This window comes from Coregonus clupeaformis, chromosome 5 (genome assembly GCF_020615455.1).
Source record: "Coregonus clupeaformis isolate EN_2021a chromosome 5, ASM2061545v1, whole genome shotgun sequence".
In the NCBI taxonomy this organism is placed as follows: Eukaryota; Metazoa; Chordata; class Actinopteri; order Salmoniformes; family Salmonidae; genus Coregonus; species Coregonus clupeaformis.
The window spans coordinates 27791404-27863492 of NC_059196.1; the positions used below are offsets into that span (position 1 = coordinate 27791404).

The 72089-nt window shown below is 44.8% G+C and overlaps 3 protein-coding genes and 1 pseudogene across 5 annotated transcripts in view; 2 read left to right on the forward strand and 2 right to left on the reverse strand.

The window, feature by feature from the left end:
- The window catches only part of LOC121566923 (F-BAR and double SH3 domains protein 2), an 83411-nt gene extending 79174 nt beyond the window's left edge, over positions 1–4237 (forward strand). The window contains 4 exon segments of the mRNA XM_045213849.1: positions 234–271; positions 273–400; positions 2454–2542; positions 2687–4237. Of these exon segments, the coding sequence (XP_045069784.1) occupies positions 234–271; positions 273–400; positions 2454–2542; positions 2687–2770 (339 nt within the window). The 3' untranslated portion in view covers positions 2771–4237.
- An 18311-nt stretch (positions 4238–22548) lies between these two features.
- LOC121567006 lies at positions 22549–27838 on the reverse strand (annotated as a pseudogene).
- Positions 27839–29358: 1520 nt separating this feature from the next.
- On the reverse strand, positions 29359–39483 carry mre11a (MRE11 homolog A, double strand break repair nuclease). Of its 3 annotated transcripts, none has more exons than XM_041876842.2 (19): positions 39402–39483; positions 38539–38672; positions 38308–38440; positions 38060–38220; positions 37728–37815; positions 37376–37632; positions 37096–37281; positions 36520–36691; positions 34654–34734; positions 34257–34386; positions 34033–34133; positions 31764–31934; positions 31517–31576; positions 31245–31425; positions 31004–31096; positions 30835–30899; positions 30579–30667; positions 29785–29875; positions 29359–29633 (listed from the first exon to the last, which is right to left on the reverse strand). In XM_041876842.2, exons 2-19 carry the CDS (start codon positions 38556–38558, stop codon positions 29586–29588), a joined length of 2127 nt encoding a protein of 708 aa, XP_041732776.1. In that variant the 5' UTR covers positions 38559–38672; positions 39402–39483; the 3' UTR covers positions 29359–29585. The 3 variants fall into 3 exon arrangements, with proteins under 3 accessions (XP_041732776.1, XP_041732777.1, XP_041732779.1); XM_041876843.2 differs by having other exon boundaries at positions 38539–38604; positions 39402–39456; XM_041876845.2 differs by having other exon boundaries at positions 38539–38598; positions 39402–39430.
- Positions 39484–66511: 27028 nt separating this feature from the next.
- amotl1 (angiomotin like 1) overlaps positions 66512–72089 on the forward strand; it is a 17454-nt gene continuing 11876 nt past the window's right edge. The window contains exons 1-2 of the mRNA XM_041876655.2: positions 66512–66635; positions 67133–67300. Of these exons, the coding sequence (XP_041732589.1) occupies positions 67147–67300 (154 nt within the window). The 5' untranslated portion in view covers positions 66512–66635; positions 67133–67146. The remainder of the gene's footprint in view (positions 66636–67132; positions 67301–72089) is intronic.

Genomic DNA, 72089 nt, shown 5'->3' on the forward strand with positions numbered 1-72089 from the left:
ACTACAATGACCGTAATCCGTTGTGCATGTAGTTGCCCGTCTGCTAAATGACTAACATGTAAATGTAAAAATGATTGGAAGGACCAGTGATATTGATACTGTGTTTTCAATTATTATGAATAAGCCACAATATGCAGAATCTGTTAAAGATGATTGACATTGTCCTCTAACCCCTAACTTTCCCTCTCTCTTTCTGTCTCCCTCTCTCTATTCGATCTCTCCTCCCCCTCCAGATCTCTCCATCTTCGAGGCTGCCCTCCTCGCTGCCCCCTCCCTCTGTATGACCAGCCCCCCTGCAGCCCCTACACCACCCCAGACACCCCTCCGCCCCTCCCTCGATCACCCTCTGTCAACGGGGAACACAAGCCGCCTCCCACAACGCACAAGGAACCCACTCACTGTAAGAGAGCGACCCATTCTGGGTTTTTAGTTTACACATGTAAGAAAGAGTAACATGACAGTTACATTCAGTAGGTAAGACTGTAAAAAGAGATCATCAGCGTAATTTCCATTCTCTCTCTCTCTCTCTCTCTCTGTCTGTCTGTCTGTCTGTCTGGCTGTGGCTGTGGCTCTGTCTCTCTGTGGCTGTCTGTGGCTCTGTCTCTCTGTGTCTGTGTCTGTCTGGCTCTCTGTCTGTGTTTGGCTCTGTCTGTGTCTGTCTGTCTGTCTCTCAGTCTCTCTGTCTCTCTGTCTCTGTGTCTCTCTCTCTCTCTCTCTCTCTCTCTGTCTGTCTGTCTGTCTCTCTCGCTCTCTGTCTGTCTGTCTGTCTGTCTCTCTCTCTCTCTCTCTCTCTCTCTCTCTCTCTCTCTCTCTCTCTCTCTCTCTGTCTCTCTTCAAGGGGCTTTATTGGCATGGGAAACGTATGTTAACATTGCCAAAGCAAGTGAAATAGATAATAAACAAATGTGAAATAAACAATAAAAATGAACAGTAAACATTACACTCACACAAGTTCCAAAATAATAGAGACATTTGAAATGTCATATAATGTCTATATACAGTGTTGTAACAATGTGCAAATAGTTCAAGTACAAAAGGGAAAATAAATAAACATAAATATGGGTTGTATTTACAATGGTGTTTGTTCTTCACTGGTTTACCTTTTCTCTGTCTCTCTCTATGTCTCTCTCTCGCTGTCTCTGTCTCTCTCTATGTCTCTCTCTTGCTGTCTCTGTCTCTCTCTGTCTCTCTCTCGCTGTCTCGCTCTCTCTGTCTCTCTCTCTCTGTCTCTCTCTCTCTATGTCTCTCTCTCGCTGTCTCTGTCTCTCTCTATGTCTCTCTCTTGCTGTCTCTGTCTCTCTCTATGTCTCTCTCTCGCTGTCTCGCTCTCTCTATGTCTCTCTCTCGCTGTCTCTGTCTCTCTCTATGTCTCTCTCTCGCTGTCTCTGTCTCTCTCTGTCTCTCTCTCGCTGTCTCTGTCTCTCTCTATGTCTCTCTCTTGCTGTCTCTGTCTCTCTCTGTCTCTCTCTCGCTGTCTCGCTCTCTCTGTCTCTCTCTCTCTGTCTCTCTCTCTCTATGTCTCTCTCTCGCTGTCTCTGTCTCTCTCTATGTCTCTCTCTTGCTGTCTCTGTCTCTCTCTATGTCTCTCTCTCGCTGTCTCGCTCTCTCTATGTCTCTCTCTCGCTGTCTCTGTCTCTCTCTATGTCTCTCTCTCGCTGTCTCTGTCTCTCTCTGTCTCTCTCTCGCTGTCTCTGTCTCTCTCTATGTCTCTCTCTCGCTGTCTCTGTCTCTCTCTTGCTGTCTCTGTCTCTCTCTATGTCTCTCTCTCGCTGTCTCGCTCTCTCTATGTCTCTCTCTCGCTGTCTCTGTCTCTCTCTATGTCTCTCTCTCGCTGTCTCGCTCTCTCTATGTCTCTCTCTCGCTGTCTCGCTCTCTATGTCTCTCTCTCGCTGTCTCTGTCTCTCTCTATGTCTCTCTCTCGCTGTCTCTGTCTCTCTCTATCTCTCTCTCTCGCTGTCTCTGTCTCTCTCTATGTCTCTCTCTCGCTGTCTCGCTCTCTATGTCTCTCTCTCGCTGTCTCTGTCTCTCTCTATGTCTCTCTCTCGCTGTCTCGCTCTCTATGTCTCTCTCTCGCTGTCTCTGTCTCTCTCTATGTCTCTCTCTCGCTGTCTCTGTCTCTCTCTATGTCTCTCTCTCGCTGTCTCTGTCTCTCTCTATGTCTCTCTCTCGCTGTCTCGCTCTCTCTGTCTCTCTCTCGCTGTCTCTGTCTCTCTCTCTGTCTCTCTCTCGCTGTCTCTGTCTCTCTCTATGTCTCTCTCTCGCTGTCTCTGTCTCTCTCTCGCTGTCTCGCTCTCTCTGTCTCTCTCTCGCTGTCTCTGTCTCTCTCTATGTCTCTCTCTCGCTGTCTCGCTCTCTCTGTCTCTCTCTCGCTGTCTCTGTCTCTCTCTCTGTCTCTCTCTCGCTGTCTCGCTCTCTCTGTCTCTCTCTCGCTGTCTCTGTCTCTCTCTCATCAGATCATAGTTCAGCTCTGAGTCCAGTGTCTCCAGAGTTCCCCCAGCCCCCCCGGTTCACCCCTGACGTAGGCCTCAGCAAACTACGACCTGTAAGCCACCCCAAAACCTCAACCTTTCAACAGCCTAGATCAAGCCTAGTATTGGGAGAAGCAGTGTGAATCTAAATGCATTGAGGCAACAGTGCTACATGTAGATAAGATTTGTGTTAAATGACCCCCCTCTCTCCCCCATAGGTCCGTGCAGCCCCCCCACCCCCCAAGCAGAAACCTCGCAAACTGACAGAAAAGACTGAGGAGGTGGAGATCACACTGGTGTGACAGACAGACAGACATGGGGACAGGATGAGGCCTCCCCCCCCTTTACTCCCCCCTATCTCCCTCCACTGGGAAGAACTCCCCCTTTACTCCCCCCTACCTCCCTCCACTGGGAAGAGGAGGAGGAGGAGGAAAATGAAAAATGTTGAGGGGGAGAGATGCGATGAAAGGGAGTTTTATCTGCTGTGTGAGCAGAGTTTCCCCTGTCCTTGCCATATATTGTCATATCATACGTATTTAATGTGTATTAGTACAGTACATTACTGTTGTCATAGGAATGTTCCGAATGATGCACAACGTTTCATATTAGCCGAACCCGCTGAATGGAGTATCTATTTGATATGTAGTAGAAGTTTATCCATATTGCAACCTGAAAGAGTATTGTACATACAGTTTAAAGGGTATGGTGAGATGGAGGGAGAGAGGGAGAGAGAGAAAGGTGGGGCTGGATCCTCCCTGAATGTCCTCTACCTCCCTCCATCTCTCTCTCTCCTTCTCTTTTATTCTCAGACTGCCTGTTCTGTCTATTTGCAGTTTGACATACGCACACACACACACAAGTCTTCTTCGCTTCCACCTCTGATGAACAGCGTGTGTTTGTATCACTAATATTTAGTCAATTGGAAGTGCAGTGCAGAGGAGATAATGGAGCTGCTCTAAGAGATGGGGTCAGATCTTTGGTGTTTTTCAGTTCTGCCTGTCAGGCTTCTGTTTAACCTTCAGACACAGATGCCTGCGTTTAGTGCTTTACGGTTGCTGTTTTCTCTGATGGCCTATCAGAAACAACCCCTGTCCTGGTTATGAGTTGGACCGGGCATCTCTCTCTCTATGGTGTATCACTGCTGGAGTCTGAGTGAGTGGGTTGTTTTAGGTTGAGTGAGTGAGTGGGTTGTTTTAGGTTGAGTGAGTGAGTGGGATGTTGAGTGGAGAGAGACTGTATTTAAATGACTGAATGAACGAACCCAGAGGTCCACCCGAAAAGGAGGAGGGAAGAAAACAACATCACCACAGAGGACAACATGACCAGAGGAGCTGCACCACAGAGGACAACATGACCAGAGGAGCTGCACCACAGAGGACAACATGACCAGAGGAGCTGCACCACAGAGGACAACATGACCAGAGGAGCTGCACCACAGAGGACAACATGACCAGAGGAGCTGCACCACAGAGGACAACATGACCAGAGGAGCTGCACCACAGAGGACAACATGACCAGAGGAGCTGCACCACAGAGGACAACATGACCAGAGGAGCTGCACCACAGAGGACAACATGACCAGAGGAGATGCTTTCTGTCGTCTTTTTTGAGCGTTCCTATTTTAAGACTGTAGCCATGCTTTTATTATTTAAACCAGGAAGTTTACTTTGTTTCATTAACCTTTGTTTTATTGTGATTTTGCTTCCGTGTCCTATCCACTGACCGCCTCAAACTAACAATCAATTAAATAATAAAATCACTTTCACTGATATGTTGACCACCTCTCTACTGAGCCCCCTAAAGTTACTGAGGAGGTAGAGGTTGGAAAGGGTCAGGTCTCACTTGTAACCTTTCAGTTTGACCCTTGAACTTTGACATATGATGTCATGTACATTTTGAAAGCACTTCAGACTGATTAATTTTTACATTTAATCAGGTCCTAACATATCACACAGCTATTTGTTTTGCACATTTCAAACCTGCCACACTGATAGGGCATACTACTGCAAAATAAACTACCGTATAGAAGATTCAACTACACTGAACAAAAATACAAAACACAACATGCAACAATTTCAACGATTTTACTGAGTAACAGTTCATTTAAGGAAATCAGTCAATTGAAATAAATGTGTTAGGCCCTAATCTATGGATTTCACATGACTGGGAGTACAGATATCCATCTGTTGGTCACAGATACCTTAAAAAAAAGTAGGGGTGTGGATCAGAAAACCAGTCAGTATCTGGTGTGACCACCATTTGTCTCATGCAGTGCGACACATCTCCTTCACATAGAGTTGATCAGGTTGTTGATTGTGGCCTTTGGAATGTTGTCCCACTCCTCTTCAATGGCTGTGTGAAGTTGCTGGATATTGGAAGGAACTGGTACACGTCAATCCAGAGCATCCCAAACATGCTCAATGGGTGACATGTCTGGTGAGTATGCAGGCCATGGAAGAACATAGACATTTGCCCACTGAAGACGGTTACGATGCCGAACTGCAGTCAGGTCAAGACCCAGGTGAGGACCTTGAGCACGCAGATGAGCTTGCCTGAGACGGTTTCTGACAGTTTTGCAGAAATTATTCGGTTGTGCAAACCCACAGTTTCATCAGCTGTCTGGGTGGCTGGTCTCAGAAGATCCCGCAGGTGAAGAGGTCCTGGGTTGGCGCGGTTACACGTGGTCTGCGGATGTGAGGCCGGTTGGACGTACTGCCAAATTCTCTAAAACGACGTTGGCGGCTTATGTACATTCAATTCTCTGGCAACAGCTCTGGTGGACATTCCTGCAGTCAGCATGCCAATTGCACGCTCCCTCGAAACTTGAGACATCTGTGGCATTGTGTTGTGACAAAACTGCACATTTTAGAGTGGCCTTTTGTCCCCAGCACAAGGTGCACCTGTGTAATGATAATGCTGTTTAATCAGCTTCTTGATATGCCACACCTGTCAGGTGGATGGATTATCTTGGCAAAGGAAAAATGCTCACTAACAGGGATATAAACAGATTTGTGCACCAACAAAAAAGAGCGTAAATAAGCTTTTTGTGCGTAAGGAAAATTTCTGGGATCTTTTATTTCAGCTCATGAAACATGGGACCAACACTTTACATGTTGCGTTTATATTTTTGTTCAGTGTAGACACCTTGTGGGGCTGTACCTTACTGTAGGTCAATATCCATTACCAGCCCCTTCTTAAACCCAACCTAGGGAGACATCCCTAACCTCTGACCCCTAACCTCTGACCCTGTATCGTGTTCGTCAGAAGCCAGGGGACCATTTGGTCTGGAGGGTGAGGTTCTACTTTAGAATGGTGTTATTAAAAAATAACAAAAAGTTATTTGATTTGAATTTTGAAACAATATAAGGAATATTGAATGAACATGGAGATAATGTGGATTTGTTAGTTTTAGGTGGTGTGTAAGTTTTGAGAGTGATTATAATGTGAGGGGAGGAAGGATACGGTCCTATCTGTGCTTGGCTAGTTTGGTCTGCTAAACCACGCCCTCTCTGAGATCTTTAGAATGTTTATCAAACTTGTTTTGAAGTTTATGGTTAACATCAACGTCCTCCATCTTGTCAGAAAGCTGTTCTCACCCACAGATCAAGCCAACACTTTTATTACAATACGTCTGTTGTTATGGTTCATCTCTCTGGCCAAATACAACTCTGTAATCTCCCTCTTCGAAACAGTCCTGTGTCCCTGTAGTTTTATTTTATTTTACCGTTTTTTATATCGATTTATTTTGTTTCGATTTTTAGATGTTTCTGAGCTGCTAAATCAGTGTAGTTGAACAACAGGCCTTCTATTCTGACTGTTGCCACTGTGACAACATAGAGAACAGGTGAAAAATCCTTTCTGCATATTATTATTGGCTGTAAAAAAAACAAATCTAAAAAACAAATTGTATTTATTGTGTACAAATGTTAAATAAATAAAACAGATGGGAAAAAAACTTTTTTTTCAACCTTTGTTCTCCACAGTAGACTTACGGTATAAGACAATACAATATCTGTCTAGTGTGTGTGACTGAGGGGGTGTATTCATTATCCAGAACAGCATCAGAAGGCTGCGAGGAGGAGGAGAGACGGGGCGAGAGTGGTGGGAGAATCATTTAGGCAGAACTCACCACCCTGTGCTGGATCATTACTTTGGTCCTACTAAATAGTTTCCATATATTGTCTATGTTGTCCCGTGTGGATGCTATTTTCAGTTTATATCTTATTGTTACTTATTGAGGACTCCCAAACAGCTTCGTGCAAGTCCTGTGTCAAGGTTTACCTGTGCTCTAATCCAGAATGTACAGCAGTTCTGACTGTGTGGAGAAGGAATGGAAGTATAACCAGTGTGGGTGTTCTAGACTCTTGTGGAGCACAGGGCTCTGAGAGAAAAGTGTGTTTCCCAGGCTGAGGGAGCACTGCAGACACACACGGACTGGACATCAAGGTGAGAGATCACCTCTGTTTTGATGTTGGAATGAATGTTATACTGTAGGAAGGTCTTATTTAGATTGTCCTGTATCATGGCAGTTGGTGAACTATTCAGTACCCCTCGTGGAGTGACAAGGAGAGTGTGACATTTACATAACGGGGCGGCAGGTAGCTTAGTGGTTAAGAGCGTTGTGCCAGTAACCGAAAGGTCACTGGTTCTAATCCCTGAGGCGACTAGGTGAAAAATCTGCTGATGTGCCCTTGAGCAAGGCACTTAACCCTAATTGCTCCTGTAAGTCGCGCTTGATAAGAGCGTCTGCTAAATGACTAAAATGTAAAAATGAATGATAATACAGTTCATACTATATGTTTGATAATAAATCATCTCCAGAAAATTGTAGTTAAGTAGACCCACACACTTAAATCATCTCTCTCCAGAATATTGTAGTTAAGTAGACCCACACACTTAAATCATCTCTCTCCAGAATATTGTAGTTCAGTAGACCCACACACTTGACTCTCAGATGGCAATACTAGGCCCAGCTTTCACTGTGATCTAGGGAAGCTGTAAAGGTCTGATTCAATATGATTTTCTGTTGTGTGTGTGTGTGTAGGTAAGTGATAGACCTTTATGAGGCGAGTGATCCCAGAACCGGGCCAGACAAGCAGACTAGACTAAAGCTACTGCAGGCGTGTAGAGAAAGCTCTGATGGACCCTACCTGAGTCAGTGTGTTCAGGAGGGTCTCCTAACAACAGAGAGCCCTGAGCTACTAAAGGCAAGGTGAGAGTGATGATCATGGGCTAGTGAAAAAGAACACTGTGAAATACTGTTTTCTTCTTTTTGATTTATTCTTTATCTAGTACAGAACATTTATTACAGTTTCTCAGATAATTTCACACAAGCAAACCCCTACCTCTAAAACAAGCAAAAGGGCATTGGAGCCCAGGGAAATGTCTTACTTATATTAATCAAATTTCACAAAACAGTATTGACAGACTTTTTTTTTTATTAGACATAAAATGTAAATCAAAACAACGGTCTGCACATAAAATAAAGGAAGTGGTCTGAGTTGAACAAAAACCACTGAAAGATGAGTTTCACTTATTCACCACATACATTTTAAATAGCTCCATCACTCTGGTGGGAATGCTTCACTCATCTCTCCATTTAAAGTTAGTTTTTCCAAGTAGTCCAGTCTAGCATATCAGTATGTAATATACTTTTTATTAAGCTGTATAATGTACAACTTAAAACTATCCCTCCAGCTCTTGACACAGACCAGTGATTCACTCTGGAGAACCGTCCTAGACATGATATCATCAAACGCTGCCTGGTCTACAGTCGTCGTCAAAAGTTTTGAGAATGACACAAGTATTGGTCTCCACAAAGTTTGCTGCCTCAGTGTTGATGATGACAATTTTCATATACTCCAGAATGTCATGAAGAGTGATCAGATGAATTGCAATTAATTGCAAAGTCCCTCTTTGCCATGAAAATGAACTTAATCCCAAAAAAACATTTCCACTGCATTTCAGCCTTGCCACAAAAGGACCAGCTGCCATCATGTCAGTGATTGTCTCGTTAACACAGGTGAGAGTGTTGACGAGGACAAGGCTGGCGATCAGTCTGTCATGCTGATTGAGTTAGAATAACAGACTGGAAGCTTTAAAAGGAGGGTGGTGCTTGAAATCATTGTTCTTCCTCTGTCAACCATGGTTACCTGCAAGGAAACACATGCCGTCATCATTGCTTTGCACAAAAAGGGCTTCACAGGCAAGGAGATTGCTGCTAGTAAGATTGCACCTAAATCAAACATTTATCGGATCATCGAGAACTTCAAGGAGAGAGGTTCAATTGTTGTGAAGAAGGCGTCAGGGCGCCCAATAAAGTCCAGCATGCGCCAGGACCGTCTCCTAAAGTTGATTCAGCTGCGGGATCGGGGCACCACGAGTGCAGAGCTTGCTCAGGAATGGCAGCAGGCAGGTGTGAGTGCATCTGCACGCACAGTGAGGCGAATAATTTTGGAGGATGGCCTGGTGTCAAGAAGGGCAGCAAAGAAGCATTTCTCTCCAGGAAGAACATCAAGGACAGACTGATATTCTGCAAAAGGTACAGGGATTGGACTGCTGAGGACTGGGGTAAAGTCATTTTCTCTGATGAATCCCCTTTCCGATTGTTTGGGCCATCCGGAAAACACCTTGTCCGGAGAAGACAAGGTGAGCGCTACCATCAGTCCTGTGTCATGCCAATAGTAAAGCATCCTGAGACCATTCATGTGTGGGGTTGCTTCTCAGCCAAGGGAGTGGGCTCACTCACAATTTTGCCTAAGAACACAGCCATGAATAAAGAATGGTACCAACACATCCTCCGAGAGCAACTTCTCCCAACCATCCAAGAACAGTTTGGTGATGACCAATGCCTTTTCCAGCATGATGGAGCACCTTGCCATAAGGCAAAAGTGATAACTAAGTGGCTCCGGGAACAAAACATCAACATTTTGGGTCCATGGCCAGGAAACTCCCCAGACCTTAATCCCATTGAGAACTTGTGGTCGATCCTCAAGAGGCGGGTGGACAAACAAAAACCCACAACTTCTGACAAACTCCAAGCATTGATTATGCAAGAATGGGCTGCAATCAGTCAGGATGTGGCCCAGAAGTTAATTTACAGCATGCCAGGGCGGATTGCAGAGGTCTTGAAAAAGAAGGGTCAACACTGTAAATATTGACTCTCTGCATAAATTGAATGTCATTGTCAATGAAAGCCTTTGACACTTATGCAATATTTGTAATTATACACTGCTCAAAAAAATAAAGGGAACACTTAAACAACACAATGTAACTCCAAGTCAATCACACTTCTGTGAAATCAAACTGTCCACTTAGGAAGCAACACTGATTGACAATAAATGTCACATGCTGTTGTGCAAATGGAATAGACAACAGGTGGAAATTATAGGCAATTAGCAAGACACCCCCAATAAAGAAGTGGTTCTGCAGGTGGTGACCACAGACCACTTCTCAGTTCCTATGCTTCCTGGCTGATGTTTTGGTCACTTTTGAATGCTGGCGGTGCTTTCACTCTAGTGGTAGCATGAGACGGAGTCTACAACCCACACAAGTGGCTCAGGTAGTGCAGCTCATCCAGGATGGCACATCAATGCGAGCTGTGGCAAGATGGTTTGCTGTGTCTGTCAGCGTAGTGTCCAGAGCATGGACGCACTACCAGGAGACAGGCCAGTACATCAGGAGACGTGGAGGAGGCCGTAGCAGGGCAACAACCCAGCAGCAGGACCGCTACCTCCACCTTTGTGCAAGGAGGAGCAGGAGGAGCACTGCCAGAGCCCTGCAAAATGACCTCCAGCTGGCCACAAATGTGCATGTGTCTGCTCAAACGAAACAGACTCCATGAGGGTGGTATGAGGGCCCGACGTCCACAGGTGGGGGTTGTGCTTACAGCCCAACACCGTGCAGGACGTTTGGCATTTGCCAGAGAACACCAAGATTGGCAAATTCGCCACTGGCGCCCTGTGCTCTTCACAGATGATAGCAGGTTCACACTGAGCACATGTGACAGACGTGACAGAGTCTGGAGACGCCGTGGAGAACGTTCTGCTGCCTGCAACATCCTCCAGCATGACCGGTTTGGCGGTGGGTCAGTCATGGTGTGGGGTAGCATTTATTTGGGGGGCCGCACAGCCCTCCATGTGCTCGCCAGAGGTAGCCTGACTGCCATTAGGTACCGAGATGAGATCCTCAGACCCCTTGTGAGACCATATGCTGGTGCGGTTGGCCCTGGGTTCCTTCTAATGCAAGACAATGCTAGACCTCATGTGGCTGGAGTGTGTCAGCAGTTCTTGCAAGAGGAAGGCATTGATGCTATGGACTGGCCCGCCCGTTCCCCAGACCTGAATCCAATTGAGCACATCTGGGACATCATGTCTCGCTCCATCCACCAACGCCACGTTGCACCACAGACTGTCCAGGAGTTGGCGGATGCTTTAGTCCAGGTCTGGGAGGAGATCCCTCAGGAGATCATCTGCCACCTCATCAGGAGCATGCCCAGGCATTGTAGGGAGGTCATACAGGCACGTGGAGGCCACACACACTACTGAGCCTCATTTTGACTTGTTTTAAGGACATTACATCAAAGTTGGATCAGCCTGTAGTGTGGTTTTCCACTTTAATTTTGAGGGTGACTCCAAATCCAGACCTCCATGGGTTGATACATTTGATTTCCATTGATAATTTTTGTGTAATTTTGTTGTCAGCACATTCAACTATGTAAAGAAAAAAAGTATTTAATAAGATTATTGCATTCATTCAGATCTAGGATGTGTTGTTTAAGTGTTCCCTTTATTTTTTTGAGCAGTGTACTTCAGTGTACCATAGTAACATCTGACATAAAGATCTAAGACCACTGAAGCAGCAAACTTTGTGGAGACCAATACTTGTGTCATTCTCAAAACTTTTGACCACGACTGTAGATCAAGGCCAGAATGTGGAGGTGGACCAACCTCCTGCATACCTGTTCCCACCCCCCCATCCACCACTCGAGGTAGAAGTTTCTCTTAATAACTGATCTAGAATTAGATTACCCTCCTGTGAAATAGGTCATGTAGAAATGTGGTCTTAAAATGTAACGATGACGCTGGGAGTCGAAGCAGGTGCAGGTGGTAAGTTTAATAAAACAGTGAACATGGACCGATTCAAAACAGGAGTAGTGTCTGGACATGAAACATCATCAACACTGCCTGGGGAATGAACCTAAGGGAGTCACAGATACAGGGGAAGAAATCAGTGAAGTGATGGAGTCCAGGTGAGTCTCATGATGAGGCGCAGGTGCACTTAATGGTGGTTGTCGAAGCCAGTGATTAGTAAACCGGCGACGTCGTGCGCCGGAGAGGGGGGGGCGGGAGTAAACGTGACATAAGGGCAGATATTCGGAAGGATGCAGCAGGTTCTGGTGCAAAGGTGTCCATATTTATTCATAGTGTTCAATAGTGATAGCCGGCAATAAATATTTCCAAGACAAACAGGTAGACAATAGACTTACTTCTCAAACAAAACAACAAACTGCACTAAGCCTAAACCAGGCTTACCCTGTATCTTCCATAGCTCTTACAGGTTGGGGGTGTACCTCGTTCAAGCAGCCTCCCCACTTGAATTCTAAAACAGAACTGACTTGCTCTCCAAAACAAGCCCATATATACCTGAAGTACACTTCCTGGAACATACCAATATGTATGGCAACATAACACCATGTCTGGCTAATACAAATGTAACTGGCTTCCTGATAATTACCACATTACATACTGTATGTCAAGATCAGTGAGATATATAATTAAGTCCAGACCTCAGTGTGGAAGGAGGAGACTTCCACCAGCATGATGATACGGAATCCAGTTGACCCCTGATAAGTGCACAACATTTTTGTCTTCTTTTTTTTCAGCTATCTGCAATCCTCCATGCTCCTCTTCCCCTGACCTTCCTCCCTCTCCGCACTCTCTCACCCACTCTTATCTTTGTATGAAAACGTTGGAAGAAAGTTATCTGCCGTATTTCAATAGCAATGTCCCCTCATCTACCATGTTTATTATTTAGAGTATGAGGAAGTTTATTTTCTAGACGTGATCAGTGTTGGGTTATTCTCTCTAACATGATTTAGCAATGGGTAAGCTGATCCTAAATCTGTGCCTACAGGCACCCTGTACCTGCAGCATACATTTACAGGACCTTGCAGGGATGCTATGTCAGGTTACAGTGACAGGTAGTACAGTTACCATGGATACCTGAACAGCTGGTTAGCTAAAGCCCTCTCTCAGCTGAGGAGCTCACCAGTGGCGTACCGCAGTTTTGCCTCCAGGGGGCCCCCCAACCCCAAAAACCAACACATGACCCCAGAGCCCCACCATTTTGGAGGCTGTGGGGGAGTGGGGTACACCAGCGGCATTCTATCTGGCCTTTTATCAATTATATTTTCTCACCTCCTGCGTCCTCTCTCCTCCATCCTCTCTCGCCTCCTTTTGAAAAGGTCACAGGTAATGGAGGCAAGGCGGCGAGGAGAGTGACCGTGGATGCAAATGAGGCGGTCCTTCTCCACTCGAGTGTCATTAGGCAAATGACATTTACAGGGCAGAATCCCACAATAAATTTATAAAGTTATAAAAACAAATGTAGCTAGTTGTGCAAGACATGTTATAGATAAAAGGATAAGTAGCATATCGTTTTAAAATGTGTGTATGCTTTTCTCCTTTGAGAAAACAATAGGTGATTTAAAAAGGGGTGTGGCAGATTTCAAAACTCTTCCGCGAAGGACTCGGGTAGGATACACTTGTACTTCCTCGCCAAAAGGAGGCTGTCGAGGAGGGGAAACCATCTTCAGTTTGCCTACTAACGAATTGACACACTCCTCGACCACCTATCGGTTTCCGGGTCACGGAGGAGAGAGGACGGTGGACGGACTTTTGCCCAAACGAGAAAACCCCTCTCTCTCTCAGCTGAGGAGATCACATGACCCTGGGATACTCAGTCACATGGAATTCTCTCTCTCTCTCATATTAAACTCAGCAAAAAAAGAAACGTCCCTTTTTCAGGACCCTGTCTTTCAAAGATAATTCGTAAAAATCAAAATAACTTCACAGATCTTCATTGTAAAGGGTTTAAACACTGTTTCCCATGCTTGTTCAATGAACCATAAACAATTAATGAACATGCACCTGTGGAACGGTCGTTAAGACACTAACAGCTTACAGATGGTAGGCAATTAATGTCACAGTTATGAAAACTTAGGACACGAAAAGAGGCCTTTCTACTGACTCTGAAAAACACCAAAAGAAAGATGCCCAGGGTCCCTGCTCATCTGCGTGAACGTGCCTTAGGCATGCTGCAAGGAGGCATGAGGACTGCAGATGTGGCCAGGGCAATAAATTGCAATGTCCGTACTGTGAGACGCCTAAGACAGTGCTACAGGGAGGCAGGACGGACAGCTGATCGTCCTCGCAGTGGCAGACCACGTGTAACAACACCTGCACAGGATCGGCACATCCGAACATCACACCTGCGGGACAGGTACAGGATGGCAACAACAACTGCCCGAGTTACACCAGGAACGCACAATCCCTCCATCAGTGCTCAGACTGTCCGCAATAGGCTGAAAGAGGCTGGACTGAGGGCTTGTAGGCCTGTTGTAAGCCAGGTCCTCGCCAGACATCACCGGCAACAACTTCGCCTATGGGCACAAACCCACTGTCGCTGGACCAGACAGGACTGGCAAAAAGTGCTCTTCACTGACCAGTCGCGGTTTTGTCTCACCAGGGGTGATGGTCAGATTCGCGTTTATCGTCGAAGGAATGAGCGTTACACCGAGGCCTGTACTCTGGAGCGGGATCAATTTGGAGGTGGAGGGTCCGTCATGGTCTGGGGCGGTGTGTCACAGCATCATCGGACTGAGCTTGTTGTCATTGCAGGCAATCTCAACGCTGTGCGTTACAGGGAAGACATCCTCCTCCCTCATGTGGTACCCTTCCATCAGGCTCATCCTGACATAACCCTCCAGCATGACAATGCCACCAGCCATACTGCTCATTCTGTGCGTGATTTCCTGCAAGACAGGAATGCCAGTGTTCTGCCATGGCCAGCGAAGAGCCCGGATCTCAATCCCATTGAGCACATCTGGGACCTGTTAGATCGGAGGGTGAGGGCTAAGGCCATTCCCCCCAGAAATGTCCGGGAACTTGCAGGTGCCTTGGTGGAAGAGTGTGGTAACATCTCACAGCAAGAACTGGCAAATCTGGTGCAGTCCATGAGGAGGAGATGCACTGCAGTACTTAATGCAGCTGGTGGCCACACCACTGTTACTTTTTATTCCCCCCCTCCCCTCCCCTCCCCTCCCCTTTGTTCAGGGACACATTATTCAATTTCTGTTAGTCACATGTCTGTGGAACTTGTTCAGTTTATGTCTCAGTTGTTGAATCTTGTTATGTTCATACAAATATTTACACATGTTAAGTTTGCTGAAAATAAACGCAGTTAACAGTGAGAGGACGTTTCTTTTTTTGCTGAGTTTATATTCACGTGTACACTCATACAAAAACAGACCATTTCATGTTATCAATGTAGCAAAAACACATTTATTATATTAGGAAATACACAAAAATAAGCAAATGTATAGAAAGAGAACACAGGAATACAGAGGACAGTCCTGCATTGTGACCCAGAGGAAAATATTTGCTCCTCACGACACTGTGCAAAAGAGAGGATCAGTGCCCCTGACAGAGTCAAAGCAGCATCAGAATCCAAACACAACCAGGTCAGAATTGAACCCTAACCCCAACCCAAACACACACACCTCAGAACACCCCCAACCATGCAGGTGGTGCTGATCCATACCTTCATAATAATACACATCTTGTCAAATGAATAAAGGATTTGGACACGCTGCTTTTCCTGCCATACGTAAACCCGACTCCCAACCCCCTAACCCCAAACCTGAAGTACGAAGGCAGATACTTTGGCGAACACCGATTCTGAGGGTTGTAACAAACCCCAAAAGAACGTTTACATGAGCAAAACACAACACCTGATGAAGACATCACTAGCATACATTGCCAGGTGTCTGCACCCCCCCCCCCCACACACACACACACCTGGGGTAACACTAACCCACACACCTGGGGTAACACTAACCCACACACCTGGGGTAACACTAACCCACACACCTGGAGTAACACTAACCCACACACACCTGGGGTAACTCTAACCCACACACACCTGGGGTATCTCTAACCCACACACGCCTGGGGTAACACTAACCCACACACGCCTGGGGTAACACTAACCCACACACGCCTGGGGTAACACTAACCCACACACCTGGGGTAACTCTAACCCACACACCTGGGGTAACACTAACTCACACGCCTGGGGTAACACTAACCCACACGCCTGGGGTAACTCTAACCCACACACCTGGGGTAACTCTAACCCACACACCTGGGGTAACACTAACCCACACACCTGGGGTAACACTAACCCCCACACACCTGGGGTAACACTAACCCACACACGCCTGGGGTAACTCTAACCCACACACGCCTGGGGTAACACTAACCCACACACGCCTGGGGTAACACTAACCCACACACCTGGGGTAATACTAACCCACACACACCTGGGGTAACACTAACCCACACACCTGGGGTAACTCTAACCCACACACCTGGGGTAACTCTAACCCACACACACCTGGGGTAACACTAACCCACACACACACCTTGGGTAACACTAACCCACACACACACTAGGGTAACACTAACCCACACACACCTGGGGTAACACTAACCCACACACCTGGGGTAACACTAACCCACACACACCTGGGGTAGCACTAACCCACACACCTGGGGTAACACTAACCCACACACCTGGGGTATCTCTAACCCACACACGCCTGGGGTAACACTAACCCACACACACACCTGTTTAACTGGAACATGTCACCTTGGTTTGGGTGCTGTACACTGTTACCAAGGTAACAATCAGCCAATCAAACTGGGAGACCAGGCATGATCAGTGGAGCTAGATAAACTATATGTTGGTTTGTTGGCACAGGTTCCTGTATTGTCTGCTGAGTGGGCAGTGCTATGTACTAGAAGACTATGCCTAAAATATGTGGATATGCAACGACTCTGTGTACGTGCAGTAAAATGTATGTGTTGGTATGTGTTTCTGCAGCAATATGTGTGTGTGCATCGTGTGTAGCTGTGTGTGTTGATATGTGTGTTTGTGCATCGTGTGTTGATGTGTGTGTGTGTGTGTGTGTGTGTGTGCGTCGTGTGTAGCTGTGTGTGTTGATATGTGTGTTTGTGCATCGTGTGTAGCTGTATGTAGCTGTGTGTGTTGTGTCTCAAAGGTTATTCTTTTCAGCTACTTGTCATTATCTAGTTTAGTATCAAATGTTGCGAATCTAGAAACAGCCATTAAAAGGAATGGCTTTGGCTTCCAGAGGTATTGTAGCCTTACAAACCCTACTGAGCATGTGCTGCAGAAACACTTGAAAGGAGACACCATCAGAAAGCTGTATGATACCGTAGGTCAGATAGAAAATTAGCATTTATACAACTCTTACATGTGTTTTGCTTTGTTCGAAGTTAAGATTTTTTTTGTGTAGCTTGACTGACCGCTATGGCTCATCACTCCCAAAGTGGTTCGAGTGCTTTGGCCCCTGATGATCTGGTGTTGATTGGACCTGGCCCCAGTGGCGGCTCCTGAAAAAATTCTCAGGAGGGGCAATTTTTCTGATGATTTAGGTGACCTACACACATTTTAAAAAAGATATGTCCAGCAACAACATGAAGACAGGGGCAGCATATAAGTCAATACCAGAAGCATTTATTGACTGATCTGGGGAGATGGATTCCAGTTTCTGTGACAGATTATAAATAATCTCTGATGCCTTTGTTATATTAGCTTTTGGTTGAATGTACTGTCGTAGTAAATATATAATGTTATAGCTTGGTCTGACTAAAATCTTGTGCATGACCCATTTTGTGTTGGGCGTTTGTTTTCAATCAATGCTGTTCCTATCCTATAACAATGGACAAAAGAGTCCTATCTTGTCAGCCTTGTCAGCAGGTGGCCAAGGACAACACCCACGCCATAGGTCTCTCAGTTCTTCCAACTCACGAGTTCTTGCTCTGAGGACACACACACACACACACACACACACACACACACACACTCATCACTGATAACACACACACACACACACATCATCACTGTTAAACACACACACACACACACACACAAAAAATCCCCTCTCTTTAGGCTGAACATTTGAAGACAGAGAACCCGACTCAGAGCCAATGCAACAGTGGAGGGGACCTCGCCCAACTCATCAGGACCAATCAGAAGATCAGAACTACTAGATTCAACCTACATCATTTATTGTATAAAATGTCTGCACACAATGTTTTCGGGGCTCTCTTCAGATAGCTCCCTAAGAGTTTGACGAACGAGTCCGTGCACGCGATTCCAGATATCTTTACCTCTGAATAAACTGCCTTTATTATACCATATCCACCCTGTCCAAAGTCTCTACTTGGTCTCAGTTCTCCAGTAAACTTGTGATTATCAACAGTACACAACGGTAACAAACAATTGGGGGAACTCACGGGGCAGATAGTAAGGTCGCAGTGACACAGAAAGCAGTTCAATGTCGGGGGTACAGAGTCGCTCTCTTACCAGGATCGATTTTCCCTGTGACTGTGTCAGATCGCGGTCCGCTCTGACCAGGGGTGAAGCCGGCCGGCTCCACTTCTCTGTCCGGGACTCTGTCATCCAGCCAAGTCTCCCAGCTGTATTGGATTCCGCTGCCAGCAGCGTTTTCATTATTTAGTCCGTTCGTAGCGGGTATGTACACGATCAACAAGATCAGTCCAAAACCCACCACTGGAAATCCATGGTTGGCAGAATGTTTGTAAACTAAGTGTACAAATTAAAAACATAAAATAACGCCACTAAGTGTACAAATTAAAAACATAAGATAACGCCACACTGCAGGTCGCAACAGAGACGCTGCTAGCCGCTATTTTCTTAGTTACGTTCATGGTTACGTCACGTATGACGAAAGCGCGTAAGTGCAAGCCCACAGACACCCATAGAGATTGTATTGAAAGCTTTGAAATTTGAAAAAAATAGATTTTACATGGGAGTCTATGACAGACTTCTGGGCGATTTTCAACATGACTGAAATCGCCCCAAAAACGGGCGGGGCCATTTGAAGCACGACTTTAGCCTGATTTGACATTTAGTGGCAGTCAGATCAGATTAGAACACTGATAACTACTGTTGCCGAGATATAATTGATTAGAAAAAAAATCCCTTCCTTTTCCCGTTTGGCAGTGCGTCGCCCATATCGCCCTATTGAACACACCGCCCCTGCCTGGCCCCTACACTTACCCTGATGATCTGGTGTTAACCGGAGAGGTAGTGGTAAAAAAAAAAAAAATCTGGCTAAACGCTGATCGCCGTTCGTGGTGAGTAAAGTAACACTCCCTATACTTTCAACCAGTGGTGTAGTGGAGGGTATACGCCGGTATACCCATTAATTTTACAGTCAGCATTACTTATACTCACTTCTTAATCCCCACTGATACGTATCAAAGTAGTGTAGTGGAGGTATACGCTGTATCAATTAATAGGGCTGATGGAACAGATCGGAATGTTTTAGCTTAAAATGTTGATCAACTATTATTTCTTCACATTTTATGCGCAGCAGTGTACACACGGCGGTAGGACTACTTGTAAATGTTTCGAAATGCTATTTGCGGCAATACACCATTCTAAAATGCGCACTGCACATGTGAGCGGTTTCATGGACAGAGATGGAAATACCCATTAGAAATGTAAAAATATAGGGGATTTAAAGATGCAACAACTATCATGGGTTGCTAATATGATTAGGATAATGTCTTTGGCTGCTAGACAATGAAAGAAAGTTGAAAGAAAACCAATAGAACAGGAGAACGCATATGAGGAAGTCTTTAGAAAAAGAATTGCCTCCACGTTTCTATCGTGGGATTTTGGCTATAGGCTACTGTGAAGCAAGACATGCCTGATAATATAAAGTAAAACGTCCAGGTTTCAAACAATTAAAGAACAGGAAAAATATAGCGATGTTAATGATAGGCCTAATTATCTTCTGGTACATGGAAAGACTTTCCCCAAAAACCTTCTCAGTTAAATGTTAACTGCTACAAAGTAGCCTATGTTTAGCTGGCAGAATGATATCATGATTATTTGCATCAATCCAGTGGCCATTTCTTTTAAAACTCAATCTCATGTGCTACAGAAATGCCACCAACCAAACAACAGTGCTAGGTGCCTGCATACTAAAAAATCTAAATTTCTTAGATTTTTCCCAGACCTCAAAAGTGGTCCCCTGATGTGGTTTTAGCATTGTTATGGATTTAGAACATAGCACTTTTTTTCTGTTAAAGTGTGACTTTGAGAGCAAAAATTTGGAAAAATCTGAAACCTGTGAATTTCTGACTCAGTTTATCCTTTTCAATAGTAGGCCTACTATTATCCTACTGCACAGTACAGCTTGGGTTGGCCTGACTGAAGGACCAATGTGGGATGGATCATTTTAGGTCATTCAGAGTGTTTCTCATAGAATTTTCCACACAGGCCATATTTCCTTCGACGGGCAGTTACTGCTCCCCCCTTAAGCAGTGCAATTGAAGAGTTTAGTTCCGAAATGCTATATCCACCAATTTTTCACATTTGTGCTTTTTCATGATAAATGATTCTCATCATGGGTAACTTCAAGTGTGTGTAAAATATTACTATTCTTAGATTTTTAATTAATAGATTTTTGATTAAAATTGATTTAGTTGCAAAACGTTATATCCATTGTTTAGCTGGAATGGAATGTTTGTATCCTGTATATTTGACTGTGATATGTGGTTGTCTCACCTAGCTATCTTAAGATGAATGCACTCTGGATAAGAGCCTCTGCTAAATGACTAACATGTGAAATGTAAATGTTTTACATACAGTATGAAAATGTATGCACTCACTAACTGTAAGTCGCTCTGGATAAGATCGTCTGCTAAATGACTAAAATGTAAAATGTAATGTAAATGTAAATCTCATATTACTGTATTTAATAACTTTTTTTTTAAACTTTTTAAAATATTGATGTAACAAATGTATAATTTATACTGTTCTTTATAAAACATGTAGTTATTTGTTACGTTTGACTGTAAAACCTAGCAGTACTACTTATAGTGAGGCTGATATGTAGCGTTTTGCAACAAAAACATGATTATTTGTCTCTAAAATTAAACTATCAAGTGATAGATTTTAAACAAATACATGTACAGTGGGGAAAAAAAGTATTTAGTCAGCCACCAATTGTGCAAGTTCTCCCACTTAAAAAGATGAGAGGCCTGTAATTTTCATCATAGGTACACGTCAACTATGACAGACAAAATGAGAAAAGAAAATCCAGAAAATCACATTGTAGGATTTTTAATGAATTTATTTGCAAATTATGGTGGAAAATAAGTATTTGGTCACCTACAAACAAGCAAGATTTCTGGCTCTCACAGACCTGTAACTTCTTCTTTAAGAGGCTCCTCTGTCCTCCACTCGTTACCTGTATTAATGGCACCTGTTTGAACTTGTTATCAGTATAAAGACACCTGTCCACAACCTCAAACAGTCACACTCCAAACTCCACTATGGCCAAGACCAAAGAGCTGTCAAAGGACACCAGAAACAAAATTGTAGACCTGCACCAGGCTGGGAAGACTGAATCTGCAATAGGTAAGCAGCTTGGTTTGAAGAAATTAACTGTGGGAGCAATTATTAGGAAATGGAAGACATACAAGACCACTGATAATCTCCCTCGATCTGGGGGCTCCACGCAAGATCTCACCCCGTGGGGTCAAAATGATCACAAGAACGGTGAGCAAAAATCCCAGAACCACACGGGGGGACCTAGTGAATGACCTGCAGGGAGCTGGGACCAAAGTAACAAAGCCTACCATCAGTAACACACTACGCCGCCAGGGACTTAAATCCTGCAGTGCCAGACGTGTCCCCCTGCTTAAGCCAGTACATGTCCAGGCCCGTCTGAAGTTTGCTAGAGTGCATTTGGATGATCCAGAAGAGGATTGGGAGAATGTCATATGGTCAGATGAAACCAAATATAACTTTTTGGTAAAAACTCAACTCGTCGTGTTTGGAGGACAAAGAATGCTGAGTTGCATCCAAAGAACACCATACCTACTGTGAAGCATGGGGGTGGAAATATCATGCTTTGGGGCTGTTTTTCTGCAAAGGGACCAGGATGACTGATCCGTGTAAAGGAAAGAATGAATGGGGCCATGTATCGTGAGATTTTGAGTGAAAACCTCCTTCCATCAGCAAGGGCATTGAAGATGAAACATGGCTGGGTCTTTCAGCATGACAATGATCCCAAACACACCGCCCGGGCAACGAAGGAGTGGCTTCGTAAGAAGCATTTCAAGGTCCTGGAGTGGCCTAGCCAGTCTCCAGATCTCAACCCCATAGAAAATCTTTGGAGGGAGTTGAAAGTCCGTGTTGCCCAGCGACAGCCCCAAAACATCACTGCTCTAGAGGAGATCTGCATGGAGGAATGGGCCAAAATACCAGCAACAGTGTGTGAAAACCTTGTGAAGACTTACAGAAAACGTTTGACCTGTGTCATTGCCAACAAAGGGTATATAACAAAGTATTGAGAAACTTTTGTTATTGACCAAATACTTATTTTCCACCATAATTTGCAAATAAATTCATTAAAAATCCTACAATGTGACTTTCTGGATTTTCTTTTCTCATTTTGTCTGTCATAGTTGACGTGTACCTATGATGAAAATTACAGGCCTCTCTCATCTTTTTAAGTGGGAAAACTTGCACAATTGGTGGCTGACTAAATACTTTTTTTCCCCACTGTATGTCACCTGAACAACCCCATGCCACGATTAGACAGTGAAAAAACACACCAATCTCTTTCATAAGTTCTTCAAACAATAAAAGCTGATTTATCAACATTTCTGAAAATTGATATATTGTTTTGGAATGAAACTCTTCAATTGTCCACCTCCTTTAGAGAGTGTTACTGCCCCCCTGTTAAAGACATTGATACATCAACCCCCTCCCTCCGTCCCGCCGTCCCTAGCAGCTGGTGCTGGCCAGGAGCTTTTCCATCCTTCCCCCTCTCCTCCTCCCCCAGTGCGGCCAGCATGTCCCAGGAGCGGGGCAGCAGGCGACGGCTGAAGGCCAGGGTGGCCAGGCTGGAGGCTGGGGGATACACACCAGAGACACCAACATCACCAGAGTCCTGAAGGGGAAGTACTGGCGGATGACTCCCCCCTCCTCCCTCCAACCAGGGAACAGGAGGACCGTTGGGAGCCGGAGGAGAGGCTCTCCACTCAGCAGCCTCAGAGTGACTGCCACAAGGTAACCAGCAGTAGCACCGTAGCCATTAGCACAGCGGCAGTGAAGAACACAGATAAGCTGGGGGAAGATCACACAGTAGAGATGAGGTCTCCACTCATCAGCCAGAAGGCAAACACACTGTCCTCAGCGAACGCCAGGCCTGTACCAGCCAAACCCACCAGCAACACACTGACCCGGATCACCCACACACACTCCCTGTCCGACGACTGAGAGCGAGAGAGAGAGAGAGAGGACTTGCATACTTTTCTTGATTGACATAACAGCAATTTTCAGAAGGAAATTCTTCATACTTTAAGTTAATTGAAAACCCCTGCACACATACACACACATACACACACAAACACACACCTGTGCCCTGAGAGTGCTCTTGTAGATGTTGTGAGAAAACATGGATGCGGAGGAGAGGAGGACAGAGTCCATGGAGGACATGACGGCTGAAGCCACAGCCCCGAGGCCCACCACAGACACCCAGGGAGGGGTGAGGTACTGCAGGGCCAGAGGCAGCACCTTCCCTGCCTCCCCACGGGCAAACGGAGCGGGCAGGCCGTACGCCGTCTGGTTCCAGTCTGTAGGGGGGAGAGAAGGGAGAGAGAGGAAGGGGTAAAGAGAGGGTTCAGTCAGGAAAGGGGATGGAGGGGAGGAGTGACTGACTGGTTGGCTAGCTGACTGACTGACTGACATACTGACTGATTGACTAGCTGGTTGACTGGCTGACTAACTGACTGGCTAGTTGACTGATTGACGGACTGACTAGTTGACTGACTTACTGATTGATTGACTGGTTGACTGACTGGCTGGTTGACTGACTGACCGACTAGCTGGTTGACTGACCGACCGACCAGCTGGTTGACTGGCTGCCTGACTGTCTGTCTGGCTGTCTGTGCACCTGTGGAGGCTGCCACTGCTCCTATGATGACCGAGGGTACTCCCGTGATGAAGACTAATCCGGCTGCAGCGAAGCAGGTGACCTGAGCCTGAGTGGACGATGCTGCAGAGAGGATACATTGATACATAGCCTGGTAGGACAGGCCTTCCAACGCCTGCAACACACACAGCATACATACACACCACAAATAGAGGCCGTTAGTCTTAAAGCAGCCATGTGTTATATCCTACTGTAGAGATATATGATGTAGCGTTGAGATATATGATCTACTGTAGAGATAAATGATCTACTGTAGAGATATATGATCTACTGTAGAGATATATGATCTACTGTAGATATACAGTTGAAGTCGTAAGTTTACATACACTTAGGTTGGAGTCATTAAAACTTGTTTTTCAACCACTCCACAAATTTCTTGTTAACAAACTATCGTTTTGGCAAGTCGGTTAGGACATCTACTTTGTGAATGACACAAGTAATTTTTCCAACAATTGTTTACAGACAGATTATTTAACTCATAATTCACTGTATCACAATTCCAGTGGGTCAGAAGATTACGTACACTAAATTGACTGTGCCTTTAAACAGCTTGGAAAATTACAGAAAATGATGTCATGGCTTTAGCAGCTTCTGATAGGCTAATTGACATCATTTGAGTCAATTGGAGGTGTACATGTGGATGTATTTCAAGGCCTACCTTCAAACTCAGTGCCTCTTTGCTTGACATCATGGGAAATAAAAAGAAATCAGCAAAAGTATCTATATCCACAGTAAAACGAGTTCTATATCGACATAACCTGAAAGCAAGGAAAAAGCCACTGCTCCAAAACTGCCATAAAAAAGCCACACAACGGTTTCCAACTGCACATAGGGACAAAGTGAAAAACAAATAGATCACACAGTATTTGTCTCTAAAATTAAACTATCAAGTGATAGATTTTAAACAAATACATGTACAGTGGGGGAAAAAAGTATTTAGTCAGCCACCAATTGTGCAAGTTCTCCCACTTAAAAAGATGAGAGGCCTGTAATTTTCATCATAGGTACACGTCAACTATGACAGACAAAATGAGAAAAGAAAATCCAGAAAATCACATTGTAGGATTTTTAATGAATTTATTTGCAAATTATGGTGGAAAATAAGTATTTGGTCACCTACAAACAAGCAAGATTTCTGGCTCTCACAGACCTGTAACTTCTTCTTTAAGAGGCTCCCTCTGTCCTCCACTCGTTACCTGTATTAATGGCACCTGTTTGAACTTGTTATCAGTATAAAAGACACCTGTCCACAACCTCAAACAGTCACACTCCAAACTCCACTATGGCCAAGACCAAAGAGCTGTCAAAGGACACCAGAAACAAAATTGTAGACCTGCACCAGGCTGGGAAGACTGAATCTGCAATAGGTAAGCAGCTTGGTTTGAAGAAATTAACTGTGGGAGCAATTATTAGGAAATGGAAGACATACAAGACCACTGATAATCTCCCTCGATCTGGGGCTCCACGCAAGATCTCACCCCGTGGGGTCAAAATGATCACAGGAACGGTGAGCAAAAATCCCAGAACCATTCACCTAGTGAATGACCTGCAGAGAGCTGGGACCAAAGTAACAAAGCCTACCATCAGTAACACACTACGCCGCCAGGGACTCAAATCCTGCAGTGCAAGACGTGTACCCCTGCTTAAGCCAGTACATGTCCAGGCCCGTCTGAAGTTTGCTAGAGTGCATTTGGATGATCCAGAAGAGGATTGGGAGAATGTCATATGGTCAGATGAAACCAAAATAGAACTTTTTGGTAAAAACTCAACTCGTCGTGTTTGGAGGACAAAGAATGCTGAGTTGCATCCAAAGAACACCATACCTACTGTGAAGCATGGGGGTGGAAACATCATGCTTTGGGGCTGTTTTTCTGCAAACGGACCAGGACGACTGATCCGTGTAAAGGAAAGAATGAATGGGGCCATGTATCGTGAGATTTTGAGTGAAAACCTCCTTCCATCAGCAAGGGCATTGAAGATGAAACGTGGCTGGGTCTTTCAGCATGACAATGATCCCAAACACACCGCCCGGGCAACGAAGGAGTGGCTTCGTAAGAAGCATTTCAAGGTCCTGGAGTGGCTGTCGCTGGGCAACACGGACTTTCAACTCCCTCCAAAGATTTTCTATGGGGTTGAGATCTGGAGACTGGCTAGGCAAAAACATCACTGCTCTAGAGGAGATCTGCATGGAGGAATGGGCCAAAATACCAGCAACAGTGTGTGAAAACCTTGTGAACACTTACAGAAAACGTTTGACCTGTGTCATTGCCAACAAAGGGTATATAACAAAGTATTGAGAAACTTTTGTTATTGACCAAATACTTATTTTCCACGATAATTTGCAAATAAATTCATAAAAAATCCTACAATGTGATTTTCTGGAATTTATTTTCTCATTTTGTCTGTCATAGTTGACGTGTACCTATGATGAAAATTACAGGCCTCTCTCGTATTTTTAAGTGGGAGAACATGCACAATTGGTGGCTGACTAAATAATTTTTTCCCCCACTGTATCAAGGTAAAAAAAAAATAAAGACAAATAAAGGAAAGTTGAAGAATGAGGAAGATGTCTTTGCCCCCATCTGTTGTGCACTTATCAGGGGTCAACTGGATTCCGTATCATCATGCTGGTGGAAGTCTCCTCCTTCTCTTTGGCACACAGAGGTCTGGACTAAATATCTCACTGATCTGGACATACACTACATGGCCAAAAGTATGTGGACACCTATTCGTCAAACATCTCATTCCAAAATCATGGGCATTAATATGGAGTTGGTCCCCCCTTTGCTGCTATAACAGCCTCCACTCTTCTGGGAAGGCTTTCCACTAGATGTTGGAACATTGCTGCCGGGACTTGCTTCCATTCAGCCACAAGAGCATTAGTGAGGTCGGGCGCTGATGTTAGGCAATTAGGCCTGGCTTGCAGTCGGCGTTCCAATTCATCCCTAAGGTGTGATGGGGTTGAGGTCAGGGCTCTGTGCAGGTCAGTCAGGTTCTTCCAAACCAATCTTGACAAACCATTTCTCGCTTTGTGCACGGGGGCATTGTCATGCTGAAACAGGAAAGGGCCTTCCCCAAGCTGTTGCCACAAAGTTGGAAGCACAGAATCATCTAGAATGTCATTGTATGCTGTAGCATTAAGATTTACCTTCACTGGAACTAAGGGGCCTAGCCTGAACCATGAAAAACAGCCCCAGACCATTATTCCTTCTCCACCAAACTTCACAGTTGGCACTATGCATTCGGGCAGGTAGCGTTCTCCTGGCATCCGCCATACCCAGATTCGTCCGTCGGACTGCCAGATGGTGAAGCATGATTCTTCTCTCCAGAGAACGCATTTCCACTGCTCCAGAGTCCAATAGCAGCAAGCTTTACACCACTCCAGCCGATACTTGGCATTGCGCATGGTGATCTTAGGCTTGCGTGCGGCTGCTCGGCCATGGAAACCTAGTTCATGAAGCTCCCGACGAACAGTTATCGTGCTGGCGTTGTTTCCAGGGGCAGTTTGGAACTCGGTAGTGAGTGTTGCAACCGAGGACAGGCGATTTTTAAGAGCAACGCGCTTCAGCACTCGGCAGTCCCGTTCTGTGAGCTTGTGTGGCCTACCACTTCATGGCTGAGCCGTTGTTGCTTGTAGATGTTTCCACTTCACAATAATAGCACTTACAGTTGACCGGGGCAGCTCTAGCAGGGCAGAAATTTGACGAACTCACTTGTTGGAAAGGTGGCATCCTATTGAATGTCACTGAGCTCTTCAGTAAGGCCATTCTTCTACAAATGTTTGTCTAAGGAGATTGCATGGCTGTGTGCTCGATTTTATACACCCGTCAGCAACGGGTGTGGCTGAGATAGACAAATCCACTAATTTGAAGGGGTGTCCACATACGTTTGGCCATGTAGTGTAGATGTGAGTGATGCAGTGCCTGATCTTTGGGTTCCCACATCAGACAACCGTTGAAATGATAATGCAACTCTAAAGGATCTGCATTACTTCCACACTGCAATACCAGCTATACACCATCATGGACCACCAGGTTTACTGGTTGTCGTCTTGTCGGCCAAACTATTCCTGTCTGCCTACCTACACTTCTTGCGTCCCCTCCTCATGGGTAGAGTTTATATTGGTATATCAACTCCATCCATGCAAAACAAGATTACATTAAAACCCATTGGAAAAGGTCAGAGGGGGAGGGACCTCTGGCTTTCTCGTCCAATGGGTTTTGAGAAGACAAGAGGCGTATGCAATTGAGATCGTCCGCGTGTTCACTACCAATAAACATGCCATCCCAGACCTAACCAGAAGATGGCGACATGCAGAAAGGATCAACAACAACGACATTATTTGACCTGTTGTACACTGTAGTTCCAGTCACTGGCCAGGTACTACTCTATTCAAGTGGCCAACTCTAAATATACAGCAATTTGTCCTTCCTTGAACTATCACTGATCTGACAAAATTGCCTCAAGGTCTCCACCATATATCTGGCCATGATTGCACGATACATGTTTCACTTAAATGACATCAGAAATAGGCGTTTCACACTGGCAATTTTGCCACCATGTTTAGAACGATTTGTGGGGCTAGCCCCAATACCCTGCTCTATCTAAGCCCTGGGCTAAGGTTGGTGTTAAGACAACAGAATATACAAGTGTGAAACAGCCCTGTCATATTATAATGTGCTATATTATGCTATAATGTGGAAGAAAACTGGCAGTGTGAAAATCTCTCGTCATGTCAAATGAGGTCAGAAATGAGAGAGAAAAGGCTCAACTTTTAATGTATTTGTACAGGACCACATTTGATCATATCCTTGAAGCATCAGTCTATCGTTTTAATTGTAAAACATCTTCCAGAGATTGGTCAAATAAAGAAACTCTCCTGAAGTGATAAATCTCAATTGTGTTTGCGGCCTCTCTCCATGCCTCCTCCTCAAAACGCATTGGAGGGGAAGATCTGAGGGAGGACCCTCCAATATGCTTTGAGGAGACGAGGACCTGTGGAATCAAGGGAATATAATTGAGATTTACTGTTTAGCTTGTCTTGTGTGTTCTAACATAAAGCGGGTGTGAATGTCAACAAGTGAGAAGTGTGTGTGTGTGTGTGTGTGTACATGGGTCAAACATGAACAGTAAACACACATCTGGAATAGAAACAGGAAGTATTTAATACATTTGCTGAAAGCGGACGGTTGCCATGGTGACTGAATGGGTCCAACACTGAACAATAACAGTGCTCAACACTGACTAATGACGCTTTAGGAGCTCAGAACGGCCAATCAACAGTCAAATCAAAAGAAAGTCTTCGAATGGTATGGAAAACTCGAGCGAGAAGTTAGAATTAATGGGTCCCTAATAGGGCTGGGACCTCACAAAATGACATGTATCGCAATTCTCACGATTCTATATATATTGCGATTTGCTTCTGCGATTTGATTGCTCACTGTATGTCTGCTGCAGAAAGACAAAACAGAGAGCATGAGAAAATGAGTTTTGATCTGTCAGGGAAATACAAGTGCTGAAAACATGTTGGCTCACTATTTAAAAAGAAGATTGAGAACAAGCTATAGGATGAAAAATAGAGTTTTTGCGCAGGTACAGCCGACTAGCGCTAGCTAACGTTTCCTCTATTCTGAACAGGCAGCCCAGGGGTCCACCCTCATGAGTCAGGACCACAAGTGGTATGAAGAACTATGGGTAAGTTAATCATACATTCACAGCTCACTAGCCAATAAGAAACATGAAAATTGTCCAAAGGGGCGGAGTTAAAGCTATCGCCGGCCACTCCTACTGGAGCCTTTAAACGGGTCAAACTCCTCCTGAGAGAGAGAGAGACAGAGAGAGAGACAGAGAGAGACAGAGAGAGAGACAGAGAGACAGAGAGACAGAGAGACAGAGAGAGACAGAGAGAGAGGTTAGACAGACACACACACTACAACAGGCGTATCAGTCATCTCACAGGTCTCTTACCTCATCATCGTCGTCATCAAATGTCACCCCTTTGTATGATTGGCTCTGACTCTGGGAGCCCCGCCTACTGGAGGAGGAAGAGGAGGAGGTCCTAGAATACAAAACGCAGAACCGTTAACCTGTTAAAGGTCCAATGTAGCCGTTTTTAACTCAATATCAAATAATTACTGGGTAACAATTAAGTACCTTACTGTGATTCTTTTTTACCATTTTAATCTAAAACAAACAAAAACAGCTTCTTATCAAAAAGCTATTTCTCAAGCAAGAATTTGCTGTAGCTCAGTTGGTGGAGCATTGCGCTTGCAACGCCAGGGTTGTGGGTTCGATTCCCACGGGGGGCCAGTATGAAAATGTATGCACTCACTAACTGTAAGTCGCTCTGGATAAGAGCGTCTGCTAAATGACTAAAATGGAAATGAAATGGAAAGAATTTGACTAGGACTGTCTGAGTGATGAGTCTAATTGGAAGAGCCTAATGTGTAACCTGAAAACTAAGCTGTTATTGGGAGAGAGGAGGGCAAACACTCTTTGTTATTGGTATATAAACTCCACCCATGCAAAACAAGCTGACATTTCAAACAGTTTACACTAAAAGGGCATTATTATGATCGTTTTCACATTCACAGTATTATTCCAACCTCATAGTTTGGAAAAAATATATAAAACATAAGAATATCAAGTTTTTGACTGCACTGCCCCTTTAATACCCTCCAATTACAAAACAGACACATATACACACACAGATCACTAATCAATGTCCAACTCCTACCCATCTCACACACACACTTTCCTACCTCTGTGTTGGTCGTGATGCAGGCGCCAGTCTTGATGCAGGCTTCACAAAGGAAACATCGTCATCAGAGTCATCATCATCAATGGTTACCTAGAGATGAGGGAGGAGAGATGGAAGAAGGAGGGAGGAGAGATGGAAGAAGGAGAGATGGAGGAGGGGATACCAACATTAGAACATCTCTACAACACAGACATGCACTTAAAGACCAGTAAGAAAGTCTACAACGCACACAGAGATGGGGAGTGTGAGGGACTAACCTCGTCTGTGTAAGATTTAGCTGCCACCGCCCCTCTCGATGGCCGCTGGGGTGGAGCCTGGAACGCTGCAGGATGGAGGGAGGAGAAAGAGGGAGGGATGGAAGATAAGTAGTAGGTCAGTACAATAACACACATACACTTAGGGTTGAGAAACACAGCAGCCACTCACCATCCATGATGTTTCTGCCCTGCCTGGGGTTTACCACTGAGGCCTTCTGGGAACGGGCCCGACCTGCTGGCTTCAGCTCTGCAGCAGCTGCACCTGGAAACACAAATACATACACACACACAAAATGCACCCACGCACACAACATACACACACAAACAAACAAAATGCAGTCGTTAATGTATACATGCATAAATATAATGAAGCTTTTAGATAAGTGATGAGATCTTGGAGAGAAACAAACCTCTTCCTCTCCTGGCTGTGGTTTGGCCCCTCCCCCTGCCACCCCGCCCCCTGCCCCTGGTGGGGGGAGGAAGGGCAGAGTCCTCATCCGAATCCATGGAAACGTCAGGCTCATCTGATAGGTCCAGGTCTTCTGGGGCGTCGCCTCGCTCTATGCGATGAGCTTTAGCCCTGTTGAGGGCCTATACAGAGGAGGAGAGTACTGGTATGAATGTATACGTGTGGTGTGCGTTGTGTGGTGTGTGTGTGTGTGTGTGTGAGAGACTGACTCACCTCCTGAACCTCTTCAGCCTCCTCTGCAGTGTTTTTCTTAGATTCTCTGAAACGGCGTATCTGAGGAGAGAACAGGTTGCTGTGGTTACCATCATCTCTCCCCTCTCCTCCGTACCTCCTGGTCAATCTCTTCCTCTGTCAGTACTCCTCTCTGCTGGAGGTGTCTACCCCCTCCCCCTCTGTACCTCCTGATCAATCCCCTCTCTGTTGCAGGTGTCTACCCCTCCTCTCCCCCTCTCCTCCGTACCTCCTGGTCAATCTCCTCCTCTGTCAGTACCCCTCTCTGCTGCAGGTGTCTCTGGGTTTTCTCCAGCTGGTATCTGATCAGTTCCTCGATGGCATCCTTCTCCTCCTTGTCCACATACTCCTGCACCGCCTTCCCCATACCCTGCTCCGTCAGTAGGGACAGCTGCACCGTCTACACACACACAGTCATGTTAACACACATGCACACACTAGGGCTGTCCCCGACTAAAATAAATCTTAAGTCAACCGAAAGTAGTCTGTTCTTTCGATTAATCGATTGCTCTAAATTTGTACGTGTATTTTTCCATATATAGACACACCCTATGTGTTTTAATAAAATAAAATATGTGCATTGAGCTTGTCTGATGCTTTAAGCTTACGGTTTGATGCCTCAAGAGGGCACCAGAGATCTAGATAACCAGAAGAAGACAAAACTTAACCTGACAACTATTCTCCTCCTGTTCCTGCTGGCTTTCGCAGATTCTGCCATTACTCTCCTGAAGTTGCCGGTAATAGGCTACACGAGGAGTCGGCAACCTTTCTCATGTGGAATGCCAATTTATCTTACCATTGCCACCGATCTGCGTCCCAGTTATAGTTTTCATTTGCACATTTTCGTTAAACAGTTTAATTTAATTTATAATAACGTCTTCATATCTCAAAATCATTGTCATGTGATTAATCAAAATTCTATCCAAATCTAAATGAAAATTACAAACCTAAAAAGTAACTTCTATTGCCATTGCCACTTATTTAAAAATAGCCTACATAAAGCCAACAAATAAAAACATTGCAGCTTGCAGGTAAGAAAATATCCTGATTAAAAATAAATATCAGATAAATCACATGGCCTATCTGCAACGAACTTGAAACATTGTATCAACTATTAAATTGGGTCCAGCCCAGAAGCTGGAGCTAACGAACTTGCAACTTTGTATAAAATATTCGGAGCCCTCAGTTTCCCACGCCAGTGAGCTCGGGACAGACACAGCTGTAGGCTATTTGCGCAAGGGATAAGAAGCAGTGCTTGACTTGGGCAAGAGTTCACCGGAGCGGAGTACCGGCACCTCAAATGTTCTACTGCTCGAGCTCCTGTTCCTCTTACAGAATATTATCTCAAAAGTATTGTGGAGCTCCTGCACCTAAATATAAACAGTACCAGCACCCAAAATGAGTACCGGAACCTATTTCAAGCACTGATAAGAAGTAATCAGGTAGGCCTATTTTATGACGTTTCCACTGGATCAGAGCATGACATTTTTCGCTTTCACGCTCAGTGGTTATCAAAAGGGAGCTGGACAGACTTGCGTAATCAGGTGCGCGTCCTTACTCAACATTGACAGGAGCGCACCAAACAAAAGACAATGACTAAATTGACAAAACTCGTAAATTGGATAAAATAAACCAAAACTTGTTTCTCACAAGTGTAGCATAGGTTGTGCACTCTGCAAACAATGTCTCCACTCAGACAATGAGAACAGGAAGACTGGAATAATAATAATATTGAATGCATTAAAATAAATGACCGTAACCAAAGTAACAAACATAGTAGATTACAAATTATAGGAATTAACGGTAAATGTACTACTGGTGATATATGTTATGGGGAATTGATATACACTAACAATCAAACGCAAACAATTCACACAATGAAGTTAGGAAACAATGAATCTGCACAAATTGGCGAGAGTACATTGTGCATCTGGCTGCATGGTCAATCCAACGTCTGCATTGGCCATGCAGCATTTATGGTGATACGGCCTCAGCAGAAGTCAGAGCATTCAAATTTTGAATTTGCAGAGCAGTGCAGAGCTGTTGTCAAGGAAGTGAGTTTGTGTTTATACAGGATGTACCGCCCCCACCTACCATCAACCAATGATGTAAACGCAGCGCTATACAGAGCGCTCCGCATTGTTACAAAATGGCGATGCGGTACAGAGCTCGATTTGGACTCTGCATGCCTCTGGAGGCTCCACAATTGTGTCACACCCTCTATATGGAGCCTCCCACCACATTTTCGGATCAAGCATAAATTGGCTTTTAGTCTAAGCCTCCGCAATGGATTAGTTCACTAAGATGGGTGCAAATATATATATTTTTTACTGCTCGACTAAAACAATCTCGGTCGACCAACAGCCTAACCACCAAACAACTGACTAATTGGGGTCAGCCCTACCACACACACAGTCATGTTGACACACATCGTCATGTTAACACACATCCACACACACAGTCAGGGTATGGAGAAGTGTGTGTGTGTGTGTGTGTACCTTTTCTGCTGTCTGGAAGTACTCTTTGACTAGATCCTCCACCCTCAGACCCTCAGTTGAGGAGCGACTCAGGAGCTGCCCAAAGTCAACATCCTCTTCACCTACACACACACACACACACAGCAAGAAAGAGACAGGCGAGTGATCTGAACATCAGAAAAAGTAGGCTTGTCAAATGTTATGATTATGGTGCATGGTGTGTGTGCACGGTGTTTGTGTGTTACCTTTAACTTTGGCCCTGTACTCCTTCTGTCTGATGAAGTGAACAACGTCTTTGGGGTTGGCAACCTGCTCTACAAACTTCTGACTGAAACGAGTGGCATTGAAGGCCTCAAAACCACCACTGTAGTCCACCTAGAGAGAGATAGAGAGAGAGAGAGAGAGAGAGAGAGAGAGATAAGAAAGAGAGCGAGAGAGAGGGGGAGAGCACGAAATAAATAGAAAAAGGGAGAGAGCGGGAAATAAGATAGTGACAGAGAAATAGAAAGAAAATGGGAATTCTAAATTAAAAATGTCAAAGGTCACGGTGGATGGAGTGTCACCTTGAGAAACACCCTTGATGCTGTTGCACTGTTCCACAGAATAAAATGTAGTATAAAATGTTCCTTGTGTCTCACTCACTCTGAGGCGTATGAGGGGTTTCTCAGGTGTAAGGGGGTTTCCCAGTCTCTCTCTCTCCGCTTCCTCAATCATCGCTTCCACCTGGGAACACAGTGTCAGGGAGAGAGAGATAGAGTGTGACAGATAGAGAGGGAGAGAGAGACAGAGAGAGTGAGAGATAGAGAGAGAGAGGGAGAGAGACAGAGTCAGGGGGAGAGAGACAGAGTCAGGGGGAGAGAGACAGAGTCAGGGGGAGAGAGACAGAGTCAGGGGGAGAGAGACAGAGTCAGGGGGAGAGAGACAGAGTCAGGGGGAGAGAGACAGAGTCAGGGGGAGAGAGACAGAGTCAGGGGGAGAGAGACAGAGTCAGGGGGAGAGAGACAGAGTCAGGGGGAGAGAGAGATAGAGAGTGACATATATATAGAGAGAGAGAGAGAGAGAGAGAGAGAGAGGGAGAGAGAGTGACAGATAGAGAGGGAGAGAGAGATAGAGAGGGAGAGAGGGAGACAGAGAGAGAGGGAGAGAGAGTGACAGATAGAGAGGGAGAGAGAGATAGAGAGGGAGAGAGGGAGACAGAGAGAGTGACAGAGACAGAGTCAGGGGGAGAGAGACAGAGTCAGGGGGAGAGAGAGAGAGAGAGAGAGAGAGAGAGAGAGAGAGAGAGAGAGAGAGAGAGAGAGAGAGAGAGAGTCAGGGGGAGAGAGACAGAGTCAGGGGGAGAGAGACAGAGTCAGGGGGAGAGAGACAGAGTCAGGGGGAGAGAGACAGAGCAGGGGAGAGAGAGAGAGAGAGAGAGAGAGAGAGAGAGAGAGAGAGAGAGAGAGAGTCAGGGGGAGAGAGAGAGAGTCAGGGGGAGAGAGAGAGTCAGGGGGAGAGAGACAGAGTCAGGGGGAGAAAGAGAGAGAGAGAAGGAGAGAGAGAGAGAGAGAGTCAGGGGGAGAGAGAGAGAGTCAGGGGGAGAGAGACAGAGAGAGAGAGAGAAAGAGAGAGAGAGAGAGAGAGACAGAGTGAGAGAGACAGAGTCAGGGGGAGAGAGAGATAGAGAGTGACAGATAGAGAGAGAGAGAGAGGGAGAGATAGAGAGGGAGAGAGAGAGGGAGAGAGACAGAGAGTGAGAAGCGAGAGGGAGAGAGACAGAGTCAGGGGGAGAGAGAGAGTGACGGGGGAGAGAGAGAGTGACAGAGGGAGAGAGGGAGAGTGACAGAGAGAGAGAGAGAGAGAGAGAGAGAGGGAGAGAGAGACAGAGAGAGTGAGAAGAGAGAGGGAGAGAGAGAGTCAGGGGAGAGAGAGAGACAGAGAGAGAGTGACAGAGGGAGAGAGACAGAGTCAGGGGGAGAGAGAGAGTGACGGGGGAGAGAGAGAGTGACAGAGGGAGAGAGGGAGAGTGACAGAGAGAGAGAGAGAGAGAGAGAGAGAGAGAGAGAGAGAGAGAGAGAGAGAGAGAGAGAGAGAGAGAGGGAGAGGGAGAGAGAGACAGAGAGAGTGAGAAGAGAGAGGGAGAGAGACAGAGTCAGGGGAGAGAGAGAGAGACAGAGAGAGAGTGACAGAGGGAGAGAGAGAGAGAGTGACAGATGGAGAGAGAGAGAGAGTGACAGATAGAGAGCATGACATATAGAGAGTGAGAGAGAGAGAGAGAGAGAGAGAGAGAGAGTCAGGGGGAGAGAGAGACTAACTATTTGCACATCGTTACAACACTGTATATAGACATAATATGACATCTGAAATGTCTTTATTCTTTTGGAACTTTTGTGAGTGTAATGTTTACTGTTAATTTGTTATTGTTTATTATCGATTTCACTTGCTTTGGCATGTAAACATATGTTTCCCATGCCAATAAAGCCCCTTCAATTGAAATTGAGACAGAGGGAGAGAGAGACTTGTGCTCACCTTCTCCTGGCAGAAAGCCTCCACCCTCTGGTTGACTTTGGGCATGTCAGGGGTGAAGAGGTCAGGGTGCTCTGAGAGGACCAGGTCCTGGATGAAGAACTGACGCACCGTGTGCAGCGGGATCTTCTGAAGGTTCATCTTACGCCCCTTCACCCTCAGCAGACCTATGTGCCTGCACAGACACGCGCACACACAGACACGCACACACACACACACACAGGCGCACGCACACACACAGGCGCACACACACACACAGGCGCACACACACACACAGGCGCACACACACAGACACGCGTACACACAGGCGCACACACACAGACACGCACACACAGGCGCATGCACACACACAGGCGCACACACACAGACACGCGCACACACACAGGCGCACACACACACACAGGCGCACACACACACACAGGCGCACACACACACAGGCGCACACACGCAGGCAATGACACACGGCCACAGGAACACACACAAGGGCATACAAACATACACAGAAATAAACACACACAGTGAGTGCTGCTTGAGCATATGTAAGTGTGTGTGTGTGTGTGTGTGTGTGTGTGTGTGTACTTCTTGACGGCCTCTCCGGGGGACAGTGACGTGGCAACAGAGCTACCAGGCTGGGTGACGTAGAACAGCTGCTGTTCGTTCCTGCTGGGGTTTATCAGACACTCGTGTTCATGACCCCACACTACCAGGTCCAGGAAGTCATCCAGAAACTGCTCTGGAATGTAGTTGGTGGCCCCGTGCTTACTCCTGCAACACACACACACCTCAGAGATGTAGTTTGTGGCTTTTGTAAAACACACACAAACAGTACCACACACACTTAGTATATACACACACACACCTGTTCTGGTGGATGGTGAAGAGGTTGAACCAGCGGTCCTGGTCTTCTTTGGGGCGGAGCATGGTCACCTGGTTGTTAACAAACATCCTGTAGAGGCGCTCATCAGGGATAGACCCGATGCCATATAGGGCTAGCTTAGTGCTGCCTTTCTGCAGGAGGACGGGGCTAATCTCTATCCTCTCTACTGATTGGCTGCGGCCAAAATGATTGACAAGTCCGGCAGAGCTCAGGAGATCCAACGCACACAGACCATCCGCCTGGAGTGGTGAGGAGAGAGACAGAGTTACACAGAGACACACACACGTGTCTGTGGTTCAAGCTGGAGGAGCGAAACCTCGGCAACGGAGCTTACCCCTGTAGGATCGTCATGGTTACCGTGCACGCTAAACACAGGGATGGAGATGTTCAGGTTCTCATCCTGATAGTTCACCCACGGGAACCTGAGAACACACACAGAGAAAGATTTGATGCACATCCACTACTATACTCTACATACGACCCACGTTTGGAAAGTCTTTAATACATGGATATTTGTATCTCAAATTCCCTGCTGCATAGTAAGTTCAAATAGAATATTATTCAACATTTGTGACAGGTGATGTATAGGTTTTCATTGGTTAAAAAAGTTTGAGGATGCTAAGCAAGGGCTAGCATCGGCACGTCAGGGCTAACACACAGACTGACTTGCTGTTGCTGAAGTTGACAGCCTGGTCACTGAGGACATCGAAGAGGATAGGAGTGTCTCCCATGCAGTACTTCCTGAGCAGAGAGATGCAGGAGTGAAGACAGCGTCTGGAAGGCTTGTTCTCATGGAACAGATCACCTCCCAACAGGATGAAGTCAACCTACAGACACAGACGGAGGTGAGTGTTGGGGAGAGAGAAATTACATTCCACTGTGTACACACACAAAACACACAGACACACACACACTTGGTTCTGTTTGGCACACTTCAGGATCTCGTCCAAGGTGTTGAATGTGTCGTTGCCACGCACAGCATCTTTCTCCAGGTAACCAAGGTGAATATCCGTGGCGATTAAGATCTTGAAGGTGTCCTCATCGTCCCTGGCAACAGAAGCACAATCAGAACCCCAGAGTCTCCAGATGAACACACAGTGACAACTACACCACGATGAGACTGAGGTTATTCTGACGTTACTTACAGGGTGTTCTCTGATGTCATGTTGAATGGAAACGGGTCCAGAGCAGCTTCTCAGAGAACCCTTTAGCAGCAGAGGTAGTGGGAGGGAGTGACGTCAACGCCTGTATCAATATAACAATTCTCTCGAGATGTCACCTACAGACAGCGAGAGAGAAAAGTCTGGTTGATACTCTGACAAATGCCAGCAGTCACCTTAAAGTATAGCCTGTAATTGGGGCACAGAGTTTTCCCTGGTCAGGTCACATACTGTTTGTCACAACATTGTGAACCAATGCAAACGCAATTCTCCCATAGCTATGCTTCTGAGGTTGAGCCAGCTCGGCTAACTGCAGGAAAGACTCCTGGATCCAGTATGACCAACTTCTGAATACACGGATTGAGTTGAAGTTGGCCCGGCCTAGACACTGATCAAAGGACTAAGGTAACGTTACAGTTTTGCAGTTAGCTATGGTTAGGATTTTCGGAGGTTAGCGCATACATATAGTCCCCTGTACCTCAGTTGGTAGAGCATGGCACTTGCAACGCCAGGGTTGTGGGTTCGTTTCCCACGGGGGGCCAGTATGAAAATGTATGCACTCACTAACTGTAAGTCGCTCTGGATAAGATTTAAAATTTAAAATGTAACATTGACAACTAAGATAGAACTCTGCAGCTAGCTAATGATGTTCCAACAACGCATTAAAAGCACCTTTAGCTAACGTTAGCTAGCTAATTAACTCTAGCTTTTATCAAGCTGCTAGTAAAGTTGGCTAATCTTAGCAGTGACACAACTGGCATATCTGACCCCCATGCAAATATCATGTTCTCAAATACTAACTAATTCACATTATACACTGAGATAGGTACTCTTCACAAATCACGCACCTCTCGTTTCCAAAGTATTCCCGGCGCTCAGTTGTTGTGCACACGTGAACTCCCCTTACGGAAGTTGGCTCAGGACACGTCGTTTCCTTCTTCGATGAGGTTTAACGGCGGTTGGCATCCATTACCGCCACCTACTAGACTGGAGTATAACTCCCTTATACTTTGCTTGAAAAAAATAAAATACACTGCTCAAAAAAATTAAGGGAACACTAAAATAACACATCCTAGATCTGAATGAATGAAATAATCTTATTAAATACTTTTTTCTTTACATAGTTGAATGTGCTGACAACAAAATCACACAAAAATTATCAATGGAAATCAAATGTATCAACCCATGGAGGTCTGGATTTGGAGTCACCCTCAAAATTAAAGTGGAAAACCACACTACAGACTGATCCAACTTTGATGTAATGTCCTTAAAACAAGTCAAAATGAGGCTCAGTAGTGTGTGTGACCTCCACGTGCCTGTATGACCTCCCTACAACGCCTGGGCATGCTCCTGATGAGGTGGCGGATGGTCTCCTGAGGGATCTCCTCCCAGACCTGGACTAAAGCATCCGCCAACTCCTGGAGAGTCAAATCAAATCAAATCAAATTGTATTGGTCACATGCGCCGAATACAACAGGTGCAGACATTACAGTGAAATGCTTACTTACAGCCCTTAACCAACAGTGCATTTATTTTAAACAAAAAAAGTAAAAATAAAACAACAACAAAAAAAGTGTTGAGAAAAAAAGAGCAGAAGTGAAATAAAGTGACAGTAGGGAGGCTATATATACAGGGGGGTACCGTTGCAGAGTCAATGTGCGGGGGCACCGGCTAGTTGAGGTAGTTGAGGTAATATGTACATGTGGGTAGAGTTAAAGTGACTATGCATAAATACTTAACAGAGTAGCAGCAGCGTAAAAAGGATGGGGTGGGGGGGCAGTGCAAATAGTCCGGGTAGCCATGATTAGCTGTTCAGGAGTCTTATGGCTTGGGGGTAGAAGCTGTTGAGAAGTCTTTTGGACCTAGACTTGGCACTCCGGTACCGCTTGCCGTGCGGTAGCAGAGAGAACAGTCTATGACTAGGGTGGCTGGAGTCTTTGACAAAGTCTGTGGTGCAACGTGGCGTTGGTGGATGGAGCGAGACATGATGTCCCAGATGTGCTCAATTGGATTCAGGTCTGGGGAATGGGTGGGCCAGTCCATAGCATCAATGCCTTCCTCTTGCAGGAACTGCTGACACACTCCAGCCACATGAGGTCTAGCATTGTCTTGCATTAGGAGGAACCCAGGGCCAACCGCACCAGCATATGGTCTCACAAGGGGTCTGAGGATCTCATCTCGGTACCTAATGGCAGTCAGGCTACCTCTGGCGAGCACATGGAGGGCTGTGCAGCCCCCCAAAGAAATGCCACCTGTAGTGTAGGTTATTCGTAGGTGTTATCGTCAATCAAGGAGTCTGCTTAGACTGGATCGTGTTCAAAGGCCTTTATTCAAACCACGAGGTTCCAGCGTAAGTACGGACACAATATCCGGAGAACCAGACCCCAAATAAATCTTGCTGTATTCTAACTCTCCGTCGTTGCTCCCCCCTTTATATAGCCTTCCAAGAGTTGAATAGCTCCCTCTACTGTTCAATCCCCGTATCTTACCACCCACTTCCTGTTTGTCATATGTGACGTCACGCTAAAACCTTCCCTCTTGATAGCAATAATCAACCTTCCATTTCTTCATGAAAAACCGTTAACAAAGACATAATTTTAATATACTACATATTCCCCCTTCGAGACAAAACTAAAAAGTCTAGACAACAATAGGATTATGACCAGTACCAATTTATCTTATTGAGTATCTTTAACCTTAAACCAAAAACATTCTTCTCTAGAGTGTAAATACCTTTCTATGAAATAACTGTTTATGAAGTGTAAATACATTACTATGAAATATGAACAACTGTTTGTGAAGTATGAATACATTACTATGACATATGAAGAAATCTCTATGGAGTGTAAGAGCGAAAAACTGTCTGGCAGCCATCTTTTCAGATATCCATCCATCAATCAAGACAGTAAAATTCTCTTACGGTCCCTCTGCCCCAGGCAACCACCTCGGTACTCCAGATAACCTCATAAACCATGTAAATACATTTGAAACTATAATACAATTAACTACACATGTAAGCCCCTGTAAACAAAATCCTATCCAGAAACATCCACTCTCAGGCTGGTCAACCCATAGGACCTGAAAGGGAATCTCTCCCTGCCTAAACGTCCTTTCCCTAAACCCCATCGAAATAAACAAAAGCATCTAAGATCCTCATCTGCATTCAATAACATCAAACATCATTCTACTAAAATCAATACCTAAGAATATGACACAATTATGTATTACACATCAAATATGTCTATATTTCATTGCAGACACTGGAATGTAGTCCACTACACTTCATCTCCTCCGTAGTCTCGACTTCCAATGAACTTGTTAATGATGAAATCGGCCACACCCTCCTTGTTTCATCTCCTCCAGTCATATTGTCCCTTCATATTGTCTTTGTTTGAGTATTCCAATCTCCACATGTTCTCCCAAATGCCTCTGGAAGAAAAAGAAAAAGACCAAACAGTATCTTTTCCAAAAAAACACTTTCAAATTAAACATCACTATCCACTAAGACTATAAAACTGATATATAAATGATGCATGAATCACATAAACCCATTCCCCCCTTGATTCATAAATCATACTAAAAATCACACTAATATTGAAAAAAAAATTTGTAAAATGATCAAATAATCAAAAAGGATATTTATCCATCAGTAGTCCATCTAGACCCCCTCGTCCATCTTCGTCCAGATCAGGAACAATCAACAACGGCATCTGAGTGTTGTCTCCAGGCATCACAACACCAACCCATCTTAATATCATAGCTTTTGCAAAGGTCAGTAACAAAGTACAAAAGCAAAACATCACACACAGCGCTATCAGAGCTGCGATTAAAATCTGAACCATCACTGCTCCTATTGGGCCTAACTGATCTTGCAACCAAGACTTCGCCGACCATCCAGCTTTCTCAGATCTTCCAAATGCATCCCTGATATTCTTCAAAGCATCTATAACACTTGTGATATTATCGGAACTATCTGGGATCAAAGTATAACAATCATCCCCCGTCAGATTCATAGCCAAACATAAGCCACCTTGTCTTGCCAAAATATAATCAAGAGCCATGTCATGTTTCAACAACGTCAGTCTGTGACTTCTTTGAGCATTTGACAGAAGGTGAAACCCTCTTATTGTTTCATTTGCAAAGCCCTGCAACGTATATGTAATATTATCAATATGATCTGCTAAGAATGTTACACCATACCATGGAAAAAGACCAAGTCCCCACTTCTCTCCCAGACTTATTCTCCAATGGTAGGCTTCAAGATTAGTAAATTTAGCCATGTCTCGTTTAACCCTATTTTCAACAGTAGTTTCAGATTGATCTGGGGTCGGTGCTACTCCTCTTCTTATTGTAAAAACCTCATATGGAAGCTTCAACGTGGACATGTAACAACACCCTTTCCATCCATAGGGTAAAAATATATATGCTTTATCACCACAAACCCACCAAATATCTCTAAAATTCCCAATAGTTGCATTGATAGGGAAAAATTGATCCATCACCATCAAAGTCCTGCCCTTCTTACTACCTGGTGCATAAAAAGTTACATTATATTTGTCACCTTTACCCTTTCGTCCGTGTTTACCCAAAGTCAACATATACCCATCACAATCGGATATTCCCATGAACATACCATTTACCTCATCTGTATTATTAGAACAAATACAAGTTTTAGCTCTCACTGCTCTCACCTCAAATGCTTCAGGGATCACTGTCACCTGACTTTCTTTACCACCCACCATATTCACATAGGGAAATTCATTTAACCAAGAACACTTATAACTAGGCTTATACAAATGGTGTGACAACGACATGTCTTTATCTGTCAATACTCGTTGATGATACAACAGCCATCTCAACGCATAGGCCTGACACCCACCCGCCAATGGTTGAGCGATCGTCTGTAAAATTGAACCCCACGTCTCTGGTGCTGGAATTCTCAACAGACATGGACCCTCAAGATTCCTCACTGATCTTACAGCATGAGTTAATTGCTGAAACCAAAGATTTCTCCCTGCCCATTGATCTTTAATTTTCAAAACCGCCGAATCAAATCCATATGCTTTCCATTTAGCGTCTCTTTTCCCTACCGAGCGGGATTGATCAGATGTATCTTCTGATGTTAAGTTGAACCCAAAAAACCCATCCTGTTCTTCCATGATATTATCCTGTACTATTTCAGATGAACCTATATTGTTTTCAATGACTACTTGCTGAGTCATTTCAGTTACATCGTTTACTTTTAGAAAAGTTGTTGTTGGTGTCGGTATCATACCTCCTACATTTGTTATTGCCGTCGTACCCCCAAATCCTTCCAAAGTCACCATTAAAGTAGTTGATTTAGTTAATGTCTTTTGTTCTAACATTGGTGCTGACACTATTGGATCCCTTGTAATCGAATGCGCTATATTTATGGCTTTACCAACTGTCAATGTTGAAAGAGTTAAATTGCTTCCCACTGTTGTTCTAACAGACTGACGTGTTGGTGTTATTGTTGTTACTTCATTCCTAGTTTTCGTAACGTTTTGGTCTGACTTTTCTCCTAACTGGTCTAGGCCTATTTTGTCCAACCGAATCACTAGCTTCTCCTTTACCAGAGTTGCCCTTGGTGGCCTCTGCTGCTTCACATCCCACTGAAATATTCCCTGTTGCTTCTGGGACGTATTGGAAATCAATTTCCCCAAATCCTCCTTCCTTTCCATCCCCTGCATAGTCATCTCTGGCATAATCAGAAGTGTCATCATTATCAACGTTAATCCCAACATTGACAATCTCTCCCTCTTCCTGTTCTCCCCTATCTCCATCTTCTCTCTCTACGCGTGGCACCTCTTCTGTAGGCGCTTTAACACAATGTGACAAATGATACCACGTAGGAGACCCCTTAACCTGGACAGCTGTTCCAGTACTACGAACCACTTCAAATGGTCCGTCACGACGTTCGTTATACCACTTCCTCCTGAATACCTTCTACGAATACTTTGTCTCCCGGTTGTACTGTATTCCTCTTATCCTCCTCAGGCGCCTTCTGCACCTCTTCTTGTCTTTGCCTGTCAGAAACATATGTGGACAACTTTTTTATGAAAATTGGCCATATATGTAACGTACGCTCTCATTTCATCTTCCAACAGGGCCAAGCTTGGACCCTTTCCGCTTGTTCGCAAACAAGGCGTTGGCATCCTTCTTCCTGTTACCAACTCATGGGGTGTCATACGTAGATCACGTAACTCACTTGAGCGACACACCATTAGTGCTAAAGGAAGCGCCGCTATCCAGTTTAGACCTGTATGTTGACAAATCTTCACAATGCGGTTCTTCAAGACACCGTTCATTCTTTCACACATCCCCTGACTTTGTGGGTGATAAACTGCTCCAAGACGTTGCTTAATTCCCAATTTTTGCAACATCAATTTTACTGATTTATCCACAAATTCTCTTCCATTGTCTGAGGATATTCGATCGGGTAATCCCCACCTGCTTATGACCTCTTTACATAAGAACTTGGCAACCGACTGAGCATCCTTACGCTTGGTTGGACAAGCTTCCGTCCATCGTGAAAATCTATCTACAACCACCAACATGTATCTTTTCCCATCAACTGGTTGTATCATATCAACAAAGTCAATTACCAACTCACGCATAGGACCCCTGGGTGTAGGAATGTAACCTGGATGAACAGGTATCCCTCTTCGAACATTATTTTTAAGACAGATAGTGCATCTTCCTATCAAATAATCAATTTGTTCAAACAAATATGGAGCCCAAAAACCATATTCCTTTGTGATCTTTCTGTGAACCTCCCCCTCGCAACATGAGCTAAGCCATGTGCTTCTTGAATCATCAGACCTAGAAGGTCTAGAGGCGCTACTATCAACCCCTCATGGTTTCTCCACAGACCAGTAGCATCTTTGACCGCTCCTCGGTCTAGCCATAACTGTTGGTCGATCATAGAAGCGGCTTCTTGCATCAAAATTACATCTCGAAGCGTAATTTTGTCTTCCAAGTCCACTACATGAGTGACCAGAAAAACTTTCCCCAATTTATCCGCTCCTGCGACGGCTTTTGCAGCTTCATCAGCAGCTTTGTTCCCTTGTGTCACTCTTGACATATCTGTCTTGTGAGCTGCACACTTAGCTATCGCTATCTCTGTAGGCTTCATCATAGCATGCAACAATTTCATTATTTGTGCATGATGTTGTATCGGAGAACCATCCGATTTCTTGAACCCTCGACCTTTCCATACCGCCCCAAACAAATGACATACACTATGTGCATATGCTGAATCAGTGTATATGGTTACTCGCTTACCTTCCGCTAACAAACATGCTTCTGTTAGCCCCACAAGTTCAGCAAGTTGTGCAGACGCAGGCTGTGGTATTACTTCAGCCTTTTCAACAACAAATCCCGTCCCTCTGCCTCTAACTACTGCATAACCAGCACATAACTTATCTCCCACCCGATAGCAAGACCCATCAGTCCAATACTCCAGGTCTGCCTCACGTAATGGAAAGGCTTGTAAATCTGATCGAAGCCTCGAATATCTCTCTGCTTCTTGGACACAATCATGTGGCTCACCATCCTCGGAAGTTGGTAAACTCTCGGCTGGATTTACTGTATCACATCTCACAAGGGTGACATCCTCCTGCTCTAAGAGTCTATGATAGTCTCTGAGCCTAGGCATAGTCAATGTATACTTCCCATAGTTCAGAAGATTCCTGAGACTATGATGGGTAAGAATTGTCACGGGGTAGCCCATCGTGACCGATGATGCTTTGTCATACATGGAATACACCCCCACCATTGCTCTGTAGCACAGTGGTAACCCTAGTTCTACCTCTGAATAAGCAGTAGAGTAGTAGGAAATAGGCTGAGGATTCGTCCCCATGCCTGTCGGTTGACAAAGAACCGCGCATGCATATCTACCTCCAGTAGAAGTAGACACATATAGCAAAAAGTTCTTTGAATAATCTGGTAGTGCAAGTGCAGGTGCCTCCTGCAACCTCTGTTTGATAGTTTCAAATGCCACATGGCCTTCCTGTGTCCAGGAAAGATTGCTATGGAGTTGACCACTCTCAGTACCCCTCACCATAGCCCTCAATGGGGCCATCAAACTAGTATAATCCTCTACCCAAGCGGAGGAATAACCAGCAATACCCAGAAATGTCATCATTTCTCTGACTGTTCTAGGTTTTGGAGCCTTACGAATAGTTTCCACCTGCTTGTCCGAAATGTTTCTGTGGCCATGAGTTATGTTTTGACCTAAATATACAACTTTCTCCTGACAATATTGCAACTTTTTTCTGTGACACCTTGTGTCCCTTTTCTGCCAATACCTGTAGTAATTTAATTGAGTCCCTATGACATGTTTCCTTATTTTGTGAGCAAACCATTATATCATCCACGTACTGAATGACAGTGCTCTGCAATATCTGATCTATCCCTACCAAATCTTCCTTCAGTACTTTATTGAAGATATGCGGCGAATGCCGGTACCCCTGTGGCATTCTATTGTACTCATAGAACTGTCCCTTATAGGTGAACCCAAATAAATCCTGACTCTCTACACTAAGTGGAACACTGAAAAATGCTCCACATAAGTCCAGTACTGTAAAATGTGTCGCATCTGGAGGAACTTGAGCTAACAAGGTATGAGGATCTGGCACGTCTGCTGGAAAGTCAATCACTATCTCATTTACTGCTCTCAAGTCATGAGCTACACGATAACTTCCATCTGGTTTTTTACAGGCCACAAAGGCGTGTTACTCCGAGGGTGTTTTGTTGTCCTTAAAACCCCTACTGTCGAAAGTCCATCAATTTGTGGTTCAATCCCTTTGATTGCTTCCTCTGTCAATGGATATTGATTTTTCCATGGAGGTTTGGCTCCTGGTCGAAGTTCAACCTTCACAGGTTGAGCTGATTTTACAAGTCCAATATCAGTACTATGTTGAGACCACAACCCTTCTGGAACTTGTTGCAACATCTCCTCTTTCATAGGATCTGAATCAATCTTCATATTGCAAATAGATTCATGTGTCATTCCTACAGCCTGTGGCTCTCCTTGTCCTTGAGCCGAAATCATTATTTTAAGAAATCGTTGATCTTCACTTCTCCAGATCGCCAAATTTTCTTTCGTTGGTCTGAAAGTAAGTTTCTCTGCTTCTGTCATCATTTCTCCTATTTGCTTTTGCTCATAGCCTTCTGAAACCAACAAGGTAACATGTGGCACACTCTTCTCAATCTCAAATTCTCTATTCAGATAATCATCGGTGTTTATCTTCATAGCTGCTCCTTGTGGTCCTAAAATAATGCAACTTGAGCTAAGTTGAACATTCTTCGGTTGATGACTCAACCATTCCTCTGATTGTGGTTGAGCAGCCTTCTTGAAATACTTAAGCGTACAATGGAATGGATATTCCGGAAGCTTCGCATCCGGCATATTTGCAACAATAAATCTTTCCCATATCTTAGCCTGCTTCATAAAATCTTCACTGAGATTTCCAATCCAGAATACTGAAGACGAATCCATCTCCGTCATCATCGACAATTGGTAAACCCTTTCCTTTGGCATTTCTATCAGACAGCCGTCTGGTGTACATCTGATTGTACAGTTCAACTTACACAAGGCATCTCTTCCCAATAATGCAACAGGTGTATGTTCTGATACCAGTATGGGTATTTTAATTTTGTGATCTTTATAGCAGAGCTCAATTGGTTCCGTAAGAGGAATCAGCTGTTTTACTCCCTCAAATCCGATTGTCCTAACGAGTTGATTGGACATAGGGAGATGTGTAGCATCTTCAGGTCGAACACAGGTGAACGCAGCTCCGCTATCCGCCATTACTTCCAATGGTCGGTTGTTTATTTTCACCTCAATTGTTGGATCTCTTTCCGATCCTGACGCTACCAGCTGACACCCCCTTTCGGATCATCTAGGCACCTCTAGAATCCTGGCTCCGGACCCCTGTAGGGATTCACCGGTCCTCCCGATGCTTTTGACTGGCCCCTGTATCTTCCTCTAAAATTCCCTCTGATGTTTCCTCCTGACCAATTGCACTCACGGGAAAAGTGACCAACCTGTCCACAACTATAACACACCTCTGGAGACGGCGGGAGGTATGGAAATCTTCCTCCCCTTTCTACTCCTTCTCGTCCTCTTCCTCTCCAATTCTGTGTTTGTCCAGAAATTGGCTGTGGGTATGAATTAACTGGTGCCGCCATTGGTGGCTGGTACAATTGCGGTTGGAACTGTTCTGGTGGAAGCTGTGACAGCGCTTGTTGGTTCGGTGCACACGGACTCTGCATAACCAAAGCTTGTTTCTTCTCCTTTTTATTCTCTCCCAGTTGTATTAGATTCAGTTTTCGGAGAGTTTCTTCGTCCTGCTCTTTCTGGTTGAGTTCCTTCTTCCTGTACAGATCCACTTGATGAGCTATGTGATCTGTATAGACCCCTTTTGTCATGCTTCCAAGTCCAACCACTTCTGCCAGTTTGCTTCTTACTGGGGAGGGCAGTCCCATTTGCAGTTTAGCTCTCAAAATTGACTGCTCAATTTGACTCACATCTGGATCATTTCCAGTAATATTTCTCCACACTTGATGAACTCTTGACACATAAGCTCTCGGATTTTCTTGGTGTCCTAGTGGATCAATCAGAATATTATCAGGATGCACATTCGTTGGAAATGTATCTTTCAATGCTCTCCACAGACGATTCCTACTTGCAGCCAACAATTCAGGATCGTTCACTGCCGTCCCAACATATCTCATGAGTCCAGCCCTCTGGAAGACTTCTTCCATATCTGGAATCCCAATGAGATTAGCCAACAGTCTCTTAACGTCTCCTATGGCAGACTGTGTTCCCACCGTAATTTCCTCCAATTTCGAAATCCAAGGATAGGCCCCATTCTGAAGAATAGGCAGCTTCTCAAGTATGTTCGACATATCGGTATTTTGCAACGGCTTATATTCAAAGTTTTGACCTCGAATGATAACTGGTACCATTTTGCTCGTGCTATCTTTCCTTGACCTTAATGCATATTTTGTCTCATCTTTTTCAGACTCTCTTCTCAGCTGTCTCTCCTTCCGTATGGTCAGCGTCTGAAGTTCTTCCTGTAACTCTCTTACTTCTCCTGCAGTCCTTGCACTCTTCAGTTCTGATAAGCATTGGTCTATATCTCCATCTATTTCTTCTGCAACAGTCTTTGCCGGAGAAACTCCTTTCGAATACGCAGCACCTTCAGTCTTCTCTTTATCGCTGTCTTCATCTTTGCTTCCCTCAGCACTTTCGAATATATTGTATCCTTCTTCTTCGAATCTTCCTCAGCACTGTAATATCTTGTATCCTTCTTCTTCAAACCTTCCTTACCCCTTCTCTCCGTTCTGGCCAACCTCCGTTTGATGACCGGATCATATCCACCCATGATCCCCTCTAAATCACTCTGATCATCATCGTCCTTCTCCAATTCCATCCTACTTAACCTCATACCACCCTTAGTTTTCAGACTTCTCATTTTCTTTCCACCTTTGGTGCTTGGATGCATTTTTACGGTCGTTTCTGCTTGTCCTCTCTCTATAATTTGTTCATCTTCATCTCTGATGTAATAATCCCCCCTGTTGGAGGATTACTGGAAGCTGAGGATAAGCATCCCTAAGCTCAACTTCCTTCTCATACGGTGGGGGTCTTCTCGCCGAATCCGTATGTGAGAAAGGTATACCGACCTCTACCCTCAGTTTCTCTGTCGACGTCTCTTCCTTTAGCTTTTTCTCCATACCTTTGCTTCCCTTGTCTTTGGTATCTTTCCTCAGTTTTTGTCCTTCATCTTCAAACAATTTAAGAACACCCAGCTCCCTCTGTCTCTTCTCTTTACGTCGTTCCTTTTGTTTTCCCTTCTTCTGATCTGCCTTGTAAATTGACAGAAGTACTTTCATGATGTTGATAACATCCGGATTAAGAGTCCCTTCCTCTGGCCAGGGTTGTTCAATGTCAGGCCAACGTTTGTTCCATTTGCCGGATAATCTCGCAATACCCTTAACTAAAGGATTACTATGTTCGACTATATTAACCGGTGTAATAACTTTCATAGCCTTGCTATCCTTTCTCCCCATTGTAAGTCCTCTTTTATCTTTCTTTATTGTGAACTATTTATTTTAGCCTATATAGCCTATGGCTTCCCCCCCTTTAATTATTACTATAATATGAATAGTAAAAAAATTAAAATATGAATAATAAAAAATTAAAAAATCTGAATATTAAAAATTAAAAAATATGAATATTAAAAAATAAAAAATAAAAAAAAAATTCCAAAAATCTGATTTTAAAATTTTTAAAAAAAATATGAATATTAATTTTTTTGAAAAATATGAATAATTAAACAAATTAAAATATGAATATTAAAATTTTAATTAAAAATAAACCCCCCTAAAAAAATCCATTAAATTATTCAATTAAAATTTTAATTAACAACTATGAATAATTATGAATAATTAAGACCAATTTTTATTTCTACACCTATTTTACCAATTTAGGACCCACTTACCTTAACCCCTCCGGAAAGTGAATACCAGTAGTCAACTTCCACAGCAATCCAAACAACATGGAATTCTAATCTACAACACCATCACCCCAATAAATTCCATTGTTTAATATGCACCCAAGTATTTTACTATCACAGAATAAAACAATATGCACCCAAGTATTTTAATATCACAGAATAAAAAGACTTCCAATCTACAACAATACCACACCAATATAAACCATTGTTTAATATGAAGCCAAATATTTCAATATCACAGAATAATGTCAGTACCTGCTTTCCAACCGAATCCCCCAGTCAGGCCCAGTAATGCACAGAGACCCAAAACTGCAACTTTTATTCCCTGATCAGTCCGTTGCCAAGCGTGTAAGAGAGTATCATTGCATCCAACATCCTAGGGAAAGATTTTGTAGACAAAAAAACACTAGCCTGATTTGGAATGATCCTCTGCCTGCGTCACACCTTGTCACGTCACGTCACGTCACGCACACGTTAGCCCCCCTCTCTCTCCTTCGCTCCGTTCTATAGCCTCATATAACAAGGGAAGAAAACGGTACAGACCAGCATTTAAAGTTTATACACTTAACCAAGTTATTACATTCAATATTCCCCACTCATATTTGCTACAAAACTGAACCCAAGCATAAACAGATCGCCCAAAACATGTCAACTTCATTTTAATCCGTCATTCAATTCAATGCATTATACTTCGTCAACATATATTTAAATTATAAATGTACTACATCTCAACAAATAGTTTAACGTTCAAATAACAGTTACTTTAACGATTTTTTAAAAAGATTCGGTCCACCTGTCCTTCTCGGTAGCTATTAAACCCCTAAAAGGAAACCCCAAACAATCATATGACCTTACGCCACCATTTTGTTCCGTCGACTCAGCACGACCGCATGTCGTAGCTCTCGCCCTGTAAAATCACACGCATGCGCACATCCAATCAAAACCACATTTTCACCTCCACGAAACGGATACCAGTCCAGCTGTACCTTTCGTTCCCCTCCTAGTCAAACAACATTTAACAGCGCTCACAAAACATACAACCTGACTTACAGACAGTGACAAGTTTAAGAGACTTTAATCCATCGCAATGGAATCTCTAAGGATATCCGTTAGCATGTAGCATGCAACACAATTAGCATTAGCAGTTAGCATTAGCTTGAGGTACACTGTGACACAAAACCCAGTTAGCCTTTAGCCTTAAGCATTAGCATTAGCATTTAGCATTAGCATTTAGCATTTAGCCACGATGTACCACGTGGCCCGAACCATACAATCAAGCCTTAGCCACGAGGCACCACGTGGCCTGAAACAATCCAGCATTAACACCAACCTCCAGCTAACTGCAGCCTACTAGCTATACAAATGAACACCCCGCACCGTGGCCAAATCATCATCATCGCCATTATCTCCGTCTAACTTTTTGTTGCCTTGAAAGATGAATCTCATATCAAGCGGTTATCCCCAACATATCTCCCGTCGGCTATAGAAGAAGTATAACATAAATACAACCATTCACTTCATAATTCCCGCTTAAGGAATCAACCTGACCCAGTCTAACTAAGTTCGGATTTGTAGCCCATTCCTAAAGAATCGCCTCGATCAAGAGGTCTTGTCCGTATTCACGGTGCCCTAACTATGCAGACGCCTTCCAACCTTTATTCTCTATCAATCCATTGTCCTAAACATGCTATTATTCCCCGTTACCCATAAACCAAATTTAGAATATTTATTATCAGACTCCTAATCGACAACAACACCCCACATCAACCATGACCCAAGTACTTTTAACTGTACACCGTCAAAGCCCTCTCATGAATCAGCGGGATAACCAATGGCCAAATTTCTTTGTGAGTAATCTCTCACCTTTAGAGCCGGCTTGGCCAGTAGTCAACTTCGCGAATCCAGGAAAGGGACCAACAACGATGCAATCAATATCTCAGCGGAGCCTCCATTTGTAGTGTAGGTTATTCGTAGGTGTTATCGTCAATCAAGGAGTCTGCTTAGACTGGATCGTGTTCAAAGGCCTTTATTCAAACCACGAGGTTCCAGCGTAAAGTACGGACACAATATCCGGAGAACCAGACCCCAAATAAATCTTGCTGTATTCTAACTCTCCGTCGTTGCTCCCCCCTTTATATAGCCTTCCAAGAGTTGAATAGCTCCCTCTACTGTTCAATCCCCGTATCTTACCACCCACTTCCTGTTTGTCATATGTGACGTCACGCTAAAACCTTCCCTCTTGATAGCAATAATCAACCTTCCATTTCTTCATGAAAAACCGTTAACAAAGACATAATTTTAATATACTACACACCCCACACCATGACTGACCCACCGCCAAACCGGTCATGCTGGAGGATGCTGCAGGCAGCAGAACGTTCTCCACGGCGTCTCCAGACTCTGTCACGTCTGTCACGTGCTCAGTGTGAACCTGCTTTCATCTGTGAAGAGCACAGGGCGCCAGTGGTGAATTTGCCAATCTTGGTGTTCTCTGGCAAATGCCAAACGTCCTGCACGGTGTTGGGCTGTAAGCACAACCCCCACCTGTGGACGTCGGGCCCTCATACCACCCTCATGGAGTCTGTTTCTGACCGTTTGAGCAGACACATGCCCATTTGTGGCCTGCTGGAGGTCATTTTGCAGGGCTCTGGCAGTGCTCCTCCTGCTCCTCCTTGCACAAAGGCGGAGGTAGCAGTCCTGCTGCTGGGTTGTTGCCCTCCTACGGCCTCCTCCACGTCTCCTGATGTACTGGCCTGTCTCCTGGTAGCGCCTCCATGCTCTGGACACTACGCTGACAGACACAGCAAACCTTCTTGCCACAGCTGGCATTGATGTGCCATCCTGGATGAGCTGCACTACCTGAGCCACTTGTGTGGGTTGTAGACTCCGTCTCATGCTACCACTAGAGTGAAAGCACTGCCAGCATTCAAAAGTGACCAAAACATCAGCCAGGAAGCATAGGAACTGAGAAGTGGTCTGTGGTCACCACCTGCAAAACCAGTCCTTTATTGGGGGTGACTTGCTAATTGCCTATAATTTCCACCTGTTGTCTATTCCATTTGCACAACAGCATGTGAAATTTATTGTCAATCAGTGTTGCTTCCTAAGTGGACAGTTTGATTTCACAGAAGTGTGATTGACTTGGAGTTACATTGTGTTGTTTAAGTGTTCCCTTTATTTTTTTGAGCAGTGTATATACATTATTAAAACAAATACCCTATCATCTAACAATACACACAAAAAAATTACATACTCCACTATTTAAATCTATTTAGTCCTACTTCTGGCCAACAGCTTGAAAGGATGGGACACCACCACTTAACACCCCTGTAACTCTTCTGACGTCAAATACCTCTATGCTGCTGCCACCACAACCTCTATTTTCTGCGACTTTCGTTCCATCCCTGCAGTACAGTTGATAACCATTGCTATAAATGCCACAAATCCAATCTTACTGAAACATATATCACTTGTTGGTTTATCCCTCTGTCCTGGTACAAATCTACTACTCACACCACTCCTCTCAGGATCCCTCCCCTTTGACCCATCTTCATTTACTTTCTTCACTGTCTCAGCATATGACAACTTCTGCACTACTCTAACCCTGGAAACCTCAACCTGCCTCTCTCGCACGGGAGAGCTTTCATATTTACCGCTACCCCAGTAATCACTCCTTTCAATTGAGCCCTTTTCTTGAGAGCAAAACAATTCACATCTCTTGCCCCCATTTGTTTAACACAGAGCGCCTGCTCCCTCTGACCAGCAGAAACACAAACAATTATCACAAGACCACTTCTGGTTACCCTCACCAATTCCACATGTTAAGTTGCGTCAATTCAAATCTGGTATTGGAACAAAAAGAGGTCAATACACGTCTTCTAAAATAGACTAGTATTTTAATTAATGCAAAACACTTCAATGGTAAATATGATGTTCGTATATACGGGTCCACTGAAAAACCACACAGGGCAGTCAGAGAACTGGCCCATTGTTATAAGTTCTTCTTTAAATACTCTGACAGAGATAGTTCCCGCTCCCTGCTGGCCTATCAGAGTAGAGACTGAGCGTGGTTTAGACTTACTCAGCCTATCGTTGGCGCACAGGCTAGTCCCAGCCCCTTGGCACTTCACTGTTGCCAGGCATAAGTTGTTATCTGCAGCTTGTCCAGAGAGTCAGCACCCATAGACACAGTTTGTAGCAGAACACATGTCCTTGAGCGGTCTAACAAAGAGGCAGTGTGGGTGTATGTGAGACACAAGCCTTATCTCACCCTACTCCCTAACAGTTCCTCACATTAATCCCAGCTTGTTAGGTTAAACAATTTATATCAGTACAGTACAAACCTATTATGTTTAATCATTAATTTATTCTTTCTAAGCTAACAGCACATCTAAAATATAAGAGAATAATTTCCCACAATCCCCCTTTTCACACCCACTGGGTGTGAACCCAAAATAAGAAAACCCAAAATAAGAAATTTAGGATTCCCCCTTTTGACACCCACTAGGGTGTCACTCATTAAAATACAATACAAACAAAAAGAATCACACTTTTATTAATAGGCAATAATGATAATAAAAAAGCCTTCAGTCCTTCCATCTACACCCAACTTGTACTAGGTTGGCTACCAGCCACCCAGGAACTTTAAACCTTCACATAAGGAAAGACAAACATTCACAATGGTTAACTTGATTAATAAAGCATAAAACACAGGATTAATAGAACACAAAACACAAGATTAATAAAACATAAAACACAAACAGGGAAGTACATTTTGGCCCCCTTTAGACACCCACTACGTTGTCACTCCACCACCTCACCAATAGCAAACCAAGGGTCATCCTTTGTCAACCCCATCTCAGTGTCTGCATCCCCTTCTTGAGCCCCTAGGAGGGGCATCATACCAGCCGTATGCACGACATCTGTAACAGACTTTCTCAGACAAGGAATTACACAGGCAGTACAGCACATTAATATTAGAAACACAACTACTAGGGTCAGAAATCCAGTATCCACCAATGATGCGAACTTACCAAACCACTCCCCCAACCAGGAGAACAGTCCGTTTCCCTCCATTCCAGCCATGCTCTTCATTTCAGCTGATAGTTTATCTAAACCAACTAGGGCTTTAGAGATACTCCCGTCAGGACTGGTATTGTTAGGGATAAATGTACAACAATGGCTTACCATTCTATAGACACCACCCCTTTCTGCCTGATCTAGAGCCAACCTCTTTTTACTAAGTCATAAGAGTGAGATGGCGGATAATTGTTCAAAAGATCCCTTCTGTTGCATCCCTAGTCCAGCCAATAAATCGTTGTTGGTCGTAATAGATATAATTAATCCAATTCACAATTTTGTTTATTGTCACCCACCAAAAGAACGTGGTAGTAAACCCTTCCCCTAATTGTTTCATAGCTCGGTATCCATCCGATACCCCCCTTGGTATCCCAATCACATCCATCTGTCACGCTCTGGCTCCGGGACTGTGTTGTTTGAGCCAGGGTGTATTCATTTGGTTGTGTTGGGTATAGGGTGTGTTCATTTGTTGTGTTTGGTATTGGTTTTGTTTTCCGTGTTTGGTCAAGTGACTCCCAATCGGAGGTAACGAGTGTCAGCTGTCGGCTCGTTATCTCTGATTGGGAGCCATATTTAAACTGTCTGTGTTCACCTTATGTTTGTGGGTTTTTGTTCCATGTTCAGTCATTGTCACTGTGGACTTCACTATCGTCATTTGTTTTGTTGTTTTCGTGGTTGCTTTAATTTAATAAAGTCAACATGTTCGCTAAACACGCTGCGCCTTGGTCCGCTTCCTTAGACGATCGTGACAGAAAAACCCACCAAGAAAGGACCAAGCAGCGTGTCCAGGAGCAAGGAGACTGGACATGGGAGGAGGCGCCGGGTAAGGAGATCGAGAGGCTGGCGATGGCCCAGGTGGGCAAATCGTGGTCCTGGGAGGACATGCTCGGGGCAAGGGACCTTGGGGAGGATCAAGGCCCTGGCGAGAGAGGAGCAACTGGGCGTCAGCAGGGCCATCGTTGGAAGGACGAGAGGCAACCCCAAAAAGTTTTTGGTGGGGGGCACATGGCTTGGGCGGCTGGGCAGCAGGAGGCTGCCACAGGGAGACGTGGAGAGAAGGCTACCGGATTACGGGAGCCATTGGCGAGTAGAGGGAGGGAAGTAGTGGAGGCACGGCGTGAGAGACTGAGGTGTGTTACCAGTCCGGTCCGGCCCGTTCCTGATCATCGGTTAAGGCCAGTGGTGTGTGTTCCCAGTACGGACCGGCCTGTTCCTACTCCACGCACCAAGCCCACGGGGTGCGTCGTCAGCCCAGCCCGGCCTGTTCCTGCTCCACGCACTAAACCAACGGTGTGCGTCGCCAGCCCAGCCCGGCCTGTTCCTGCTCCACGCACTAAACCAACGGTGTGCGTCGCCAGCCCAGCCCGGCCTGTTCCTGCTCCACGTACCAGACCTACGGTGTGCGTCGCCAGCCCAGCCCGGCCTGTTCCTGCTCCACGCACTAAACCTACGGTGTGCGTCGCCAGCCCAGCCCGGCCTGTTCCTGCCACCCGCACCAAGTCTCACGGTGCGGCGTCGCCAGCCCGACCCGGCCTGTTCCTGCCACTCGCACCAAACCTACGGTGCGCGTCGCCAGCCCGGTCCGGCCTGTTCCTGCCACCCGCACCAAGTGTACGGTGTGCGTCGCCAGCCCGACCCGGCCTGTTCCGGCCACTCGCACCAAACCTACGGTGCGCGTCGCCAGCCCGGTCCGGCCTGTTCCTGCCACCCGCACCAAGTCACGGTGCGCGTCGCCAGCCCGACCCGGCCTGTTCCTGCCACTCGCACCAAACCTACGGTGCGCGTCGCCAGCCCGGTCCGGCCTGTTCCTGCCACTCGCACCAAGCCAAGGGTGCGAGTCGTCAGCCTGGTCCAGCCCGTTCCTGCTACTCGCACCAAGCCAGGGTACGAGTCGGGTCGGCCTAGTCCAGCCCGTTCCTGCTACTCGCACCAAGCCAAGGGTGCGAGTCGTCAGCCTGGTTCAGCTCGTCCCTGCTACTCGCACCAAGCCAAGGGTGCGAGCCGTCAGCCTGATCCAGCCCACTCCTGCTACTCGCACCAAGCCAGGGATGCGAGTCGTCAGCCTGGGAGGCCCGTTCCGGCTTCACGCATCAAGCCTTAGGGTGCGTTTCGTCGGCCCTGTCCGGCCCGTTCCTGCTCCCCGCACCAGGTCTGTGGTGCGTGTACGTCAGCCCTGTCCGGCCCGTTCCTGCTCCCCGCACCAAGTCTGTGGTGCGTTTCGTCAGCCCTGTCGGCCCGGTCCCGCTCTCCGCACCAAGTCAAGGGTGCGCCGTCCAGCCCGGTCCGGCCCATTCCTGCTCCCCGCGCCAAGGCAGTGGTGCGCGTCGTCAGCCTGGTAAGGCCCGTTCGTCCTCCACGCACCAAGCCAGGGGCGCGTGTCGTCAGTCCGGCTCCGACCAGCGGGGCTAGACAGGACCAGGGGTACTTTGGGGGGTTGGAGAGGAGGTGGGGATCAAGGCCGGAGCCAGAGCCACCGCCGAGGAGGTATGCCCGCCCAGCCCTCCCTTGTTTAGCCCGTATTGAGGCGCGGTCGCAGTCCGCGCCTTTAGGGGGGGGTACTGTCACGCTCTGGCTCCGGGACTGTGTTGTTTGAGCCAGGGTGTATTCATTTGGTTGTGTTGGTATAGGGTGTGTTCATTTGTTGTGTTTGGTATTGGTTTTGTTTTCCGTGTTTGGTCAAGTGACTCCCAATCGGAGGTAACTAGGTGTCAGCTGTCGGCTCGTTATCTCTGATTGGGAGCCATATTTAAACTGTCTGTGTTCACCTTATGTTTGTGGGTTTTTGTTCCATGTTCAGTCATTGTCACTGTGGACTTCACTATCGTCATTTGTTTTGTTGTTTTCGTGGTTGCTTTAATTTAATAAAGTCAACATGTTCGCTAAACACGCTGCGCCTTGGTCCGCTTCCTTAGACGATCGTGACACCATCTAAATAGGGCTATTCTCCTTCTTGCTAAAACTCCTCCTACATCTGTTTAATCCTTGGTTCCTGGTGACTAATTCTAACTAGTTGAATCAGTAGAACCAGGGCGCATGTGTCCAGCCACCCCTTTGGAATTCTCTGCCTTACACTGCCTTTACTGGCACACGCCCACCACACATCGGTTACAGGGGCTGTAAGGTTCAGAATTCTCTCCTGTGCTTCCAAACTTAAGTCTGTCACATTACTACTATCTCCAATTGATAATTGGTGATGTCTTTATTTCTCTTTACCCCCCATCTGGATGTTCAGTCCCACCCGGTCTCATATCCCCACCCCCAAGTGTATTTAAACACTTGAGTCTAGGAACAATCCGCCGTGGGGGCCGAACACGTTGGCTACGTCCCTAACCCTTATTTTGAATATGACAGTCTGCACTTCTCTGACTCCCATTTTGTAGGCCACTCGTCCTTGACGGTCAGTATGTCGGGTCGCTTCTCTTCTCTTTTACTTCTTAACAATGGTAAGGGCATAGCATAATTGGTGGTGGATCTTGACATATCAAGACCATTACTGAGACTATGATGCAACTCAAGTTATCCATATTCCCAGAAACCGTCAACCCTCTCCTGTCCTCAGTCTTTCTGCTTGGTACTACCCCATACTCACACCCTGAGAACACACTACAGTGATGATAGGTCGGGGTAGGAGATCTTTGTTAACAGAGGTGATCCCCAGACCCTATTGGTCCAGTTCTTCTCTCTAACTCTGCATGTGTTCAATGGTGCTTGTATGTGTTCTTACCTCTTTGCAGTGGGTAACGTGGACCCAGGTTGCTCTTTCTGCTATTCTAATGGCAAAGGCAGTGACCAATATAATCTGATAGGGTCCTTCCCAACAGGCCTGCTTCCAGTTTTTCTTCTTTAGGGACTGGATGCTCACCAGTCACCTGGTTAGATAGAGTGGGTCACCTTCTCCTTTAGTTCACCTGTGGGGCACAAAACCTCTGACATACGGGTGTGGTTAATAAACTATCTTCACACATGTTCAGCTCTCAATTTCTATTTCTGACTGCATTCTCTTTCTAGACTGTATCTAAAAAATTGTTTTTTGTTGTTGTTGTTTTTTAAAGTATTTTGTCCTCTCCTTCGTATATATTTATTATTTAATCCTACCATCTCCTATAATCCTACCATCCCCCTTTTGACACATGTTTTGCTCATGTGTCAATATTACCACCTACCTAAACAATCACTTAGGTAATATTGGTAATTTATCATCCAATTGCCATCCCTTATTTATTTTTGAGACTGTCCCTTGCTTCTTTATTGCTCCTATCTTCCTGATCTCATTACTAAATAAATGATCTAGGTAATAGCTGTTTTGCATTAGATTGTGCCTTCCTCTGATTACTGCAGCTCATTGCATTAATTTAGTTTCAAATACCAACTTGTTGTTTATTAAAGCATACTAAAAATGAAATTTAAATGACAACATTTGATAATACCTCAATTTACTTCTATCCCGTAAAAGTAATCCAAGATTAGTACAATTGACTAGCAACCGGTATCCCTCATTCAGGGAAAGCTCTCTCTCTCTTCTGTTATTTTATGGTTCAAATCATATATATTATTACCAAATTATAATCTTCTTCACACTTTTCACAGTATTATAAATTACCCTCAACTTAGTAAAATAAACTATCTTAAAGTCCTCCTCTCATGCCTTTAGAATTTACTAGTGTGGATGATTAATTAACACCAGAAAGTTAAAACAGAGTTCAGAGGCAATTGAAATTATTCAACGAACTGTTCCATCCCATAGTATACCAAACATTACCATTATTCTAAATATTTCATAAATGTTACTTATCCCAAGTGTTCATTAAGTCCTCATGACATTCATCCTCATAAGAAATCATATATACCCCAAACTCAGCCAAAACCGAAAAACTCTATAAAATTCACTGTGCGTGCTCCTCCAAGACCTATCACCCTTGACCTGCTGAAAACCCCTCAAAATTGAAACAACAAGGCTTTATAAACATCATACTAGGTGTGTTGTTTTTTGTTTGAAAAACCCAATTTGAAAAACAACAAACACAAATAGCCAGGCCCCACTTAAATACTGCCTAACTTCACTATTGCTCCCCCTAGCCCTGGGCAACATTCCAATGAGATAAGCTAATTCTCTTTCTCCTGGTTATAATTTTTGTTAACCTTCAATTACCATCAGTAATCTAAAGATGGTAGTACACACAAAACATGATACAGATATACCCAGTCCTAACCCATCAATAATTGTTTGTATCAATCTAATTCCTCATAACTAATCCATAAAACCACTCAAAATTCCTCGAGTATACAATTATTATTTAATTGATTACCCTAAATCTGCTACATGTGATCTCATCTCAAATGATCCATTATCAATTATTTGATCAACCCCCTAGGAAAATCTGTCTCCCCTTCTATTGTTCCTGTCCCCCCTGTAAATGTAATATTTCATTTTTTAGCCAATCACGGTTACATCAAATGTTCCCTCCTTTGACCATTTAGTTTTTCTCATTTGTTAGAGATATTACCAATATCTTCACTATTTTCTGGGAACCTTCTCTTCATGATTGCTACTGGTGATCCTGCCATCTCTACTTCTGGTGTGGTCTAATGTCTATATTAGGGTGTAAGGTAAATTATTCCTGTTGTCTTTTTCAGCTAAATGTTTTATATTCCTCAGTTAATGGTATTTTCTCCCTAATATATCTTCATACTCTTCCTCTTTCCCTAAATGAGATGTAATCCCTTGCCTTTCCTCTACTATCCTTCTATCATTACTGGATCAATGATAATAACTGTAATAACTATTAATAATAATTGTAATAACTATTTCACATTAAATTGTACCTTTTTCTGATAATGTTATAATTGTAGCCTATTGCATTACTTTAGTTTAAAATATAAGTTTTTTTATTTAACAAATCTAGAACCCACTATGGGTTGATGCTATTCCCTCAGCATAATAGCTAAAGCTACTTGCATCCCCTGGTCCCCGTAACGAAAATAAATTATCGTTCTAGAATTCACCAACTATTTGCATACACCACTGGTGTTAAGCAACCTATCGAATAAAGTAATAACAATTAGAATTTATCAAAGCACTGCCTTTCAGTCAAGTATTCAGACCTCCACTTGAAATCTTACAGCTCAATCTAACTCGCTTGACTGTCTCTACTTTTTTTTCTTTCGCTAACCAGAGCCATAAATTATTCTCCTTTGTCCTCAACTCAATTTTCACAGCTCTATCGCCATTTCAGTTCGCTATTCAATTTCTTTAACTGTTCTCTCTGATTAGGCCCTAATTAATAAATCAAATACTGGCTATAATTTACCAGCACACATTTAATTCATATCTCTATCACTTTTGAACTATGTACTGTCTCTCACCCCTCCCCTTGCTCCTTCCTACACAACGGGGAAGGCGCGGGGACCTTGTAACATATTTTCATAGACCTTTCTAGAATACTTCTACTTAAGCTATCTAATTCAACCTTTCACATTTCTCAATCCACGTAGTAATCTAGGTCTATAGTCCCAATGCGAAAGCTTTACCCACTGTCCCTACCTGTGTTCGAACCCGGGACCCTCTACATACATTGCCAGTCACCCCACACATTCCACGATGCTTTCAAAGTAAATACTTCCAGTTCATAGAGCAAGTGACGTCACCAAATGAAAATCGCACTAGCTCTCACCTCATTCAGCAACACAAAAAACTCTCTCCCTTTACCCATTCCCTATTGAATAAGTGAGTCTTTCTATTTAACCCCAACCACGCTACAAATCTTCCATTCAACATCAACAAACCAAATACTCAGTAGTATCCGGTCACCACTCATACCAGCCATCGAATTCACTCATACACACAGACCCCACCCCATGCCACCGAAATACCCAACAAAACATAATAGTTCAATGGAGCCCCCTATTGGCTCTCTACTATATTATACATTACTTCCATAACCACACCAGTCATGGTCCGATCACCCATCAAACCCCATCACATGATCAAACAACGGTACAACCTTAAACTCATATTCTCTACTTTCTCACCCATTACGTACGTCTACGTTCGGGTGAGCAAGTTCATACGTATATATCGTTAGAAATGTATAGGTACCTCTCAAATAATCGCTTCGTGGTGTTTTTAGCCAATTCTTAATCGACACAAATCACTTCTTAGTCTTTCCTGACTCTCCAAAAGCCATACTCTCCCTGTCTCTAGCCCCTCCCCTCGCGGTTCTCCCTCCTGTGTCCAGTCGGAACAGGTTTTGTCTGTTTTTCGTTTTAATTTGTAATATTCGTCCGTTATTTAATTATTTAAATCAAATTATTCCCACCTAATTAGTTAAAGTCGGTGGATATTTATATTTCAACGATAAACCAAATTATTTCAGTCTAATTATTTAAAACCAGTATTATGCTATGTCAAACATCAAACTTTACAGTTCAATTATATCAGTTCAAACGTTTCAGTTTAGTCATACTAGTTATTCATTATTTTTACCTTTATATTCCCAATTGTTATTAACGGGTTATATGGTTTAAGCAACCACAGACTTCTTTAACTCCTAATTAGTTTTCTATCAAGGTATACAGGTTTATTAATTTTAATAACCCGCATTCACTCTTTTATTACACAGGGATCATTCGCACTCTAATGCATACGACACCCTATACTTTAAAGTGCTCCTCCGATCTGGGCCGTACCCCCAAGTACAACTCCCTGCCGAAGCGCAACACTATAGTGTACTTTGAAGTGCTCCTACGATCCTAGCCGTACTAGTTACAGACCTTGCCGATAGCGCAACACTATCTAAAATTGTAAGTGTCCCTCTGATCCTAGCCGTACCCTCGTAGTTACGATCCTTGCCAGTAGCGCAACACTTTTAATCCAATAATTCCCTATATCCCACAGTTCCCACCCCTGGTGGTCCTAGCCTGGGGATTTCAGTATTTTCCCCGATCCTAGCCGTACCCCCGCAGTTACGGACCTTGCCGGTAGAACAATACTCTATGGTACCATGGTTTAACATCACATTCACTACAGATTTGCATGTCACAATATGGTGCTTATCTACTCATAATAATTCGTATAATAATTCATAATTTAGTTCACTTACATCAGACAGGTGTTTCACAAAATTAATTTGGATAAAGCCAATGTGCAGAACTTTAGTTATATAACAATAGGTGTCTGCTTACCTGTTTTTAGTAGTCCGGACTCTTTGTGAAACACACCGTCCAATGACAGAGATGTCCAATGGGCCGGACGATATCCAGCGAAGTCCCTTTACCAGATCACGTCGGGGTCACCAATTGTTAAGTTGCGTCAATTCAAATCTGGTATTGGAACAAAAAGAGGTCAATATACGTCTTCTAAAATAGACTAGTATTTTAATTAATGCAAAACACTTCAATGGTAAATATGATGTTCGTATATACGGGTCCACTGAAAAACCACACAGGGCAGTCAGAGAACTGTCCCATTGTTATAAGTTCTTCTTTAAATACTCTGACAGAGATAGTTCCCGCTCCCTGCTGGCCTATCAGAGTAGAGACTGAGCGTGGTTTAGACTTACTCAGCCTATCGTTGGCGCACAGGCTAGTCCCAGCCCCTTGGCACTTCACTGTTGCCAGGCATAAGTTGTTATCTGCAGCTTGTCCAGAGAGTCAGCACCCATAGACACAGTTTGTAGCAGAACACATGTCCTTGAGCGGTCTAACAAAGAGGCAGTGTGTGTGTATGTGAGACACAAGCCTTATCTCACCCTACTCCCTAACAGTTCCTCACATTAATCACAGCTTGTTAGGTTAAACAAGTTATATCAGTACAGTACAAACCTATTATGTTTAATCATTAATGTATTCTTTCTAAGCTAACAGCACATCTAAAATATAAGAGAATAATTTCCCACACACAGCACCCAGCTCTGTCTTCACCCACCCTGAAACCACAAATGGTTAAGCCAAAAGGCAAGGGTCCACTTTTTCCAAAAACGTCACTCCTACTGTCACAGATTCATCTTTATCCTGACCCTCGGTGCAAGCATCGGGCTCCGAGAACTTCACCACACCTACCATTCCAAGTATATGTCTCCTTATGATAATACTGCACTTCTCCGGACATAAATCTTGTTCTTGCCTTGCCAAGGGACGCCATTTAACCGGCAGTCACAATCTCCATACAATCAGCATGAACCTCTCGGGATGTAGCGCTCAACAGTGCATCCCACTTGTAAAGCAGCTGCTTCGTCTTGATGTTCTTCTTTATCAATATCAATCAATCCATTTCAAACAACCGCGCTCTCTTTCTCGCCATACCTACACGTGGTTTTCGGGGGGGCAAATGTAGTTTTATTTACATGAAGCCTCCGCAAGTAGCCATACCATGTCTGACGAAGAAAAAATGACAAATCCCTAAAGAAGACGATCTACTCCAGAAAAACAAAGTTAGATGCGCTCGATTTGCAGTGAGCGGCGTAGGTCATTTGTAATTATAGGCCTCGGTAGGCTATATGCTTTTATAGCGGCATAGAGGTTTTATTTTAGAGACATGAGAGATTAGGAAATAATGAGCGATTAGGATAGAATGATGTCAGACTTCACCCAGTCCCAGAAAAGTAGGAACATACTAACTACTCACTAGAGGGCAGTGAGAGCGCAGTGTGTGTAATAATAATAATAATTTGGTGGGTGCTTATATTTGTCCTATTTCACACATGTACAAGTATGTATTGGAAATGTGTTTTTTGCATATCCCACTCTCCCTGAGACAGCCTCGGAGAGTGGGGTCATGGCCAGGGTCTGCTTATCAGTGACAACCCTGTAGCAATTAGGGTAAAGTGTCTTGCTCAAGGGCACATTGACAGATTATTCACCTTTTTGGATAGGGATTCGAACTAGTGACCTTCTGTTTACTGGCCCAATGTGCTAACCGCTAGTGTGTGTGTGTGCATGTGTGTGTGTGTCCTTGCCCTCAGTGGACAGATAACAGAACAGACAGAATGTCTCTAAACACAGACGAAGAGGCAGAATGTAGGAGAGATTAATCTTTCCTTCTCTCGTTTCTCTTTCTTTCTTTCTTTCTTTCTTTCTTTCTTTCTTTCTTTCTTTCTTTCTTTCTTTCTTTCTTTCTTTCTTTCTTTCTTTCTTTCTTTCTTTCTTTCTTTCTTTCTTTCTTTCTTTCTTTCTTTCTTTCTCTCTCTCTCTCTCTCTCTCTCTACTTGGTTATTTAATTCTTCCTCTCTTCTTCCTCTCTCTCCCACCTCTATCGCTCCCTTGCCTCTTTCTCTCCCTCCCTCATTCCAAGGACGCCCCTATGTGTGTGTGTGTTGAGGCAGGTCTGGGCAGAGTTGGCATGTCTGTGTGACTGTGGGGTTTGGTGGATTCAGACGCCATTTAGATGCCCCAAAGCACACACTCATCGCTGACTCTCACCATCATCTTCCTCATCAGACATTATCCACGGGCAACACTCAGGTAGGACAATCTCCATTAAAGGGTGGGGTGGGGGGGCAGAGGGAGACAGAGGGCGAGGAAGGGACAGAGAGAGAGAGAGAGAGCGAGAGCGAGAGGAGGATAAAGAGTAGGTACTGTGAGAGTGATCTGTGGTTGATTCTCTCCTCTGCTCTAGTCTGTAGTGTGAATAAGCAAGGGGAAAGTGTGTGAGAGATAAAGGGAAATAGGGATGGAGATATCTAAATCTACAGATCTCTCACACATGGTGTCTTGTTGCTGTAGGGAATGTTTTTCAGATTACACGCACGCACGCACGCACGCACGCACGCACGCACGCACGCACACACACACACACACACACACACACACACACACACACACACACACACACACACACACACACACACACACACAAAAAGTAGGTGTTTACAGACTGTAGTTGAGTACCAAGCAAGTTCTCACATGCAGGAATAAACCTAACCACACACACACCCTAACCAGAGCTTCTGTCTGACCAGGATCAAAAGCAGGCATGGAGTCAGGGTCTGAAAGAAATGCTGGACTGGATTCTGCACCAAGGGGGAAAGCTGGTCTGGAGTCTGGTGAGGACTGGATTCCAGAAGATGTGGCTCAATGGCTGGATCACATTGGAGTGTCTCAGGAGCACGAGCCCGAGCCCGACGGAGGTAGTCTACACTTAACCCCCCCTTCTCTCCCTGGGTGTGTGTGTGTGTGTGGTTTTGTTTTTCTACGAGGTTAGAAAAACAAGCATGTGTGTGTGTGTGAGAAAAATAGGCTCTGAAAAATATGACCTAGGCCTGCAACAAAACACCAGGTGAGACAGAGTTAGGTAGAGCTCTCTTTCCATCCATAAATCAGCATAAGTTTTACACTTGAACCTAAACCTAACATCATTGGAACCCTTTACTATGATCCCTGGCTAGAGCCTTTCCGATTGGTATTGGTGAGAGGGCCCAGGGAGGAAAATGACGGAAGCGGATGTTCTGTTTGAATCAGATGGCGTAGAGTAGAGATGAGACTGAGAGGAATTGGATTACAGAGGCGAATACCAAAGGAAATAAGTGAAGTAAAGTGGTTGTGGAATCGAGTAAATCCAAGCCTAGTTCTGAGTCTTTTTTTGTAGTAAGGGTTTTGGATCGATGTTGTTACCTGGGAGATCCATTTGAAGTCTCTATAAACATGGTGGATGCGTTGGATGAGGTGGCGTCGATGAGAGTAATGAGAAGTGGGCTTTTTTATGTGTGTATCTATGGAACAGGAAGGAGCATGCTCTGAGCCTCAAAAAGATGTCGGATTGGAATGTGTGTATCTATGGAACAGGAAGGAGCGTGCGCTGCGCCTCAAAAAGATGTCGGATTGGAATGTGTGTATCTATGGAACAGGAAGGAGCGTGCGCTGCGCCTCAAAATGATGTCGGATTGGAATGTGTGTGAATCAAATCAAATCAAATTTTATTTGCCACATGCGCCGAATACAACAGGTGTAGACATTACCGTGAAATGCTTACTTACAGCCCTTAACCAACAATGCATTTATTTTTTAATAAAAAAGTAAAATAAAACAACAACAACAAAAAAGTGTTGAGAAAAAAAGAGCAGAAGTCAAATAAAATAACAGTAGGGAGGCTATATACAGGGGGGTACCAGTGCAGAGTCAATGTGCGGGGGCACCGGCTAGTTGAGGTAGTTGAGGTAACATGTACATGTGGGAAGAGTTAAAGTGACTATGCATAAATAATTAACAGAGTAGCAGCAGCGTAAAAAGATGGGGTGGGGGTGGGGGGGCAGTGCAAATAGTATGGGTAGCCATGATTAGCTGTTCAGGAGTCTTATGGCTTGGGGGTAGAAGCTGTTGAGAAGCCTTTTGGACCTAGACTTGGCGCTCCGGTACCGCTTGCAGTGCGGTAGCAGAGAGAACAGTCTATGACTAGGGTGGCTGGAGTCTTTGACAATTTTGAGGTCCTTCCTCTGACACCGCCTGGTATAGAGGTCCTGGATGGCAGGAAGCTTTGCCCCAGTGATGTACATTTTACATTTTAGTCATTTAGCAGATGCTCTTATCCAGAGCGACTTACAGTTAGTGAGTGCATAATTTTTTTTTCTTTTCATACTGACCCCCCGTGGACCGTACACACTACCCCTTGCGGTCGGAGGCCAAGCAGTTGCCATACCAGGTGGTGATGCAACCAGTCAGGATGCTCTCGATGGTGCAGCTGTAGAACGTTTTGAGGATCTGAGGACCCATGCCAAATCTTTTCAGTCTCCTGAGGGGGAATAGGCTTTGTCGTGCCCTCTTCACGACTGTCTTGGTGTGTTTGGACCATGATAGTTCGTTGGTGATGTGGACACCAAGGAACTTGAAGCTCTCAACCTGTTCCACTACAGCCTCGTCGATGAGAATGGGGGCGTGCTCAGTCAGAGAGAGAGAGAGAGAGAGAGAGAGAGAGAGAGAGAGAGAGAGAGAGAGAGAGAGAGAGAGAGAGAGACACAGAGACAGAGACAGAGACAGAGAGACAGAGACAGAGAGACTGAGAGACAGAGAGACAGAGAGACAGACAGACAGACACAGACAGAGCCAGACACAGACAGAGAGCCAGACAGAGAGACAGACACAGACACAGAGAGACAGAGCCACAGACAGCCACAGAGAGACAGAGCCACAGCCACAGCCAGACAGACAGACAGACAGAGAGAGAGAGAGAATGGAAATTACGCTGATGATCTCTTTTTACAGTCTTACCTACTGAATGTAACTGTCATGTTACTCTTTCTTACATGTGTAAACTAAAAACCCAGAATGGGTCGCTCTCTTACAGTGAGTGGGTTCCTTGTGCGTTGTGGGAGGCGGCTTGTGTTCCCCGTTGACAGAGGGTGATCGAGGGAGGGGTGTCTGGGGTGGTGTAGGGGCTGCAGGGGGGCTGGTCATACAGAGGGAGGGGGGGCAGCGAGGAGGGCAGCCTCGAAGATGGAGAGATCTGGAGGGGGAGGAGAGATTGAATAGAGAGAGGGAGACAGAAAGAGAGAGGGCATTGCGCTTGCAACGGCAGGGTTGTGGGTTGTGTTGGCAGATGTGTTGTTACCTACCCTTACCACCTGGGGGCGGCCCGTCAGGAAGTCCAGGATCCAGTTGCAGAGGGAGGTGTTTAGTCCCAGGATCCTTAGCTTACAGTGTGGGAAAAAAGTATTTGATCCCCTGCTGATTTTGTACATTTACCCACTGACAAAGACATGATCAGTCTATAATTTTAATGGTAGGTTTATTTGAACAGTGAGAGACAGAATAACAACAAAAAAATCCAGAAAAACGCATGTCAAAAATGTTATAAATTGATTTGCATTTTAATGAGGGAAATAAGTATTTGACCCCCTCTTAATCAGAAAGATTTCTGGCTCCCAGGTGTCTTTTATACAGGTAATGAGCTGAGATTAGGAGCACACTCTTAAAGGGAGTGCTCCTAATCTCAGTTTGTTACCTGTATAAAAGACACCTGTCCACAGAAGCAATCAATCAATCAGATTCCAAACTCTCCACCATGGCCAAGACCAAAGAGCTCTCCAAGGATGTCAGGGACAAAATTGTAGACCTACGCAAGGCTGGAATGGTCTGCATGACCATCGCCAAGCAGCTTGGTGAGAAGGTGACAACAGTTGGTGCGATTATTCGCAAATGGAAGAAACACAAAATAACTGTCAATCTCCCTCGGCCTGGGGCTCCATGCAAGATCTCACCTCGTGGAGTTGCAATGATCATGAGAACGGTGAGGAATCAGCCCAGAATTACAAGGGAGGATCTTGTCAATGATCTCAAGGCAGCTGGGACCATAGTCACCAAGAAAACAATTGGTAATACACTACGCCGTGAAGGACTGAAATCCTGCAGCGCTCGCAAGGTCCCCCTGCTCAAGAAAGCACATATACATGCCCGTCTGAAGTTTGCCAATGAACATCTGAATGATTCAGAGGAGAACTGGGTGAAAGTGTTGTGGTCAGATGAGACCAAAATTGAGCTCTTTGGCATCAACTCAACTCGCCGTGTTTGGAGGAGGAGGAATGCTACCTATGACCCCAAGAACACCATCTCCACCGTCAAACATGGAGGTGGAAACATTATGCTTTAGGGGTGTTTTTCTGCTAAGGGGACAGGACAACTTTACTGCATCAAAGGGACGATGGACGGGGCCATGTACCGTCAAATCTTGGGTGAGAACCTCCTTCCCTCAGCCAGGGCATTGAAAATGGGTCGTGGATGGGTATTCCAGCATGACAATTACCCAAAACACACGGCCAAGGCAACAAAGGAGTGGCTCAAGAAGAAGCACATTAAGGTCCTGGAGTGGCCTAGCCAGTCTCCAGACCTTAATCCCATTGAAAATCTGTGGAGGGAGCTGAAGGTTTGAGTTGCCAAACGTCAGCCTTGAAACCTTAATGACTTGGAGAAGATCTGCAAAGAGGAGTGGGACAAAATCCCTCCTGAGATGTGTGCAAACCTGGTGGCCAACTACAAGAAACGTCTGACCTCTGTGATTGCCAACAAGGGTTTTGCCACCAAGTACTAAGTCATGTTTTGCAGAGGGGTCAAATACTTATTTCCCTCATTAAAATGCAAATCAATTTATAACATTTTTGACATGCATTTTTCTGGATTTGTTTGTTGTTATTCTGTCTCTCACTGTTCAAATAAACCTACCATTAAAATTATAGACTGATCATGTCTTTGTCAGTGGGCAAACGTACAAAAAAAGCAGGGGATCAAATACTTTTTTCCCTCACTGTAGTGATGAGCTTTGAGGGCACTATGGTGTTGAACGCTGAGCTGTTGTCAATGAATAGCATTCTCACGTAGGTGTTCCTCTTGTCCAGGTGGGAAAGGGCAGTGTGGAGTGCAATAGAGATTGCATCATCTGTGGATCTGTTGGGGCGGTATGCAAATTGGAGTGGGTCTAGGGTTTCTGGGATAATGGTGTTGATGTGAGCCATGACCAGCCTTTCAAAGCACTTCATGGCTACAGACGTCAGTGCTACGGGTTGGTAGTCATTTAGGCAGGTTATCTTAGTGTCCTTGGGCACGGGGACTATGGTGGTCTGCTTGAAACATGTTGGTATTACAGATTCAGTCAGGGACATGTTGAAAATGTCATTGAAGACACTTGCCAGTTGGTCAGCACATGCTCGGAGTACACGTCCTGGTAATCCGTCTGGCCCTGCGGCCTTGTAAATGTTGACCTGCTTTAAAGTCTTACTCACATCTGCTACGAAGAGCGTGATCACATAGTCATCCGGAACAGCTGGTGCTCTCATGCATGCTTCAGTGTTGCCCTGCCACATCCGACGAGCATCAGAGCCGGTGTAGTACGATTCAATCTTAGTCCTGTATTGACTCTTTGCCTGTTTGATGGTTCGTCGGAGGGCATAGCGGGATTTCTTATAAGCGTCCGGGTTAGAGTCCCGCTCCTTG

Bases quoted from the DNA above. Each gene is read 5' to 3' on its own strand.
- mre11a (XM_041876842.2), bottom strand. From the start codon at position 38,558: ATGACATCAGAGAACACCCT. The intron at 38,221-38,307 runs GTGTGTGTGTGT...CTGTGTCTGTAG, and splicing joins AGTGTGCCAAACAGAACCAA to GTTGACTTCATCCTGTTGGG. The intron at 34,735-36,519 runs GTGAGCACAAGT...CTGTGTTCCCAG, and splicing joins AGGCTTTCTGCCAGGAGAAG to GTGGAAGCGATGATTGAGGA.